This window comes from Vigna angularis, chromosome 3, assembly GCF_016808095.1.
Source record: "Vigna angularis cultivar LongXiaoDou No.4 chromosome 3, ASM1680809v1, whole genome shotgun sequence".
In the NCBI taxonomy this organism is placed as follows: Eukaryota; Viridiplantae; Streptophyta; class Magnoliopsida; order Fabales; family Fabaceae; genus Vigna; species Vigna angularis.
In genome coordinates this window covers 21,994,256-22,066,344 of record NC_068972.1, presented here as the reverse complement: position 1 = coordinate 22,066,344, position 72,089 = coordinate 21,994,256, and the positions used below count along the sequence as shown (strand labels likewise).

The following is a 72,089-nucleotide window of genomic DNA, read 5'->3' as shown; positions in this document are numbered from 1 at the left end:
AATAGAAATACTGCAACTGATAATGCAGGTTATTCAAGAGAAGGAAAGAAGAAGTCAAAGAACAACACTGTCATATGCTATGAATGCGGCAAGGATGGTCATATAAAGCCGAATTGTCCAGAAGTGAAAAATAGGCAGAAGGCTAACACCAAATATCCATAGGACAAGAAGAGCAAGCAGAGAAAAGCTTATATAGCCTAGGGGAACAATGATGATGATTCATCCAATGATGATGATTGCAGTGTTGAGGAGGAGTCCAATCTATGTTTCATGGCAAGCTTTGCACATTCTGATGACAGCGACAGTGATTTTGAAAGTGAACCAATTGAACTGAAGTATGACTTGCTACTGGACGCCTTTCAAGAGATACATGCAGAAGCTATGAAACTTCAGTACAAGGTAAATCGATTAAGATGAGAAAGAAAATATTATGATTATCGCATTAATAACCTTGTAAAAGATAATGAGAAGCTTAATCAGGAATTAGAAGCCGCTTTATAATCTGCTACAACTGTTAAAACTGAAGTTAAGATTGTAGAGAAGAAAGGTGAAAACTACCCTGTACATCTATCAAAATTTACTCTAGGAAGATATAATCTAGATGATGTGTTAAGATCTCAGGATAGAGCAATAAATAAACAAGGCATAGGGTACAAAGCTAAGAGAAATAGAGTTAACCATAAGAAATTTATTGATCTGAGTAAACCTCTTAGAAATGCTTGTTTTTATTGCAATACTATTGGGCACACTGTCAAGAACTGCTACTATAGAAAGGTTGGAGTTCCTAAGGGGAAATGTAAGTGGATTCCAAAGGAACAACCTACTATCTCTAACCATAAAGAACCCAAGTTTGTATGGGTACCTGCTTCAAAACCATTCAACTATTTTGCAGGAAAATAAGCTGCTGCTAAAACACAGTAGTGCTCAAGGATGGACTCTAGTGGAATGAATTACATTTTCTTGAGTATCTCCATGTGGTAATTGAAACAATTGTTTTCATGAACTCATGTATCATAAATATCTATGTGAATGATTATTATGTGCATGGTTGATGAGTTCCTATCTGATTGATTTGTTGTAATGAAAAATTGTCTGCACGACTTTTAATCGATTAGGTTATGTGTGGAATCGATTTGGATTTTGTATGTCTCTCTGTTTTGAGTGAAATTGCTTAAACACGGAATCAATTCTAATAGTAATGAAATCGATTAAAAATTCTCTGATATGGGCTTTCATTGTTTTAATTTTTAAATGGGCTTATTTCTGAGGGTATCATTGTGCGCCCTTATATGTGTTGTGTTTGAAAATCTATATACATTGAGTGTGTTCTGAAGTTGCTCTAAACATAACCCTAAAAATTTGTATAAGAATTTTCTTGTGAATCCTTCAAAAATTGCATCATCTTCCTCATCCAAATGCGTCAAGAAGGTTGCTCCATCTACAAGAAACGCAAGCCCTACGGGATGGATAAGTGACGATGCTACTTGAGAAAGGTTCTTAGGTTGGAAAAGAGTCAAAATTGTTGTTCCACACAAGTTGCTTGACTTGTCTCTATTCCGAGATGAAGGGTTCATTTTTCCAGAAAAGATAGCTCATCATGGACTTACTAACTTTGTTCAAATGAAGGGTGATTGTTATCCTGAATTGGTTAGTGTATTCTATAATAATCTCAAGGTAGTCAATGATGATATTCACTCACGAGTGAAAGGTATGGATATCATAATCAATGATAATGTGTGGATACGGGTTGCTGGGCTCAAAGATGAAGGATGCATGTCACATTTATATGATTCTATGCATAATAGAAGGACTACGAAAAGACATATGTATAAAGGCTACATGAGGTTCCCTGGAAGATACAGGAAAGAAAAAGGATATCTGCACAAGGGATTGGATAGAGAGGAAAATATGATTGCATATATTCTTGATCGAGTACTGTTACCTGGAAGATATATTCATTATAAATTGACTTTAGAAGATCTGTATCTACTGAATGCAATTCAATTTAGAATTCCAACAAACTGGGTAGTTGTATTCAAGAAACATATGATCAATATTGGTGTAAATGATGAGCATAACATGCCCTATGGTGTGTTTATTAGTAATATTCTGAAACTGAATCATGTGGTTCTTATTGGTGAAACAAAAGTTATATGCAACAAAACAAATGAGATTGGAAAAGCAATACTAACATGTATTAGATTGAAGAAAACTACCTTGGGATGTATATTCAGTGACGACCAAACTCAAACCAGAGATAAAGATGAGTTGTCTGATTCTGAAAATGATCATGTTTCTTTTTCTCCCAAATCTAAATTTGAGAGATTTGTAACAAACAAATCCAAAAAGTCATTTGGGAAAACTAACAAGATGAAGAGATTAGTGAAGCGTATGGAAAGGAAAATGGAAGAAATCATCAAAAATTATGTGAAAAGCTTCACATCAACAGAGGAATCAGATGAGAATGATAAGTCAAGTGAAGAGGATTCCATGGAAATATCTAACTCAGATTAAGGTCTCATTGTTTTGCATTGAGTCTGTTTGCTTGTTTGGTTTTTGGTTTGGATTCTTATTTTGTTGATGGCATTGTATGCCATATCTTTCAGTCTTATATGGTTGTAATCCTTTCTTATCATGAATGAAATGTTAACTACAGTTTAAGTCAATATGTGTGGATTAAATGTGCAATTAATGACTTAATCTGATTGCATAAACGATTAACCTGTGTGTATATATGCAATTTGACAAATTTCACTGTTACATTTATATCATTACATATTCATACCTTAACTGTGTCGATTACTGTACTGCATTGATACTAAAATGCTTGATCTAGTTAAGCCTAAAAGGTTATGCAAGAAAGCTGCTAACTAAGCCAAAGTGGAAAATCTACATCACTCTACAGCAAAAATCGATTAAGATGAAGTTCTAATCGATTGGTTTTCGTGACTTGGTTTGAAGATTCCAAACTTCTGATATCTGATATCTTTGAACCTTGACTTACTATTTGTTTATTGTCTATTCAGCTTATATCTCTGTGTTGATCCGCTATGAATATGTTTTTAGATTATTAGAGATTAATCTTATTTGTTGATTCAACATGTATCAAATTACTCTAATGTGAAGTGATTCAAATTGCTCTGATACATTGCTTGAATAGGCTTGAGTAATACATACTCTGATATATCTGTATTATGCATATGTGATTTGATGTTTAAACATGCATAATGACAGGGGGAGCGTTGTATATGATTGATTAGTTCACATGTTTCCAAAAGGGGGAGAAAATAAATAAACTCATGTGAATATCATCAACAGGGGGAGCATCACATTAATTTTGTTATTCTGATTGATGCATCTCTATATGCTTGATTATCTGTGTTTCAATTACAGTATACTCTCAATACTTTTTTTGCTAATGCCCAAAGGGGGAGAATAATTTGATGTAATTGGGGAAAATTGTAATTATGGATAATCTGTGTTTAATCTGTGATTGTGACTGTACAACATGGTTTTATTAATCATGGTTGTGCATCATCAAAAAAATGGGAAGATTGTTGAGATTGTTGATAGGGGGAGCACAAGATTAGTTGAACTCACAATCTCAATGATATCTGTGTTTTTGATGATGACAACACATAGTTTATAAAAACACACGTGTGTGTACTATGTTACATGTTACATGCTTATATGTTTACTGTGTTATATTTGTATAAGCATAAATGTGAACATATTATGTTGATTATTGCATACTATTGTGTTGGAAACGTGCTTTTATCTCTGTATGCATAATATGAGTTTTCGGAAATGAAAAACCACAAGCACCAAGCTTCAACTGTCTGAACTTTTTAACTATAGCAAAACAACAAGTTTTAAGTCGATTACATTGCTGGTGAAATCGATTAAAACTCGTGTGTTTGCACAAATTATTTTCAAGTGTGCTGTGATGAATTTTGAGAAGAAAAGTTTTCAAAAATATGTTAAGTGTTACTACTTAATCGATTGTGTGCATCTTGTATTCGACTAAGTTTGTTAAAGATTTGCAAATTGTTTCAATGCTTGACATAACTGTCACAACGATCATATTTTTAAATATGTTGACCAAGCATTTATTGCAAATCGATTACATTAAATGCGCTTTCAATTAATGCATATGACTATTGTTAATCTGTTATAAATTGTGAAATGCATTCAACTATATTAATAGCATAATCGATTAAAACACGTCTGATTTGTCTTATACTATATATACACGCATGATTTGATTTCTGTAAGAAGAATTGATCTGTACACTTTCATATATTTTCAGTGTGATTTTTGAAATCTTACATAAGAGAGAAACACTTCAAGAATCAAGAATTTTCGTGGTGATAAAGTCTAGAGGGTTTCTTGTGAAGCAAGATTGGGTGATTGAAAACGTCTGATCATTCTGCACAAGAAGGTGCTTTCTACGTGATTAGGAAAAGCTTTGGCAAACGCTAAGAGTTGCTGGTATTCCCTGTGGTGTATACAGGAAGAAGAACCTGGTTCTTGACTTTGAGGGGGATCTCAAAGAGGTTGACAACAAAAGAGGATTGCTTTTGCTACTTATCTGTTTTGTGTATTGCCTATACTTAGATTAGTGAGTTAGAGAGGTGATTTACATTTTGACGTGAGGTCGCTGCAAAACCCTTGGTGTAAAAAATCATATATATATATATATATATATATATATATATATATAGTGCATTGGCTTCTATCTCGGGTTAAGTGGAAGGACACTGGATGTAGGCTTGGCCGAACCAGTATAAAAACTCATAGTTTGAATTTTCTTATCCTTTCTCTCTACATTAAGTCGGTTATACTGTCATTGCATTCGAATACGCTTATTGTTTCCTTGCATACAAATTTACTTGTGATTTAAGAAAAGTTTAAAGACTTCCTATTTTGCGAAAAAGATTTTAAAAGCAGTCATTTTTACACATCACCAATTCACCCCCCCTTGGTGTGAGAAACAAAACACTTCCTTTTTAACATCCTCAACCATTGCTTTGGTCCATCTAGGATCTGCCAAAGCTTCCTGTATATTACTAGAAATAGAAATTGAAGATAATTAAGATACAAATGATGCATTTGACTGGGATAACCTATGAGATGACACATATTTACTAATGAGATATTTAACTTTGGCTTAGAGGTCTGGTTCATATTAGCTAGAGGTTGACCACGGTTATAACGAGGTGGAAGAATATATTTAACAGTAGTAGACTCAGTGTTTGGTGTGCTGGTGGTCTCACGCAAACAAGAATCAATTCCATGATCAATTTCATCTAAATTAGTATTATTAGAGATAGGATCAGAAGGTACCTCTGAAGAGTCAAGCTGAACTTGTGGAGAAGATTGAGCCAATTGGTTGTGATTAGAAGACATTGTATTATCCAGAAAAGAAGTGTCCACATTTAGGATTGGCTCACTTCCTGCAGAATGATCCTCACACGATAATTTGGCTTCACAATATAATTTTATATCTGAGATATCAAATAGACTAACATCATGATTATGCACTTCACTTTCATTGCCTCCCTGAAGTGGAGAAACAACATAAAAAAATTCATGCTCATTAAATGTCACATCCATGGAAATATAAAATTTCTTTGATGGTGGATGGTAAGCACGATAACCTTTTTGAGTTGATCCATACCCAACAAAAACACATTTGATCGCTCGTTCTTCAAGCTTTGTACGTTGATGTGGGTGTAAGTGAACATATATAACACATCTAAAAATATGAGGTGGTAAATAAACTATGGGAAGAAGGACTCAACGATCAGACAACACATCGAAAGGCCTTTAAAAGTTATGCACACTAGAAGGGGTTCGATTAATTAAATAAACGACAAAGCTCACAGCCTCACGCTATAAATGAGATGGGACATTACAATCTATCAAAAGTAATCTTGTCACCTCTAATATATGTATAGTTTTTCTCTCAGCCACTCCATTTTGTTGTGGTGAATAAGGACATGTAGTTTGATGAAAGATGCCTTTAGAGTTCATGAACTCTATTAATTCAGTCTTAAAATATTCTCATCCATTGTGTGATCGAATAACCTTAATAGATGTGTTAAATTGTGTAACGATCGGATGATAGAAAGAACGAACCACATCACACACCTCACTTTTATGTTTAAGCAAATATACCCAGGTTAACCAAGTATAATCATCAACAAAACTAATAGACCATTTTTTCCCATTATGTGTAGATTGTGGGGTAGGGCCCCAAACATCTGTGTAAATTAATGAAAAAGAAAAATCAATTTTGTTATTGCTTAAAGGAAACTCAACACAGTGATTTTTTCCATAACACTAGTTTCACAAAAAAAAATCAGAAATATTGCATTTATGAAAGTGATGAAAATAATTTTTTAAATAATCAAAAGAGGGATGTCCCAACCGTCTATGCCATAACCAAATTTCCTTTTTGTTTTTATATTGTATGTGATCATTCACAAGACAAACCAACCCTCTTTTATGGGTTTGTTGTGAGACATTTTCAAGATAATACAGTCCTTCACTCTCTTTACCATTGACAATCTTCTCCTTGGAATGGATGTTCTAAAAAAGACAATGGGTTGGGTAAAACAAGGCAACACAAGAATGTGATTTGGTTAACTTGCTCACGGAGATAAGATTACAGTTTAATGTAGGAACAAATAAAACATCAGGAATCGATAAGGTGGGTGAGAGGGATACAATACTTATACCTTCAATAGGGGATGAGACCCCATTGACATTAATAATAACAGTTTTAGAACAATTAGAGAAAAAAATTAGTATATATATGAGGATCACAAGTCATATAATCAGTAGCACCTGAATTAATTATCCAATCACTACCCTTAGTAACAACAGAAAGATTAAGGGCAGAGTTAGATATACCTAACTTGGTAACAAATCCAGCAGGAGTAGAAATATAACTCTTGGAAGCCGCGGAAGTTCCAGAATCATGTTTCTCCGATTGATTTTATCAAAAGAAGCCATCAGAAATATTCAATGAAAAAAAAATAATGATTCCTATATTGTAGAGGATATCGGTGTTTGGCTCTTGATTCCATATTAAAAGGTTTAAAGAATAATTCTGATGTATTATTTCAAAGAGCGGGGTATCATATACACACACACAAGGATCCTATAATCCTTCATCTATTAAAGGAATGACAAGTGCACAAATTTGCACAAATTATAATAATATCTAAATTATAACTAACACAATATTTGATTGCCTAATATCCATTAATAGGATATTTGGCATATCTTAACACTAAGCATATATAGCCTCATTGGAATACAAAGGATTTTATTAAGATCATATTTACAAAAATGACACATTCATTTACAAATCCATTTGCAAGCTCAAACAAAGGTTGGTAAGACAATATTGTGATATTGAAGGTGTTTTGGGAACCAAACATCATTATTTTGAGAAGAATAACTTTTTAAGTAGAATAAGTTATTAAGTAATGGACCAAACAACAAATTAAGGACAATAACATAAAAAAAGAACTATTCACTTTATCAACATTATGGAAAAAAGGGTAACATCCTTTTACTTTTACATGTTAGAGAAAACCAAATACAAAAATGTAACAAGTACAACCCAATGAACATGAAGCTTTAATTTAAGCCAACAAAAAGATCACCAGGATGAAGGTCCAAATTCTTAATTAAGAAAAGGAAGAGCAATTTTTTATCCATTATTTAGGATTAATGATGGGAAAATTTATTAATATACTGTGGTTGTACCAATCAATGACCTTTGACAATACACAGTTCAAAGATTTGATATAAACCAATGTTACAAAACTCAAAATTGACAATAAAACTTATTCATGACAATTTCTTTTTTATAAAATTAATTAAAACTTGTAAATTTCAAGTCAACTTATTGAATACAAATTTAAAGTTGTCTTTAAAAATAAATATTTATGTTTAAAAAATTAGATGATAAGTAATCGTTAAGGTAAAAATGAAAGAAAAACTTTTTGTTTTAAATCTACCGGAGAGGAGAAAAATATTTTCTCATTCAAGAAAAATCTCATACAAATTTTGTATAGAAGGTTCTAGCATGGTCACCATCATAAGGATGTTTGTAATTGAGTGAGAAGGGATTGCTTATTGATGTTAGCAAGTTTAAGGATTACATTTTCAATTGCAAAGCTTGTCAATTTGAAAACAAAAAAAAAAAACAGACCTTTTATTCAAGAAACCACGAGAAAAATCAACACTAGAATAATAAAGGGATACAACATCGATTCGACAATCGGTAGTGGTTTGAGAACTGAAACATATTAAGACAATATAAGAAAAGAGAAGAGTTTTGGCATCGGTTATGAATCGAAACAAAAAGATCAACATATCCTTAAAATTAAATAATTATTTAAAATATGATAGGGTCTATGACCTTAGTTTTTTGTAGAACCATTACCAAAATGTTTTTTTTTTGCATCAGTTATTGTTATAAATCATTCCATAGGCTTAATTTGAGTTAAAATAATTATTTAATTTAAGGATCTTTGGCCTCAGTTGCCCCCAGAACCTAGACCATAGACCATTTTTTACCTTGGTTTTTGTCATAGCCACTACCTAGAGTTTGCATTTTTTTAAATATCATTCTTGTTTCTATAACATCCTACATCACAGAAATAAACATGCATATCAAAACTAGTATCCACAACACAGAAACAAACCAAAATTTATTTTTCAAACAAAAACATAATTATAACCCAAAATCAATGCAATGTACAAATTATGATATCCTAATGTACAAATTATTATATCATAACAATTATATATTATTGTACATTTCTATTACATATTTTGTGTAGACTTTCCATATGCAATGAATGAACTTGCTAGGAATTGAAAGAGAAGTCATGAATTTCTGCACAAAACACAATTTTTAATTAGTGTATATGATTTCTAAACAATGGAGAAAAAAATTGATTTAGTACCCTTTCCTGGCCACTTGTAATATGAGCACCAGTAATGGTCGTCATCCAATCCATTACACAATAATCACACTCATATGAGATGGTTTGTCTATTACATTACAATATATCATCATAATTAAAAATAATTGAGGAACATTATTGGAATAAAGAAATTATAAGAAAGTATAGACCAAAATACCAAACCTTGAGGGCAAACTATATAAGCTTTTTATCCTAGGTGATTTTCCCGACAACATCATATGTGTTGCAATTGAACTATGAAAAAAAGAATGTTTTAGGATACACTTATATAACAAAGAAAGTTCATAATATTGAAGTTCTTACCATTCTATTACTTGTATGAGATATTTAGGGGGAGACTATAGTGAGAAAAACCACACAATAATGTTTTCCAGTAAGAAAACCACAAGTAGTTACTAATGACGCTGAAATTGATAATAACTTAATTGTTGTCTTAAAATCGCAGATGGAACTTACAAGTTAATGAACTACACTTACGCAACAATATAAAGGATAAAATATATTTCCTTCCCTATGCAAAGGAGTTGGTGACGTATGCTTGAATGCATCAAATTTATTGCCTTCACGAATAAGTTGAGGATCAATGGTGTATATGAGCTCATAAACTTCCAATATACATCATTGACCCCTATATTGTTTCTTACACCAAACATATACCTGAAAACAAAACATTTAATTGATATAAGTGACTAGATAAATCAATTTTATTACCAAAAAAGACAAAAATACCAACAAACAAAATCTGTCAAAAACAACCAATATCCGTCTGTAATGGACAATTTCTGACAGTTTATCGACAGTCACAAATTCGTCGGTAATTTCACTATTAGTAACCTTTATCGACGAATATAGGTCATCGGTAATTTTTGGTAGATATATCAGTCGGTAATTACCGAAGGATATATCCGCTGATATATTCGTCAGTAAGTGCTAGGCAGAGACCAATGCAATTTATATTTTATCTACCCCACATTCACATAATCTTACAAAATAATAAACAATCCATATCCAGACAATCAGACATATATTGAGATACATCTTTTGTACAAAATTCAAATCTAATTTTCCATATGTTGATTCAATATAATCATTTAAACCTATGTATTAATTATGTTGAATATGTTCAACAACCAAGAAAAAGTGGTGTTTGTTAATGTTATCTTCAACTTCTACATCATATTCACAGTAGTTTTGTTTAGTAACAATTTGAATATCCTTAACTAGAGCATTAGACTCCCCACTACACTTACTAAAGTTGGACTGATCCACTCAATTGATTTCAACTTCTAAATGTAGTTTTATGTCGTTAGACACATACGAGTCAGAACTTTTTCCACTTTCTTGTTTGCTGGTATATATTGTAATGTTTGTCGTGAGATACACCTTGTGCATTTAACTATATCTCTACAACTACCTTCTTGACATCAAACGTTGCAGCCTCTCACTTTTGTTTGTCATGCGGTTTGGCAACCCTGCTCGTTGGTGACACATACATTGGCCAATAAGCTAAAATTGGGTGTGAAGTTGCACTGTCCAGGTCATTGGCTCGCTCGCTTTCACTCATCGGGTCGCTCCACTAAAATGTGAAGCTCCATTTTTATCTACTAGCCCAGTATCTATGAATAAATATTGCTCAATTTCTATCTACTACCCCAATATGTAAAAGCTTAGGTGCGAAGTTAAAAAGAAACCTAGACCTTGAGCACTTAAATAGAAGGACTCAAATGCAATTATGCATATTTAATTCCATAAACATTGATACACAAACAAATTCATATACAAACAAAGGACTCAGAACTTACCTCAATGGTCTGTGAGACAACTAAAAATTTAGGGCTTTTGGACAACCACGAACTGTCCCTCGACAAAGATGTAGGAAGCACGGGCCTTTGGTAGCAACAATCCTTAGACGAATGCTGCTATAACCACACTTTCCCTCAACAACAGAAAAAATCATGAGAATTGAAATGAAAGCAATGGATAATGTCTAACTACAATGTTGAAATAAAAATTGAAATGCAATGAATGATTTAAAACCATTCTAGACTCTCAAATCCACTAATAGAATCAAATCAATGCATGATAACAAGTGCAAGACAAATTGAATTCATGAGAAAAGTGAAGCAATGCATTCAAAACAGGTCAGATGCACTCAAAATTCAAAATCACTCTTTCATCCTAAGGAATGCAAGCAATAAAACTAATGTAGGAATGATAATCCTATAATGAACAGTGTAATCATATAATGTATACCAAAATGCAAAAAGTAATGGAAACCAAACCTATAACAACTACTACTAAAACACATATAAGCTAAGGAATTCAAGATAAACAGTAAATTGGTCCCAAATTTGGTAGCAAACATCATTGTAATAACACAACTAAACATTCTTCCCAAATCTGACGCATTATACACCACAACATACACTATTTCTACATTAAGGTAATTTTATGTTGTAGTTTCGTCAAAACCGAAACGTATTAAGCATGTTGGAAGACTAATTCGATACTAATGCAAAATATTTACAATTGATTTACACATATGTTAGAGGTTCTTACACTTTCGTGGAAAGGAAACAACTCAAACTTCAAAGAGATATTGGATATAGAATAATGATGGAGTTTGAGATGAAAAATGTCATTTTAATGATTTTCTTTCTTTTAATAAAGTTCAAACAAGAAGATAACAAAGTTTTTATTTCTAAAGGAGAAATGAAAACTGAAGTCATTGAAATGAATTTTTTTTAAAGAAGATGAAATAAAAAAGATAGACCAAACATTAGAAACATTTGGTATAAAGAAAATATATTACACATATTTTAGAAACATTTGGTTGCATGATATTTTGCCTTTCATAATACATTGTATAAGTGAAAAGCACTTCAAAATTGCTAAAACAGTGTTTAGATATATTAAAAGCACATTAAGTACAATAAAATTGAAAATATTAAGCTAATAGACTTCTCTAAAGTAACAATGAAAAATACTTTAAGATATTGCTTTGACTTTTAATTGATTTATTTCTCATTAAGTTAAAAAAGAAGTTAAAATTGTTGATGTCAATATACATAGGTGTTAACCAAACTTGTTATTGAAAAATAGTTTAATTAACCTTATCATAGAGCGTAAGAAAAACATAAATATAGTAATCAAGTTATAATATCTCATAATCCATATTTAGTGAATCTAAGTAAGTATTTCAACATTAGTATTTCTTGAAGAAAATAGAACTATATTCTTGTACAATTAAAACATTCAACAAGTTTAAGATACTTTTACCAAGTTACTATCTATCTTTGTATAACATATAAGTTTATATTTTTCTTTCACTTTCATAAATAGTTTTTTAATAATAATAAATTGATATTTTTATTTGAAAAAAAAATGTAATTACTAATTTTACTAACACACACACACACACACACACACATATATATATATATATATATATATATATATATATATATATATATATATATATATATATATATATATATCAATAAAATATCATATTTCTTATTATTTTTGTCAAAATATTCCAATGTATATTATTTTTCTTCTTTCCTATTTTATTTTTTTCTGCCATACTTATTTCTAGAACTAACTAATTAAAAAATATTGAAAGTAAATCTCACAACTAAAAAAGTTTTATCCAGTACGTGTAAATAGGAAGCACCCGTTTAATACGTCCGACTTTAATTCTAAATTACTAAAATATTAAAATGTGATTGGAATACAATATTTTGCTGAAAGTGATTAATAAAATTTAAGAAAAAAATATTTACAAAACTGAGAGATATTTTGCACACTAATATAACTAAAAAAATATAAGAAGCAGAAAAATAAACAAAAACTTATTAAATAATTATTATTGCTAAACGTTTGTAAAAATAAAGTAATGTTATTACGAACATTTCGAGATTTGTTCATAAATCTGAACTCATGAGGGTAATAACAATATCCTGATTTAGGTTTACTACATTCTAAGTTACTAAGCTTCATACAAAAATGTACCTTAAACAGTTGATGTTGAATGATGCCACTATCAAGTTTAGTTTTTAGTGGAAAATGATTGAAAACTCTATTTACTTTCATCCAACCATTTAATTTTGATATGATTATTTTTTTAATACGGATTAACCAAGTTTATGGATATGATTTCCCTAACACTAATTTTAGAATAATAATATGTCCTTTATAACTTGTTTAACTAATGATTAATTGTTAATTGTGCAATGTATAAAGTTTTGTTAATAAAAATAATTGCTATATAAGTATTTGATGGTGGTAGGGTCATACCCTGTTAGATTCTTTGGTTGGAATCAATTTGTCATCCACTGAGAAAGGCAAAAGAACCTATCAACTTGGGTTGGGGAGACCACCTTGAATTATACCATTAAATTGTTCATCTTTTACAAAAATCCCCAAAGTAATAGCAAATAACAATAAATATAAGAAAAGACAAACACCACCTCAAACATAATTTTTGTGTCCTAAAAAACATCTCACACTTTCCAATGTCGTTGAATTAATATTATATACGTATTTGATAGTGGTAAAATTAGGCTTATTTAGTGAATTTAAATTGAGATAAAAACTGCCACTTTTTCTCTTTAGAAAACGCAATGTTTGTCTAGTTTGTTCCAACTACTGTAATAAGTAATTTTAAATCAGTCTACGAGAGGCTATATTTAAAGTGGCTGAAAGAATGAAGATCGAGATAAACTATTTGTAGCACATGAAAAAGAAAATCAATTTGGTTATTAAGAGCTATCATGAGGATGTAAGTTGTATAACTATTTATATTAAGAGGTTACTCCTTTCAATTTCCTTCAAATTGTACTAAAGTTGCATCTTAAATTTAGTTGTGAATAACTTAAATTAACAATAGTTTTAAGTTATATTAAACGAATATATATATATATATATATATATATAGAGAGAGAGAGAGAGAGAGAGAGAGAGTTTAATAATTGTAAGTTGTATTAAAAGTTGTAAAAAAAGTTAATTGTTTTATCTTGAATTTGGATAGAAAATTTTACAAGACATTCAAATAGAATTTGAATTGAATTCATTTTTTAATTTAAGACAATTCAAAATCAAATTAAAAAAAATTTATTGGGAAAAGTATTTCAAGAAAAATCAAATTTAAAAAAACTATTTAAATATCAAATAAATGTTAAAAATTAAAAATATCAATATTAATATTTTTTTTAATCGATCTTGGTCTTATTTTTGTCAAATTTCTTCAAGATTTTTTCAATTTATAGTTATAAAAAAAATTCTATGTTAAACGAGGTTGGACCAAATCAATTCATTGACTTATTTCGACATTCGTCTTAACCTTCGACTCCGAACTGATTTATGTCGACATTCGACAAGAACTTGGTCTACTCTACTTTGGTTAAGGCTAATTTGTCTTGATTTTCACCATGGACAAACTCGTCCTAACCTTCAACCAAGATTAAATCGTCTCGACCTTTTATTTGGGTCAAATCGTCTCAATCGTCAATCAAGACCAACTCGTTTAACCGACTCATGTCAATCATAGGCTCGAGATGTCTCATTAACTTTCGGTCTAAACTGACTCAACTTATCATTTGGCCCATTTCGACTCAACCTTCGACCTAGTTCAACTTGTCTTGACCTTCGGTACGAGCCAACTCGTCTTAATCTTCACCTAGACTGACTCAACCTTCGCTTAGGGGAAAATCTACTTAACCTTCGCTTCAAGTCGACTTGACTTGACCTTCGGCCTAGGCCAGCTCACTCGATCTTCAAACGAGGCTGACTTGACTTGACATTCAGTATGGACTGACTTGATTCGATCTTTGGCCTTAGTTGAATCGACTCGACCTTAGGCTTGACTGAAACGACTCTATATTCATCCTTGACCAAATCGACTTGACCTTTAACCTCGATTGACTTGACTCGACCTTCGAGCTGGGTCGAATCAACTCAACATTCAGCTGAGGTCGAATCGGCTCAACCTTTGGTCTAGGTCGAATCAACTTGACCTTTTGTTCGGTTGAAATGACATAACCTTTGACTCGGATTGATTGCCCTTAACTTTCGATCCAACTAAATTATTTTGACTTTTAACCTTTATTGACCTTTCTCAAGCCTTAGTTGAGCTTATAGCTCATATCAACTCAGGTAAGCCTTTAGCTTAAATTGACTCGACGCGGAGTGAATTCTCTTATATAAGACCTATGATTTTTCTACTTTTGTTCTTTCTATCCTTTAATTGTTGAATATAAATTATTGTATTTCAAAGTTAGAGGTAAACACAGTTTTAAGAGTGGTTACTCTTTGACTTGTTCACCCCACAACAAATATTTCTCCATTAATAAAAGTTGGCTGCTAAATATTGAGATTGTGCATAACAAGTTTTCACCTCCAATATAATTCTATATTTCCCTTTCAAGAGAACACACAAACTTACATTTTCTTTTATAAAAACTAAAATAACAAACATATTAGTTCACTTCTCTCATTTTATTTTTCTATTCTTATATAATTCTATGTTTATTTTCTATTACATGAATAGAGTAATTCTTGTTAGTTCTGAATCTTTAAAAATATAAAAAACAAAAAATCCTATTGTATTATAAGAAATTTGTGCATTTATCGCGAGTAAACATTTAAGAAGAATGATTCTATATACCTCATTATCGAATTCATATTCTTGTCATATTTTACAACATATTTATATATTAAAGTTGTATATTAATTGTTATATGTATTGCTATATATACCTTTTTCCTTTTATTAATTATATATATTTTCGTGCCTATATCTAATACATGGATGCCAGTTTGGATTAGTTTTCCAAATGGGTGGCAAGGGTAGGGTAGGCATATACGCAATAATGCATGCAAAGTTCAGATGACGATAATCACCCATTTCTCTAATTATGGTTTTCCAGTATTATATTATATTAATGAAACACAATTTTCTGTGGACTATTCTGTCTCTTCCTCTATCCATGATGTTAAGTTAATGAGTTATGAAATCCAAAAAAATTATGAATAACATTAATTCCTGCAAGCAGAGGGTGGATGGAAAATGTCGATCACCATAGTAGTATAGTGGCCAGGGTAGGCAGCCCCTACTTCATGGGCCATGTCCTTTCCTAGGATATATGGCTCTTATCTTATTCTTTTGGATCATATATCGTAACTTATCGTTAGGTGGTCCTCCCATACATAATTATATAGTCTGGAATTGGGCATGCAATTAGTTGAATCAAGAAACCAGGTAGATGGGGATATGTCTCAGATGTTTGGTAAAGGATTTGATCTAAATCAAATTAGTAATGCTGATATATAGGACACTTAAAACCCCTGAAGAAATGGCATAAGCAAATGGAATGTAGATTTGGCCTATGACATAGGATTCATACAAATGGAGTGATAGGACTGCCTAGTATGCATGGATACACGTGTCGAACAAGGAGAGTGGTCTCAGAGATACAATACACACATATATATAATGGATGTAAGAATGTGTTAAGAAGAAACCGAAAACACATTAGCCATAGCGGCACCAAAGAAATTGTAATAGCAGAAAATGTATCCCCACTTGAGAGACACCTAGACATGACGGTGTTAAGGAGGACAGCTTGAACACGTATGCTTCATGCATATCTTATCTATCAATCAACTGTATCGGTTTCGAAATAATAAAAAAAATTATATATATATATATATAATTATTCTAAATGGAGAAGTTATAGACAAATGGTGAAACTAAACAAACATTCTACGATATTACTGAAATTAATTTAATTACTTATATGAGATTATCGAAATTTCTTATTAGATTATCGGTATACGGGGATGACATATGTCGATGATTTAAAACGTCTGATGTGTCATAGGATCTTAGTTATTAAGGTTTTTTGTCTCCAAATGCACCTTAGCGACCAGCATCCATTCTCTCCATCAATAAGAACACAAACTAGTTTCCTTTCGGCAAAGGCCAACTACACTATGGCCCCATGGTCCAAAAATATCATGATCATGTTGTGTACCGTAAATTAATCTATGTAATATAGGTATCTAGAAAGCCGAACTTGATAATTGAGCACCAATCTATTGATAAAGGTCAATAAGAGATTCATATGCAAAAAGAAATTCTTTGATATTATATCGGTAACAACTATCGAAAATATCAAATATATGAATATTGAATGAGAGAAGTGACTACTTTCTATATATTAATATGTATTTATATAGGTATATTATTTTATTATATTATGTTACAATCATATATCTTAGAGTACATTCCGATATTCCTACCAGCTTGCAAAATAAAACTCATTTAACGTTGGTATTTATGCAATATCTTGTCCTTTTTTTTTTCTCATTTAATTTTGTCTGATATTTTTCCCGTAATAAGTTGCATAATTAAAGTTTTATTAAAATTATTATCCGTGTGCTAACTGAGCGAATTAAAGAACATTACCATTTGTGTAAAATCAAAGTTAGTAGACACAATTTCCTTTTTTAAGTAATATTGAATCAATGAAATATTGCCATTTATTAGTTAACAATTACATGGTAGAGATGACTAAGTGTCTCTAGACTGTTATTTCTTTAATGTTGTTCTTTATTATATATTCTCGTGTTATTTTAAGATAAAGTATAAGATGAAGTTGAAGTGTAACTCTAAGCTATATATTATATAACCAAGAAAGATCCATAGCTTTGGTATTTAAAAGTTTTGGGTTAAAATTTTTTCAAATTGTTGACTCCAAAAAAAAATCATCAATGAAGTTTCACAACCTCTTAATCTTGGCAGGATCTATACAGATTGAAAAACAACATCAATAAACACAAAGAATATATAACATATGTAAGTTGCTTGAAAGACAAACTCACTTGAAGGAGATAAAGAAATAAGAGTATGTGACAATCGAAACTCTACATTATGGAGAAGTTTCTAGGGAGATTTAGAGGACTCTTTACGAATAGGTGAAGCCCACGCTATTCATCTTTCAATTCTGGAGAACAAAACAAGTTACATGGCAGAGATTTATATTTGAAATTTGAAATGTAATTTAAAAGGAAGTTGCAATTGTTTGATCCAAAGTTTTATAAAGATCATTTAGTAATTGTTTGTTTGTCTCTTCTTTAAAACATGTTTTAATTTTTTTTAATGAATTGTTATTTAAAATTATTTTACACATTACTTTATTTATTTATGTTTAACAAGGAAATAAATGTAATTTTTCAATTAAAGTTTTTAAAGACGGAGCATGTGGGCAACCCTCTATGTTATGTTCGTTATTGTCAGGAATTCTTGTTCTTCTTGGAATTGAGATGCCTCATTGATTGACATTCTATCCCAAGTTAAAGTATTTGAAGATACCCATTACTCAAAATCATGGGATCTGAGTTTAAGGAAATCATGGTGTTTCTGTAAAACAGTTTGCAAGTACGTGAGAATGAAAAGTTGCAATCTTTATAGGAAATGGTCAAGTCATGGCCTCAATCACCGTCATTTTTCCTAATGGAGTTTTCGATGCCAGATTTTTAATCTGGATGATATGTTAATAACTTTATGTTAACAACTTATTTTACATCGGCCATGTGTTAACAATTTTTCATTTTTATTCTAAGTTGTCTCTTTCATTTTCATTTTGGTTATCTCTCTTCCAGTTTCATTTTTGTTTTCTTCTTTCTTTCTCAGACCATCATCTTATCCAATAACCTCTTTGTCGTTTCTTCAACCATCATCGACGTCAAGACGTTGTCCTCCTTTGTTAGGGCGGTGTGTTTTTTCGATTCTATGTTTATCGCCAAGACACCTTTTCCATTTTCCCTTTCTTGGGTTGTAGGTTGCGAAATGAAAACCTCCTATGACTTCAATTATGGGAGCAAGGTATTTCTGCTATCCCCTTTCTTATTATTTTCTCTTTTCCCTTTCGTGTTTCCCTTTTCCCTTTCCTGTTTTCTCTTTCATTATTTCATTTTCCATTGTTATGACGTGATACGTTTATTTTTGATGCAGTTGTGTACGCCACCAAGTTAGTTGGTGCTTTGAATCAAAAGTTGAGTTTAGAGTACGAACTTTATTCAAAAGACACCATTTGATTGACTTTTAGAGTTGTATGACAATGTTAAGATTGATAAGGATGTCTTGAATGAGTTATGCATTAGATGGGTTGACACAAGGGGTGAGTTTGTTTTAGAGAGAAAATTGTAGAATTTAAGGAAATAAATGTATACAAGCGCATAAAGGAAGGGCGATGCATACGTTACAAGAGTCATATACTACGAACTTACTATGCTGAATATGGTCCCAAATGACAGTGACATGTGTAATAAATGATTTTTTTAAAATAAGGTTGACAATATTAAATGAAAATCATTGTAAAGTTATACTCAATGAAAATTGATTGTAATAATTATTGGCAATGCTAATGTATATCCAGATATTTCCAATCAGCATTATTATTGAGTAAAAAGTTAATGTGCAATGTGATTTGAAGTCTTGATGAGGAAACTCACTTATCCAAGAAAAAAAATTGAAGAAATCAGTCAAAAACAAAGTTCAGGCAACCTTAGAGAGCCTAGTTCTCATGGCTGAGGAGTCACATTCAACTTTTTGTACAACTCCCTAAAACTCTTCTAGTAATCGATTTCCAAGACTTTATATAATCGATTACTAGAAGAATTTTGGGGAGTTCTACAGAAAGTTGATCGTGGCTCCCCAGCCAGGAGAACTAGGCTCCCCAACCAAGAGAACTAAGCTCCCCAAGGTTGTCTGGACTTTATTTTTGAGTGATTTTTTGAATTTTTTTTTCTTGGATGAGGTAGTTTCCTCATCATTGGTGGTGTTTAGTCCTTGGATGAGTGAGTTTCTTCATCATTAGCAGTGTTTAGTGCATCAAAAGACACCTTAGTTCATTCAATATTGGAAGCCAAAGCCTAGATCGGTGGTTTGAACAAAGGTGGGTCAAAACCACGAGCATTAGTGCCCAAGTTATGCACTAAATACCACCAATGATGAGAAAACTCACTCATCCAAAGAAAAAAATTGAAAAAATCACTCAAACAAAGTTCAGGCAACCCTAGGGAGCCTAGTTCTCCTAACTGGGAAGCCACGTTTAACTTTTTGTACAACTCCCTAAAATGCCTCTGGTTATCAATTATAGGACCCTGGTAATCAATTACCAGAGACATTTTGGGGAGTTGTACAAAAAGTTGAACATGGCTCTCCAACTAGGAGAAATGGGCTCCCTAAGGTTGCCCAAACTTCGTTTTTGAGTGATTTTTTTAATTTTTTTCCTTGGATGGATGAGTTTCTTCATAATTGGTAGCGTTTAATGAATCAAAAGACACCTTAACTATTCAATTATGGAGGCCAAAGCCTAGATAAGTGGTTCAGTTCAATTAATTCATTACGTTATAATCCATTCATTACGCTATAATGCATTCATTCCAAGCCGTAGAATTTAACATAATAGATAAGAAATTGGAAAACGTAATTTATTCATTAATAAAAAAACATTACAATATTAAAAAAAGCATTACAATAATAAAAAAGTACTTCACTCATTAATAAAAAAACATTACAAAACAAGAAAGACAATACTATCAAATCTAACCGGGTCCTTGTTGGTCGAAGTGATTGTGTTACATATAATCCATTTGTTCCTCTAGGTATCGTACTCGAGCTTCAATTTGTCCCTCTAGGTGTCCCACTCGAGCTTCGATGTTGTGAAATTTGTTCCCCACAAACGTGCAAAGATCTCATATGTCGTTGATAACTTGTGTCAACATTACAAAACAATTCTCTTGTGAAGAAGGAGACGCACGACGAACATTACGCATTCCATGGACATCCTCTCTTTTGTGAACCCAATTTCCATGTGTGCACACGTCACATCAGAAAATTGATAAAAGATAATAATTTCATAACAATGATAGTTCCGTAACACTTAATCAATAATGCACAAAACTAAAATTACTCGATTTGCATTTACATTGCTATCAGATGGTTCCCTTTATCTATATTGTCACTTCAGAAAATTGGCAAAAGATAATAAATTTCATAACAATGATGGTTCCATAACACTTAATCAATAATACACAAAACTAAAATTACTCAATTTGCACTTACATTGCTATCAAATGGTTCCATTTATCTATATTGATAATAACAACACACAAGTAAAGAACCAAATCACAACTTTCACCAATGCCAAAGAAATCTCCTACAATAACATGTACAATAAATTCATCACCAACAACCTTTACAAACCAACATAAAACAACGTAAAACAACATGCACAAAATCATCTAACAAGTTCTTAGAAAACTCATTCATCAATAACAAAATTAACAGTAAGAGAAAACATAACCCATGACTTTATGGCTCTACTCACCTCGATACTACGTGTATCGTATCTATGGTAGACCGAACGGTCAGCATTCAGCACCGTTCGGTCCATCCACTCAGGGTCGTTGGGTCTATCCGCTACGGTTAACCAGGTCAGAGATTGGGCCGCAATTGGACCAACGCTTAAGCTATTATTGGGCCAATAGTCCAGCAGGCGATAAAATCAAAGAATATCTAATTAAAGATATTGATAAGCAGGTTATAAACAACCAACCGAATTTTCAGGTAATCTATTTATATCTTATTCTGTTTATATTTTATCGGGCTTATAGCAGCTCAGGATTCATGAGGTAAATTATAAATACAAAATCAGGGTCGAAAGTCAGGTACGTTCTATTCACGCTCAATTCATACTCTAATACGTTTCACTCACACTTAACTCATTCTCAAATACTCAAATATCAAATTACACGCCTAACTTTGGCGTCGGAGTGCCTTTTGCAGGTACCTCCCCCTCGTCCAGAAGGAGACCGATCGGTCTACACCAATACCGATCGGGCAACAACAGTAGATTAAAGGTGACCGAGCGGTTCAGATTGAAGAAAGGAAGGCGATCCAAGCGTTCGGAAGCGGAAAAGACACGTCAACAGGTTAGTCTCTCGGTCTCGGATATATTTGCAGAAACACTACAAAATACCTCTTTTTTCACCGAACAATGCATAAACCTTTAGGAAATGAGACACCTTTATTCTTTGATCGAGAGCGCGAAAGAGGTGGAATGCGAAAACACATGTGGAGGTGACCTTCGAGGTCACAATGGAAGAAAAAGGAAGGGGAAATGGTGAGACAGAGAGAGAGAGAGAGAAATGGCAATAGAGAGACGAGACAAGAGAGAAGAAGAAGAGAAGTAAGAGAGAACGGTGAGAACGCTGGACATCACGGTGACCAACGAGAACGGTGGAGAAGCAAGAGAGAAGATTGAGAGAGAGCTTTCAAATGACGAGAGGAAAAAATGAACAACTTTTTCTAAATGAATTTTTAGAAAACGCGAATTATTTTTACTTCTAAAAACGCTATCTATGTAAGATTTCAGTTTTTAAAAAATTATTTTAAACGGATCAATATCATAAGTTACACGTTGTAAAAATATTGTCATGGTTGTTGAAGAAACTTTATCCTTCTAATCCACCAAACCCTTCTCTTATCACTCACACCAATCTTTCTTCCGTGGTTGCACCCAACAGTACAACCACGAAAGCAGGTTCCAAAACATGGCAAGGACCAAAACAGCGGAGTTTCCGCATTCACCACCTTTGTCAAATTGACGGCATGCACAGTCACAGAGGAAGCGGGAGGCACCAGAACACGGTGGTACAACGAACACGGGACTATTAATTAGTTGTGGTGTCGGCGTTGATACAAGAACTTAGTCTTGTGAAATTACATTTAATTTCTTATTATAAATAAATAAGTAGAGTGATGTGTAAAATAATTTTAAACGACAAACAATAAATGAAAACGAGGGTTTTAAAACATGTTTTAAAGGAGAGGTACATGAGCAATGAGTATTGAAAATGTATAATTAGCATCAACCTTTTCAAATCTATTCATATTACGCCCTTGGCACAAGAATGCTCCTCCTAACAGAAATTTAAACCTTTGTTCTTCAACTTGAGGAGCACAGTAAAATTGGAGAATGATAATGATATCTACGTAGGTTTAGGGTTCACGTTCTACTAAAAGTTAAATTTATGGGAAGGTTTTATAACGTTATCCCATGATTGGTCGTTTAGGATCGTGAAAGGAGTGTCATGGAGGCATATTCGATGGGGAGGATGTGACCTTTTGGAGAAAGTTTGTATGGCCGCATATATTATTGTCCCCTCTGTGTTTCTCTTGCCCTCTTCTTGTGTAACTTTTCACTTCCCTGTTTTTGTTTCATTAAATGCTTATTATATGTATATATAGAGGAACTGGTTAAGAAGACATTGTAAGTATGCTGTGCCAAAACCAGCAGGGTATACTAGACCCTCTCTTCTTGTCTTGACCAGTTTCATCATTTATGTATAAACGTAAGTTGCTTTACTGGAATGAAATTCCTTCACAGACAGCATTGTATATGTCTCAAAACTAATCTTGGTACAGTATATAATTCATGTCTCGTCTCATCCTTTGTCTAACCACTAATGCACAAGTTTGAAAACTCAGTCTATAATCTTTCCTCAGTTGACCTCTACGATTGAAGGCATGTCATTTTGTACTCAATTATTCCTATATGCTTGCAGTAAATTGGTAAAATTTCCAAGTTGAGAGAGGTGAAATGGACATTTATATATGTATAGAGCCACTGTTATCTGTATTATGTCTGCGTAAAAAATTAAAAATAGAAAAAAATAAAAAAAAAAAGTTTAAGTTAATGGTGAGAAGTTTTGTGCAGAAGTTCATAATTTCATGAGTTCAAACCTTTTTGTAATCTAATGAATCAATATTGCAATGTCACGGAAGGCCAATCAAGGGTTAGATGGGCATTATATAAAGGATATGTGTTAAAAACTTAATAATACCAAATCAATTTAATGTTTCCAATTACATATATATTTTAAATTAAATTTATCCCTAATCCACATAAAAAATCAGTATTATTATTGTATCAAGAATGGAAAATTATATATTATCTTTCCAAATAATCTGTCCTTTGTAATGAAAATATGAGTGTAATAAAATTGGTGGATGATGATTATGGATTTTGTTACTTTTTCATTTTAAGTGAGTGGGGATGGTGCATTGTGTAGTAAAAAAGGTGAGAAATTATGTATGGAGAACTCAGAATAGAATTTCATTAATTGCATCTACAATAATATGAACTGAGTGATGATGATACAAGGTAGTACAGGTCATATATGGTAGATTGCATAAGGTCTTGCAGAGTATATTAAGAGCCACACAGATGAATGATATATATGCAACTTGGTCCTTTTGTTTGTGAATTGGTGACTTCTAGAGTGCAAGTGGACAACGTATGCATCATGATATACCTCGTACAGTGGTGCAATGTGTGGATGCATTAACACAGTGAATTTGTGACAAACTCTCTTTTAGCATTTTCTGATTCAATTTTTTCACGTGGATTATTATGATGTTAGGGAAGTGTGTGTACAGTTAATTAGTGACCTTTAATGTTGCATCTCAGAGCCAAAATTTGCCCTAATGTGCAATGAAAATGAAAATGGACACTTCAAAAGAGCTTCTTTGTTGTGTCAATCTTCTCGAATGTTCTAAGGCAAAATAGTCATGTGCCTTTTCCGTAGAACTTTAGACAATTGCTAAAGGAAAACGTCTCTTCAACAACGCCATTTTGACAATAATTTGACAACAACACATGTCGTTCTGCCATTTGTTGTTTTAAATGAATTTTTAAAAAAGTTGAGATTTGTTTTCGAGGGCATTTTTGGAAGAAGAAGATTGCTGAAACCTGTTCGTGCCTTCATCTCTTACGAAACTGTGGCCTTCATCTTTATCGATTCTCTCTCTCAATCTCTTACGAAACTCCGTCTCTCTCTCTCTCAAGGATATCCATTCGAAACTCTGGCGCCACCGAAGTCCCCTTTCTTCGCCGTTGTTCGTTGGTGCTTGGGTTCTCCATTCGAAAGTCTCAGTCCACAATTCGAAACTCTCGCTCCGCCACTGAAGTCGTCTTTGTTCACCGTTGTTCGTTGGTGCTTGTGTCCACCTATTCTCTGCAGGAAGTCCTTTGTCTTTGTGCGTCATTGAAGTCGTGGGAGGAAGTCTCGCTTGGGGCCACCATTGGCATCTTTTCTCGAAAGGAGAGGTTTTTTCACTGTCGTCGTTGTGCTTTTGGGTGTTGGGTGCGCTGGTGACTTTCTCTGCAGCGTGTTTTTCTTTTTTACTACAAAGGTATTTTGTATTCGCACACTTTGTATTCGCACACTTTCATATAAGCTAGATGAGATCCATCACATTTTTGCCATATATTCAATGACCTAATGTATTCATTGGTGTAGGAAACACATCCATTCACATGGAACTCAGTCACCCATTCATAACAAATGAAAAAAGTCACAAACAAGAGCAATAATCACTATGAGAAGTAGTGTTTATCTAATTGGGGAGTACAGTTGAAGTTTCTGTACAAATGAACTTTTTTCCTCTGGTAATCGATTACAATACCCCTGTAATCGATTACCAGAGGAAAAATGGTCATTTGTACAAACACTTCAACTGTACTCCCCAACTAGATGAACACTACTCCCCAGGGTTATTTTTATGTCCTTTTGGGTGATTTCTTCCAGTTTTTGCATGGATGTCTCATGTTGCTAATCATTGATGGGAAGCTTAGAAAAATGTTGTTTTTGGGAAATTAACTGCATCTACTAAAGTGGTCTAAAAATTATGAGTTAGTAATCATTTGAAAGATCTTTGAGTCTACATTCCAACAAAACAAGAATCAACTCATTTGGAGTTCGGTGGAGAAAGTTATGAGCAAAACAACCAGCAAAGGTCAGAGGTTGTAGAAATATATAAAATGTTAACTTTAAGGAATTAACTGCACCTACTCAGGTGTCAAAAAATTATAAATTAGTAGTCATTGGAAATAGTTTTGAGTCTACTTTCTAATAAAAAAAGAATCACATCATTTGGAGGTCTGTGGAAAAAGTTATGATTAAAATAGTCAGCAAATGTCAAAGTTGACAGCATGGGTTATGCACCTCACCTCAATTGGAGAAACCACCTAAATGGACATTTTTATTTTGAAGAAATCAATGACCTAACCTCATTATTGGTGCAGAGAGCTCACCGAATAACATTGAACTCACTCACCCATCTCAAAAAAGGAAAAATTCAATAAAAATAGAGAATGGGGAGCAGTGTTCATCTAGCTGAGGAGTCCAGTTGAAGTTTCTGTACAAATTATCCTTTTTCCTCTGGTAATCGATTACAGGGGTCTTGTAATCGATTACCAGAGGAAAAAGGTAATTTGTACAGAAACTTCAACTGTATTCCCCAGGTAGATGAACATTGCTCCTCAACTCTATTTTTCTGACCTTTGCTACTTGTTTTGTTCTTAACTTTCTCCACCGAACTCCAAATGACTTGATTCTTGTTTTGTTGGAATCTAGACTCAAAGAGATTTCCAAAAAAACATGAATCATCTCATTTGGAGTTCGGTGGAGAAAGTTATGAGCAAAACAACCAGCAAAGGTCAGAGGTGATAGAAATATATAAAACGTTAACTTTAAGGAATTAACTGCACCTACTCAGATGTCCAAAAATTATAAATTAGTAGTCATTGGAAATATTTTTGAGTCTACTTTCTAATAAAAAAATAATCACATCATTTGGAGGTCTGTGGAAAAAGGTATGATTAAAATAGTCAGCAAAGGTCAAAGTTGATAGCATGGGTTATGCACCTCACCTCAATTGGAGAAAACCACCTAAATGGACATTTTTATTTTGAAGAAATCAATGCCCTAACCTCATTATTGGTGCAGGGAGCTCACCGAATAACATTGAACTCACTCACCCATCTCAAAAAAGGAAAAATTCAACAAAAATAGAGAATGGGGAGCAATGTTCATCTAGCTGGGAAGTACAGTTGAAGTTTCTGTACAAATTACCCTTTTTCCTCTAGTAATCGATTACAGGGGTCTTGTAATCGATTACCAAAGGAAAAAGGGTAATTTGTACAGAAACTTCAATTGTACTCCCCAGGTAGATGAACACTGCTCCCCAAAGTCGTTTTTGTGTCCCTATAAGTGATCTTTTCTATTTTTTTTTGCATCAAAACACAGTTTGGCTCACTCAATTGTGGATGAAACACATGTTGCTTATCATTGATGGTGTCAAGTGTATCAAAACACAATTTCCGCCCATTCAATTGTGGAGGAAAAAACTCCTATAGGTGTTTGAACCAAGGTAGTTCAAGTTCATGACAATTTTTGCACAACTCGTAGAGGAAGAACTTATTAACTTCCGCAATCAATTTGATCGACAACCATCTTCTTAGATTACATTTCATTGTATACTGTTATGTATCTTTTCATTTCAAAACTTGTTGTTTCGTGAAATGTCATTACGTTTTTTTATTAATGTATGTGCTTTTTAATATTGTTATAATTTTTCATTACTCAATACCCTTCATTATTTCGTTTATATTTGTTTAATATTGAAGTATTCCAACTTGAAGTGTTCCATTAATGATCCATCCATAAAACCTTCAAAAGACAGTCATAACGAATCTAAAATATTCCTGGGAAGTGCTTAAGCCACGTCTGGGTAGCACTCTTCAACTTTCGGTACAAAAGGAGATTTTTCTACTGGTAAGCGATTACTAGCTCCCTGTAATCGATTACAACAACATCAGTCCTGTGTCAATGGTGCAGGAACTCACCTCTCAACCCAGAAACACCTTAACTTGGTCTTCCATCCACATAGGACTAACCTAACTTGAAATTTCTTGTTGTGGACACCTTCAACCATGGCCAATAAGGATAATCAATCCACACAACATTGAAAACACACTCGTAAGGACCCCTAGAGAGTGCTTAAGCCATGTCTGGGTAGAACTCTTCAACTTTCGGTACAAAAGGAGATTTTTCTAAAAACCATCTAAATTGCGTCTTCGAAATAATGGACTTGTGCTCCTCACTCAACAACATTGAAAACACACTTTGTTTTCAATGATGACGAACAAACAACTGCAAAAAAAAAATAATATTTGTTGGTACAAAAAACCAACGTAAGTGACAACCCAAAAGCAAGACACATCAAAAAAATGACGAACAGATGCAAGACCAAAATCCACTCCCCAAAATACGAATACCGAGACACGAAAAAGTTCATACCTTGTTCGAAGAACCATTGTCACCGAACGAACCCATTGCACAAAAAAGGTAACAACTTCCACCAAATCGACACCGAACGAGACAAGGGTAATCTCTAACTCAAAGAAAGAAACTCAATGTCCACTGAGACACCGAACGAGACAAATCCACACCGAACGAGACAAGCGTAATCTACAACTCAAAGAAACAAACCCAATGTCCACAGAGATTCAAAGGAAAACAATGGTGACAGGGAAGCAGGAGAGAGATGTTCAAAACAAAACGAAACCCTAAAAATGGAGGAGGGAGAACACTGCTATAAAAAGAGAAGTTGAAATGAAATTCAAATCCCTAAAATGGAGAGAGAAGACACTGATAAGGAGAGAAGATAGAGTTCGAAAACGAAGAGGACAGTTTCAGAATCCAAACTTCAACCCATTCCAAATCAGATTTTAAATTAAAAAAAACATTCAAATTCAACCAATTAAAACTTGACACGTGGCGTTGTCAAATTTTTGTCAAATTGGCGTTGTTAGAATATCGCGGTCCATTGCTAAATGGCCAATGGAAAACCTAGAACTACAGAAAGCCAAGGACAAAAAAAAAGAAAATATTCTTTTAACAATTTGACAATTTTTTTATAACTATGATAGCCTGTAATTGATCCGTTTCAAATATAAGGACCAATAAAATAGTGACACATCATCCATTATCAAAAAGTTGTTAAAAAAAATTGTTAAAATTTTGAGATCCAAAAAAACAATAAGCAAAGTAAAATGTCTCATTTCCCTTTGGCCACAAATTCAATTTAATACTTTAGCATATTGATTAAGAAAACTAAAATAACAAAATTTATTAAGAACATTTATTATATTGAAATAGTAAAAAAAAATTTAATACATATATACTTCTTTTAGGTCATTTAAGTATTTAAGAAAATGTAATTAATGTTCTGTTTAACTACTAATTAATATTTATAAAACACTCATTGTCAATACCGTAATTTAAAGAAGACATACTTATTTTGGGTGAATTATTTTATTCACTTTCATAAAAAAATATTTAACATCATCATATCAACAAGTTTATCATATATGACGATGTGATTATATGATAATGTCAAATCTATTTAAATTATAAACTTATTTTTCTCTCTTTTTAGGAACCAATAACAGAGTATAAATTTCAAAAACCTGAATTTTTAATTTAAAAATATCATAGTGTAAGTATAACTAATGTTTAATATCATAAAGAGGTGTCATTTTTAAGAAAATTTCTTGTAAGTTTTTCTATAGAACCCTCTAAAAAAAATTATTTTAGAATTATTGATCAATGGAAGAAATAAAAAGAAATTTAAGAGGCCTCAGCTTTTATATCTTCATGATTAAGGATACAGTAAAGGAAAGTTGGAGAGACCTCTCTTGGCTTAGAAGACATGAAAATGAATTTTATTCAAAGATTTTATTATATGACTATTCAAAAAATAACAAAGGTTTTAAAAATATAATTAACATTCTCCTAATAATCATCTTCTCATTTATTATATATGTATATTAAGGATTGAGTAAAACAAAGTAGCATATGTTAAACAAATAATATCATTAATATTTAAAACTCTTAACAATACAGATACTAATTAACATGCTTTTTTTAGATAAATAGACAGAAAGTAATTGAGATGAGGCACTGTTTATCTATTCCTTGGTTCCTTTTGTTTGGTCGGTTGACTTTAAAAACTACCATAATGTCTGAATTATATATTCAACAAAAAGCTCAATAGCCTCCCTCAGAATGAAAGAGAGTTCAATAAACACCAGAAACGCGTTCACTGTCACTTCTTTCTTGCAACTAAGTGGAGACAAGCAGGACCTACTCAAAATTTTCAACAAAAATTGAGTGTTGGTTGTTATTTGAATCTTCAAAGGTAAGACATTGTAACACCAAATTTATTACTACTGCTGTTAAGGCTGTCCAGATGTTCATTTCTCCCTTCAATTGTCTGACTCAGACTGTCAGCAATTGGTTTCTCTAATGGGGATTCAATTGAGTAAATAAACTACCACGTTGTAGTTAGTGATCAAAAGCATAATAACCCTACCATTATTTTTTAATACACGGTTTTATGCAGAGCCTTTTCCTTATCACTCAAGGACGAGGCATTAGAGTGGTATAACACTCTTCCCCCAAACACAGTGGATTGCTTTGCCACTGTGAAAACCCTCTTTAGAAGACAATATGCCTCTAATCGAAAATAGGAGATAACACCGACGGAATTGGTAAATACTAAGCAAGAGAAAGGGGAAACTTTAAAGGCCTTTATAAAAAGGTATGTTGAAACTGCACGGCAGGTTAAAGAGGTCAATCACTCTTTTATCATCAACAATTTGCCTTCATGTCTGAAACCAGGATATTTTGCGAAAAAATTGTATGTGCGACCACCAAAAACTATGGAAGAACTCCAAGAAAGAGCAGCTGAATTCATCCGTATGGAGGAAATGCGAATCTCACAGACAAAGCGACAACAAGAAGATGATGTAGGCGGAGGCAGAAGGAACGGCAAGCGACCGTTCGACAATAGTGATAAAAGTGGGGAGCTTCCCCGAACGTTTAAGTTTAACCATTATACAGCCCGCAACACACCTACGGCAAAGTTCTCGAAGAAGCCCTAAACCCAGAAGTTCTCGCACCCCGAAGGAAACCATCTTCAAAGAACGTAGACGAAAGGAAGAGTTGCCCTTTCCATCAGAACCATGGACATACTACAAAAGAATGCATTACGCTGAAAAATGAGATAGAAAGTCTCATTTGGGCAGGACATCTCCGTAGGTATATAAAGGAACCAAGAAGCCTCCCCAGGGAAGGGTATTTGCGAAGAAGTCCCGAGCGGGCGTATAGGAACGATGAACAAGGGCGGGGTTATAGCCGCAGTCCCAATCGTCATCGTGAACAATCGGTTCGTGGAGTTATCAATTGAGGAGAAGCATCCAAAATTCTATTAATGTCATATTTAAATTCAATTTCCCTTGTCATTGTCTTATGTTTTCGTTATGGAATGAATAAAGCCTAGCAATTCATGCTCAGTCATTGGCTGCCAACTTTGTTAAAGAAGTTCATATTAAATGAAGAAGTCTCTAAAGAAGAATTTGAAGCCAAAGACCGAGCCGTAAATCCCTCTCGGTCGAGAGGTGAATCCCTCTCGTCTAGAGCTGTCAAAACGGGTAACACGATCCGACCTGACTCGACCCATCACGGGTTGGTCACTTAGTGAGTCAACCCAACCCGACTCATTTATTAGCGAACCAAAAAAATTTGAACCTGACCCGACCCACCACGGGTTGGTGGGTTAAACGGGTTGGCTCATTGGCTCACTTAATTAATTTTTTTTTTCACCCTCTTCTTCTCAGATTCTTAACAGGTTACTTTGATCGATCAAATTGAAACAGTAATAATTGAACCAATTGATATATAAAAAATGAAACAAAAGAAATATATTGTTATATATATTATAAGCTATCAAGCATAAAATTTTGCTAATTTAGTTTAATGAGACATACACAACCTTTTGACCAAGAAACAACATATAGCCATTAACAAAAATATATAGCACAAGATAAAATTGTCATGCTCGTAGATAGGTCTAAAAACAAGATAAAACAAATGATATATTCCTGAATTATCTAATCTATAATATTATCCATCTATTAAATTGGAGTTCTGAATGGATAAATTCACAGTATTATGCTCTCTTGAAGCATATTCTTCTTTATCTCCATCTATAATATTATCCAATCTATAATCTTAGGGTTTTATTTGTATAGGGGAACTTTTGGAAAGACAACAGCGTAAAAGGCTCTATTGCTAAGTAAAGGTCTTGCATTTTGAATAATTAATTTAATTAATTTGATTTCAATAAAAAAATAGGATTTGAATAATTAATTTAATTTAATTAAAAAAATAGGTGGGTTGATGAGCCAACCCAACCCACCACGAGTTCAACCCGTGTGAGTCAAGTTCTTAGTGAGCCGGGTCAAAATTGGCTCGCATAAAAAGTTTTGCATTTTTTTCCAACCCAACCCAGCTCAAACCCGTGATGAGCTGGGTTGGGTCACGGGTTTCAACCCATTTTGACGGCACCAACAAGCTGAAGTCAAAGACCGATCCCTCTCGCCAATAATTTGAAGCCAAAGACCGAGCAGAAAATCTCTCTCGGTCAAGAGTTAAATCCCTCTAGTCAACAAGCTGAAGTCAAAGACTGAGAGGTAAATCCCTCTCGCCAACAATTTGAAGTCAAAGATCGAGCGGTAAATCCCTTTCGGCCGAGAGGTAAATCCCTCTCATCAACTAGAAAGTTGAAGACAAAGACCGAGCAGTAAATCCCTCTCGGCCGAGAGGTAAATCCCTCTCGTCAACTAGAAAGTTGAAGACAAAGACTGAGAGGTAAATCCCTCTTGGCCGAGAGGTAAATCCCTCTCGTCAACTAGAAAGTTGAAGACAAAGATCGAGAGGTAAATCCCTCTCGGCCGAGAGGTAAATCCCTCTTGTCAACTAGAAAGTTGAAGACAAAGATCAAGAGTTAAATCCCTCTCGACCGAGAGGTAAATTCCTCTCGTCACCTAGAAAGTTAATGACAAAGACCGAGAGGAAAATCCCTTTCAACCAAACGGTTTACTTCTCGCCAACCAGGAAGTCCTGGTAACAAGGGTTAAGTATCAAGTATGCAGCCAGTTGGCCATATAGTACAAATGACAAGATTCAATACATGAAACCGTTTGGGCCAAATAAGATACAACGACTTGAGGCACATGGAAAACAAGTTCCTCAATACAACGAGAACAACCTCCCTCAAACTCATAAGTCCTGTAGTTAACCGTTCGGCTGACTTGGGGGGCTTATGTTACTATGGGCTCATAGCCGACCGATCGGTTAGGACGACACACGACCCTAAGGAACTTAACGGTCGGCATGCGGGAAAAAGTGTCTCAGTCATTCGGTCCCGACAGGTTTCTCAGTCGTTCGGTCCCGACAGCTGTTAAGCAAAGTTAATGCACAAATAAATTTGGTAACAGCTACCGTTAGACAGTTAAGGTTTGGATTAATGACCATTAAGAAGTAAATTAATTGGTCAAATTCCTTTAAACTTTATAAATAGGGTTTAGGTTTGAGGTAAACTCACATTCAACTCACACTCCACTACACCCTACTTACGTCTGATCATGACTTAAATATTTAACTGTAACAAACAGTTCATAAAACCGCTCCTAACTTAAGCGTCGGAGTGTCTTTTGCAGGTACTTGCCCCCTTTTGCACGAGAGTGACCGAGCGGTCAAGACTGAAGTTCACCGAACAGCCAATACAGAAGAGGACCGATCAATCTAAACTGAAAGCATACAAACAAAACACACAGATCAAAGGTTAGTGTATCGATTTCACAAAATCCCTACCAAAACACCATGCAATGCAACAATAGACTATATTTTTCTTTCCGGTGATTTTACCTTAATTTGAAAACATAAATCCTAGACCTCTATACGCGAGCTCATATAGGCTATGTTAAAAATGTACCTATATTTATTAGCATAATCTTACACATGTCCTAGGTTGATTCGTTGTCTCAACTACCAAGCTCCCACCCATGAATCCTTTTCCCCCACTTGATCACCCTTTTTCTTTATTTTATTCTCTGCAATTTGATCTCAGACGAATCCTCACGCTTCTAAAATTTTCAATCCAATAGTACAATCTTTTGAGATCCGAAATCCAGTACAGAGTTTACATTTACACTCACACTATTGAAATGTGTATGAGGGTAATTTTCTAACCGTAATAATATCTTTCTGAACGATTATAAACATTTACTATTAAATTAAAAGTTATAACTAATAGTTGGAATATAATTTTTTTCCATTTAAGAACATTAAAATCTAAATGTCATTGTAATTTATTTCAGTACACCTTAAACAACCAACCAAGATTTAGGATAGTGTTTCTATATCAAGCAGGAATTTGTCAATTTGATTTCAACCTCAAATATTTCTTCCAAAACTAACTCATCTTTGTTACGAGTCATAATCATAACTAAATCAAGGGACTTGATGAAATTAAATGTATAGTTGTGGAGTGAATGTATAAACAATATTTTTTAGATAAAAGTGCTAATGTTATCAAGTTAGTGTTCATAGTATGTAAAAGTCTCTTTTTCTTCTACTCTAAAATGGATTGTGTACCAGCAGGGCCGGGCGATGTACGGACAACCACATGTGGGCGTCCAAAGCCGCTCGCCCCTAAGTCACAAACAAGACCGAGCGTCCGTCCAAGGCCGCCTCCCAGGTCACACGCCAGAACCGAACGTCCAAACCGTGCCGAGCGCCAAAATCGAACGTCCAGTATGACCGGCCAGTAGAGCCAAACGGCCGCCCACCCATGTTGGCATCCCTTGCCGACCATCTCTCCAACCGACCGTGATTGGGCCGTTATCAGTCCCACTAAAAGTAAAAGGGCCGTTATCAGGCCCACTAAAAGTAAAAGCTCATTACAATCAGTATAAATAAAGGTCTCAAGTATGAGTTCGAACCAACTTTTCCTTATGATGCATCCATGCATCACAAACTGCTCTGTCATATTACTCACTTGAGCGTCGGAGTGCCTTTAGCAGGTACCCGGCCCCCCGGCTTGGAGCATGGAGCAGCGCCTGGAGCAGGAGGGCGTCCGCCCAGTTTGGAATGTGGAGCAGCGTCCGTCCATCTTTGTACCGTCCGCCAGTTCAGCTTGCTTCGGTTCGTGGGATTCAGCAGTGTCCGCCCAGTCGATGCATCTTCGCCGTTCATCCGCCCGCCTTTAGCGTTCGCCGTCCGTCCGCAGTCTTCGACAAGTAAGTTTATATGTTTTAACAGGGTCCTCACCGACTCAGTCGAAACAGATGGTGATATTTTGAAACCTGATATAAAACTACACCCACTTTACCATCAAAATATTAGGAAACGATTTCTTAAATTTTTTGTATATTTTTCATTAAAAATTAAAAACATTCTTAATGATATACTAATATTTAAGGGAAATCTTAGAAGGGAACTGAGTAAAGCTTGATTCTGGTGTCCTTAATTTTTTAAAAATAATTTGCTGAGTGATGTTGGGACCCTTTGCCACTACAAAATATTAAAGGTAGAAAGTGAACATGGGCAAGAATATTATATATAGACACTCACCCTTGACACTTGTGTTTCATGTCCGTTCCTCACTTCTTCATCTGTTTTCTTGTTTTCGGAGGAAGCCATCTTCTACATGAGCGAAACCAATTGATAAGTTTTACATAATCTCCTCTGTTTTTGCCCAATTTTTGAGTCCACTTCCCTAAACAGAACTCCTCTGTTTCTCCCCTGTTCCTTTGGACACTTCCATTGTGGATAACGCAAAAATGTCTTACTCAAGTGTCTGTCAAGGGTTACAATCAAGTGTGGAACCCTGCCTTCTGGAACCACGTGTGCTAAAGCTCAAATTGGCTCCACCAGGGTCCAACTCCAACCTTTCTCCACCACCCTCTCAATGCCCTGCCTCCAACACTCTCCCACACACTCCAAACCATCAACATGGAAACAAAAACTGGACTTTCCTTCAATCCCTCTCCAACATTTCTCATTGCAAGGACCCAGAAACTCACAAAGTCTACGTCCACCCTTCTGTTAAGCGCTCCTCTTCAATGCTCAGCGCAAAGAGCTTGGAACTATGCACCGAAAGCTTAGGCTGCGAAACTGGTAGTAATGCCAGTGATGACACTCAAGACATGTCTTTATTTTCACTTGAAAGTATCCCCACTTTAAGGAGTAACGACACTCCAGTGGTAATGGTAACTAATAAAAATTCTCAGTCTAAAAGATTGAACAAGCGAGGTAGTGGCACCAGCACCTTTCCACCTCCCTTGACTTCGATGGGGGAGGTCAGCGTTAGGTCTCATCGTGAAGATGGTAGGCTTATCTTGGAAGCCGTAACTTCCTCTTCTCCTCAACCCTATTTTGAAGCGGAGCGTGGCAATGGCAGGCTTAGGCTTCGACTCTTTGAGAGTGAGGCCAGTTGTTATGACGATGAAGTTGCTGATGATGAAGGCTTGAAGCAACAAGTATCTGATGAGGAAGAAGAAGAAGGACAAGAACAAGAACAAGAAGAAGATGATGATGATAATGTTTTGGTGGAAGAGGAGTTGGAAGAGTACGTTGGAAATTCCGAGGATGAAATGGGTATGACAAAGTTTGTGAGGCCAAGCAGGTGCAAGGAAAGTGGGAATAGAGTCATTTTTGGCGATGGATACTTTGAGCAACCCCCTCTTTCTCTTTGCCTCTGATCATAAATCATTACGTAATCTTAGATTATTAATTACGTGATCATAGTCTATATTAACCTTAATGACACATGTGGTGTGGTGTCCGAGGATGTCACATGGCTATAGTCTGAGATAGTAGTCAGAGTAGAACTTATATATATTTTACTATTTTATTTTGCCTTTGTTTTTGGTGTTAGGATTTCGTCTTTTTATGATTGGAAGTTTGGTTATTGAAATTGCTGAAGGTAGTTATTATAGTTATTAGTTACATTGGATGTGTTTGTTCGTCTGTCCTCTCTCCCTTGTTTCTGTTTTATTTTATTCATTACACTTTTTACGTTTCTAGAATGCTCCCAGGGATAATTCCTTGAGAGGGGGAAAACATTGATGTTCGAACAGCAGATATACAATTAGAAAAAGTTGATCTTGGTACGTAATTTACTAACTAATAAAAACCTGGGACCCAAACCTTAATTCCTCGGATTTGATTGGATATTTGGCTATGGAACCTGTCGGAAATTCAAATTACAGAACTCAGTGGGACAGTACATTTCCTTCTACCTTTCCATAATGGTAGCCAGTTACACAAGTTTCTTTTTATTATTTTAACAAATACTTTTAAATTTAGTTAATGGTAGCTGGAAATTAAAGAAGATACATGTGATTGCTTTCATACACAAACAAACATGTTCTTGAAAGTTAGGAGACAGGTATTCGTTGGTATAGTTTGTGGAAATAAACTTTTGATACAAATAGAAGTTCACTTTAATCAAACTTTTTCCAAAAGGGGGAGTACTTTAACTGATCGCAGTCTAATTAAGTCATAGTCATGTCTAATGTTGAAAACTTTTGATGATTTTAGCGAAGCAAGGAGGTAATGCATAGAGCAATGTGAGTTAAAGGAGAATGAATGGGTTAGGAATGTGTATATGGGTCATGAAAATGCAAGGCTTCTCAAAGAGGCAATAAATTCTCTCTCTCTCTCTCTCTCGCAAAACCCAAAACCTAAAACAAGTTGTGGTGTACGGAATGAGTACCACCATTGCCCAGTAACTATCAAAAGGACGTGGGGACCAAAAAATAATACTCATTCATCTTATTTTATTTGTGTTTAAGGTTTTCTTACATATTCTTGCAAATATTTTTTTTAAATATCTATGCACTTTGTAAAAATAATTAAGATATTAAATATTCCTCCTACTTAATTTGTTTGTAATTTTCAATATTCTTTCTCACTCATTTGTTTATGTTGTTGAAATTAAATTGTATTTATTACCCCTAAATAACATGAACTAACTTCTTCAGGTAGTGTGTCATCTAGGATGCGCTTGCCTTACTATATGGTCCTATGGTCTTTCCAAGCTAAAGAAATACTTTTCCAGGTTATATACATTTTTTACTTTAAAATTGAATTTACCAGTAATTTCACTTCAACTCAAGAATGAATGTGTAGACTTTATAAAAAAAATCATAATTATATAGTTTATGAGTATCATAAAACTTCTTTTAGAGTAATTTAACTTGGCCGGAAAACAAGCCTATGGTGACCAATATTTTAAGGAGAGGCAAATGTAAAATGTGTAGGATGATGTTGAAAAATACTGACTTAGTTTTGAACTGAAATTGTTGTAAAAGTTGGGTGAGTTTTATAGTGGTATGGTTTGAATATGGTGGGATAGAGAGAGAAGGCGATGAGGTTGGGTATGACATTCCTTAAGAGAGGAAGGGAGAGGTTAATCGTGGAGTGTGGATATCCATACATTAAGGTGTTTTGGTGAGGGTTTTGGATGACAGTGAAACGCAATTTTCAAGCCTCACATGCATCATTTTGTCCCAAACATCATGTGCTTTAAGAACCTTGTTTGTGAGGTATATAGGTCCTTTAAGCACATATTCTCTCACCGTATCATGTCACAGCAACAAAAATCTTGGGCCAAATCACCATGTCCCCTAATTTTAATGTCACATGGAGGTACTAATGCTAATATCTCCAAAAGATAATTTAAAGAAGAAAGTGACTCCACTCTCCCCCGTTTTTCTCATTCTCTTTTTAATCTTTTCCCCTCTTCTTCGATTCGCTGCTTACTGTCCTACCTCACAAATCCACCTATTCTTCTTCTTTCTTAACACCATCTTTAAATTGATCCAACTTCTACTGTATGTTCTTCGGCCAATAACACGAGTAACTAACAACTTAGTAACAGATCATGGAGACATTAAAACAGTCGTTAAAATGAGTAATTAATAACGATAACAATTATTAATGGGTAATTAATAAAAATAATAATAGTTATTAATGGGTTTGATTTAACTGTTATTACCTTATTTATAAATATAGATTTGTTATCAAAGTAAAACACACTAAACTTGTTGAGAAATATATACGATTAAAACTTTGGACAGCACAGCATAACTAGGAAGACCGGGAAGAGCGACCCCTGAAGTGAAACACAACCATTTCTTCACTCTCTAGAATCTTGATCGTGGCCTCAATGAGCGACACGTGGGACCTTTTTCAGTGGTGAAAGATGAGATTCATGCACATTTGAGGGTGATAAAAATGGAGGCTTATGCTCTTCCTGTTGTGGCATTACTTAAATTGTAATCACAAATTTTGTCTACACCAAATCGAGGTTTCAATTTCAGGGTGGTATTTGTGTACATTTTTAGTGTTTCGTATTTGGGAATCATGATGTTTGTACTTGCACCTAGGTTGTTGTATTAAGGAAACGAATTTTACTTTATATGAAGTAGGGTATCTAGGATTAAGTCCTAATGAGTTTTTATTTACGACTGCATACGTTGCATCGATGCTACTAAGATTTGATCGAGAAATGAACCAGTCTATATTCTTCCCCTGTTTGTACTAATTTGTATATAGGGATCAGAATAAGATCACCCCTCTTCAAATCCACTTCGCTTTGTCAATGGCCCAAGGTAAAAAGGATTTTTATTTTAAGCAGTAAAGAAATAAATGTTTTTAACTAATGTGTATTTGAGCTACCTACTGCTTCACAAACTTCTTTTTATGTTTTTTAATTAATGAATTCATTCGTGTTAAACAAAACTTTAATATTAAAACTATTTTCTTTACCAATTTCTAATTTCTAAGCACGAATTTGAAAAATATCTTCAAATCCTATAAATTTATAAGAATAATTCAATTACTTAAAATTAAATAATATTAAATTATATCTAAAAAATAAGAATTTGAAATTGTTAGTATTATCTCATCTTTTAAGTTTATGTATGATATTTGTCTAATCTTGAATTATGTTGAGACATCATTAACTCAATTAAAATTCAAATAAAATTAAATATGTTTGTAATTCCTAAATTTATTTCAATAAAATTAAATACGTTTATAATTCCTAAAAGTGAAATTGAAATTTGTTCTTATTGATATATTTTGATATTGAAACTTTAAAAATTAATGGATCTCATTTGCATCTCACTAAATTCATATTTGGAAAGGAAATTTTTTCGTTTCAAATTACTTTTTCATCAACTTCCTTGAAGAAAAAATTTGCATAGAATTGCTCCAACAAAACAATTATTTCTAGGTTTGACTCTTCATATTTAATAATTATATGACTTGTAATATTTTATAATTATATGACTTTTAATATTTCATAATCATAAGACCATATTTGAGTGTATATTGTAATTTAATGTCACATACAAAATAATTATATTAAGGAACATTACGGATTTTTTTTTATATTACTAATTTTATTTCTTGTGCAAACCTAGTCTGAATTTTGTTTTTCTAGGACAAGTGAAACTTTTAATCAATCTTAACTAGATTTATTTTGTCAACCAACCATTAATTTATCACTTAACTTTATTTAAAATATTAAAAAAAAATTCAACCAATTGAAATAATTGTTATTAACATAAAGTAAAAATAATTTGAATAAATTTTAGTTACAGAGAACTTTCTTGAAATTAGGTGAAAATCTTGTATAAAATTTGACAAAAAAAGAACTTTGATCAACATCATTCATTGATATTTTTGAATTATTAAATATTGAGTAACATTAAACAATTTTTAATTTTACCAGTAATTCAAAACATTTAAAAAACTAACCAATTTAAAATAAAAATAAAGAAATTTAATAAGTTTTAAATTGTAAACCATTTCCTCCAAAGATATTCACCATTAAACCCGCACCCAAAAGACACACCCTTGATGTTGATGAATATTGTGGAACATTGTTCCTATCTCAATAATAATACCTTCAAATCCATACCAATTGCGAAATACATATTTCTTTTCAATCTAACACAAAAACATTTTGAATGTTTTTTTTACACGTTTTCAATATTATATGTATTTATGTATCCATACAAGTTAATGGTTCAACTTTATAAAATTAATTTATATATATATTAAAAGTATATTTAGTTACATAAACATTTTTTAATTTTTTAATTTTTTTATTAATATTTTTAATTAAATAAATTAAAATAATTATTATATTTATATATTAAATTATTTTATTACAATTAATAATATTGAAACTTAATTTATAAGTATAATGATTTAAGTTACACTACTATTATATATTTAAAAATTAAAAAATATAATATAAAAAAATATTCTTTTGAAATATTTTTTATTTTAATTTTTAATATAAAAAAAACGGGTCAATTTGCTTTGATCCGCATTTAGTATGCAAATTTGATATGTTAGATAAGTCAATAAAATTATTAGAAAATTGAAAATTCTAACTCAAATTATCAAATTTCGACAAATAAGTTAGTTTTTAAATCATAATCCACTTTGTCAACCTTAATTTATATACTGAGATTGCATTTTTGTGTCTTTTACAAATTACATATATTTATAAAAATTAAATAATAAGAATGTGCATGGATCTATAATAAAGAATTAAATCCAGAAAAGAAATTTCAAGAATTTAATTTAAAAATAATGAATTTAATTTATTTATTAGCTATGTGAAATCTCCAACCATAAATACACATTAAATTTACGCACTATAATTTTTATTTATTTATTGACTTTCTATAATAATAAGCATACAATATTTTTTATAAAAATATATGGAAATGTAAGGATACTCTGAAATCTACGATCTTGTTTTTGAAAGTTGTGAGATTTGAAAGGAAATATATCAAATATTCCTAAAATCATTGCCAGGGTGGTAATGACGTATTTGATCCGATTGTATTGTATGATTCCCTTTGCAAATTTGAAGTGAGAAATTGATTCTGTGTGGACAAAATTATGCTGATAGGATTATTATGTTGAATATGGATTCATACCACAATTCATTATCTGGTTTTTTTGTCGTCGACGTTTTCCAGAATTTGCATCACTAAGTAGGCCATATCATACCACAACTATGCTTTCAATTTGGTCGCGTCTTTTTCTTCTTTAAGGATTGCATATTTCTCCCCACCTTTCATACATGTCCTTTACATTTCTCACAAAATCTTTTTTTTTTATGTTAACTCAAACCAATCTTCACGGGTTAATATTCAAAATAAAGGAAAATGTTATAACATTTTTGACACAAAATATAATTAAAAATAAAAAAACATTATAGCACTAGTGAATTAAGACACTCGCTTTAATAAATTTCTAGGAAAGAGGTCATTTTTTGTCTTTATATTTTTAAGAAAATAAAATTAATAACAGTAGTTGTATAAAAAAAGTAATAGGTTCTTTATATTTTCTCATAATCTCCCAATTGAACATTTTGATTAAATTAATCAAATCTTTGTTTCATGTTTTATTTTTTGTCATTATGTCGTAACATCTAACTTTTTTTTGATGTATCTTAGGATTCTTTAATCGTACTTCAATTCTTTTCACTAGATTTGACATGAACACACTAACCACTTTCACTTCTTGTGCAATGTTTGGTCTTGTACAAATCATAGTATACAAAAGGTTACCCACTACAAATGCTTACGGTACTCAAGACATGTCCATCCTTCGTGTTTCATTGCTAGAGCTCACACATGTGGAACAATTGATAGGAAGTGTGGTAGAAATTGGCTTGTAATCTTGCATGTTGAAGTGTCGCAAGATTTTCAGTAAGTAATTTTTCTAAGAAGGCCAAATTTTCCTATCTTTTAATTATCGGTAAATCTGCATCTCTAAAATCCTATTTGTCGATCCCAAGTCCTTCTTATCAAGCTCCTTAGCTAACCATGTCTTAAATTATTGGATTCAAGCTTTTTTGGGGTCTACCTCCAACATGTCATTGACATATAATAATAAGATGATAAAATCATCCTTACCAAACCTATTGTAATAAGTACAATGGTATAAACCCAATGTATTGTAACCAAGGCTAATGACAAAGGAATCAAATATCTTGAACGAACACCTGAGGTTCCCTCTTTAAACCATACAGAGACTCGTTCAACTTGCAAACCAAGTTTTCTTGTTCTTTAAAGCCTTCTAGTTGGAGCATCATTACATCCTCGTTAACAATGACCTTATGGACAGTGGGACCCCATAAGTGATATCCCTTCACATTGTCAGCATAACCCAAACACTTAATTCTTTTTCTAGTTTCGAGCATTACTCGTTCTTGGGATTACTTGAATATTGGTAACACACCTTACTTCCTCTTAATGAGGTACACCCACGATCTCTTGAAGTAATCATCCATTGACACAAAATGTTTTGCCCCTCCTAAGGATAATACTAGTGATTCCCTCACATCAGAATGACCCAAGTATAATATATGTAGGGATGACATATAAACACAACCCCGTTGGTACTGCCTGAACTCGTACCCATTTTGACGGGGAATCCCTACATTGACTAGTATATGTATAGGTAATACTTGATTTTTTTAATTGGATATAGTGATAAGGATGAGTATGTATATATTCGTCCCATCCCCATACCCGTTATATAATACCCATCCCTGCCCTTATCCTCGTCCCCATTTGAATTATTAAAAACTCAGTCTATTATATATATTCATAGTGATAGAAAATTTTCTTTAGACCTCTCGATAGTTCACTTACTAAAATAGATTAATTTATCAGTGTAATTATATAAATACACGATCCAAGATATATTGAAGTTCAAAAGATGAAATATTTATGTTAAATTTCAATTTTTATTTGTTTAATATTTGTTCTTTGTGTGATTTTGATTTTGATAAAGTGGTGTATTATAATTTTTTATTAGTGTATAAAAAAAGATATTTCATTATAATTTAAAAAATCAAAGTTGTGAGACATTTAAAATATTTTTTAATTTGAATATTTGTTTTCCTTTTATATTTTTTCAAAATTATTTTTTAATTTTATCAACTAGGTTTCACTAAATTTGTCATTTTAATAAATATTTTGGTTTTCATGGAATTTTATTTGGTACTCTAATTTGAAATGTATACAATTATAATTTTTTTCTAAATATTTTATATTAAAAAGACGAGAATATCATCTTTTTTATATTGAATATTTGATAATAGCATGTTTTTTGACATATTTCTTTATTATTTTATAAAAATTAATTAATTAAAATTGAAATAGTAAGAAAGTGGATAGGAGTACAAGTACAAGTATATACTCATTACCTAGTACAAATGGGGACGAGACAAAAATTTGATACCAATGGAATTTGGGTACGAGGATGTGGATGAATTTTTCTTTAGGGATGGGTATGAGATAGTGAAACCCGTCCCAATCCCATCCCGTTGTCATCCTTAGATATATGTTTGCTTTTGGTAGCTACTATAACAAACTTTAATCTATGTTACTTGCTTATCACAATGCTTGTAAAAAGGTAAACTAACCTCCTTGAGCTCAAGTAAGAGACTACGTTATGTGAAGATTTGCAAGCCTCGCTTTGAATAGTATTGTCTATTGGAACAACAAAGGCAAACTGAGTGCACCAAGTAATTTTCAGGAAAGAGAGGTGAGTCACTAATCTACACACTTAAATACCATATATTTCCTAAACAAAACTTTTTTAAAGAAGCACTTTCACACTACCACACTATATTAGCATAACACTGTTCTAGTGACAATGATAGCAAAATATAATCACATAAAGTAGTGACTCTAATATTAGTGTTGTGTATTCAGAATGAACAAAACAAATAATAGATTACAAAAAATGTAATTTTATTAAAGAAAAAAAAATTACATACCCTTTTTTCTATCCCTAAAGAGAGAACAATGATAACCTCTATTTTGAAAATAAGAAAAATAAATATAAGGAGAACTTAAAATAAAAAATTAACCTCTCTCTTAAAAGAGAAACTAATTTTCTCTTTTAATTTTTCTCTCAAACAACAAAAGAAAGAAAAAAAAGAAAACTTTAAATCGAGTTTCTAAATAAACACTAGACTTTTTTTATAACATGACAACATAAATTCTCACACTTCTCTTCTCACATATACTAAATAAAAAACCATAATCATAAATATTAACTAACAATTTTTGTTTGGAATTAATACTAACAAAATTATATCTTTATGCGTTCACACTTTTAAATAAACAAAGTTAATTATGTTACGATGAATTATTCATCCAGTTTACAATGTGAACTTTAATTTATTTTAAAAAATTATCTTATCAAATATGTTGCTTTTTATAATTAATTTTAAATCTAATTCAACGTATAAAACTGATTTTTAAAATAACATTTACAACCATTCCAAATATAAAATTTATAATATGAAAGTACAGGAAGAATCTTTCTAAGTCGAATTGATTTTAATTCATGAATCCAGGATGATCTAAAAAACAATCAAATATCACTAAAAAAATGCTAAAAAAAAGTATAGATTTAAAACATACTCCCAGTTTATAAGCTATTCTAAATTTTGGAAATAGAATAAAAAAAATAAGTACAAATAAGTTTACTTTGTGCTTCCATATAAAATATATCTTTTGTTTTCATGTAATTTTTTGGTAGTATCTAAACATGAAGTCTAACCCCCAAATTCTGAAATTAATATCATGCATTAGGTTGCAATTTTCCATTGCAAATAGTTATTTTTTTAGTAATTATAGTTCAAGTACGATATGGGGAATCAATTTGACTATAATCTCAATAGTTTATACCAAAATTCATAGCACTTGACTTAATGATTTTTATGTTAGGGTGTTTTTTCTGCACCCTCCTATTTTTCTCCTTGCACCTCCGTAAAATTTTATATTCCCATTTTACCCTTCAATTGAATTATATTTAAAATCCTAATTTCAGCATTCAATTAAATCACAGTACCGCTCTTTATCTCCTTCTTCCATCAGCACCAGAAGCTTTAACTGCGTCGACGTGCGTGTCTCTTCCACGTGCCACTCCCTGCGACTAAGGGCCTTTCCAATCATCACTATTTTCTCCATTATTATTGTTGGGGATGAATGGCATGAAGGAGATTGAAGAGAATTTTTGCAGATTCGTTTATCAGAAAAAAAAATCCTATTTAAGAAATAAGCTCAAGTGGTGTATATATAAAAAATTGGGTGTATAAAAAAAACTTCTCCATTGGGAGTTTTCATGAAATGGACAAATTTTCGTGGTAAAAATAGCTTTCGAAGGGTATTAGGTGAAAGTATAAGTGTACAAAAAACAAAGGTATACATAACCAAATATTTAATTTACGATTTAAATAGTTTTTTTCCTTTTTAAGACATCTCGTTTTGTAATCCATAAATTACCTTTTTATTTATAATATCAATTAATATATATTTTTTGTTTTTAATTTTTAAAAACATGTCATTTTTAACGATACATTTTTCCGTAAATGATAATTCTATTTTCGATGTTATTCTTTCTTTTATTTCAAGTGACGCATTTATTGCCATGTAAATATAATAATCTTATAAATATATTGTTAAGGTAAAAAAAATACTCTATTTTTATTTTTCTAAAAAGGCATTAAACACTTAAAAATAAAATGAGTACCAATTTAGCCTTAAAACTATTTTTTTAAATTTATTTTAAACTTGTAAACAAATATGACTTGCTGAATGAGAAAAGGATCACACATAGCTTAACAATAGTTCTTAGTTATGGTATGTTTTTATACATACACAAACTAGAACAAATTTGTCACTTCTTTATAAATTAAATTTAAAATGCTCCACACATCGAGCACTTGTTAATTTAATACTTCCATAATATCATGACATAATATTTGATGTTGTCATTATTTATAAAAGTTTGACAATGGCCATGTCAACTTCTTCTTAGTCATTTTGAAAATTTGGACAAAAGATTTAAAATCAAAATGGATGGAAAAACCTACGGATATGCTTAGAAAAAATAACAACAAATGGGAGAAGCGTCCTCCAAGTTGAGAACTTATCATTGACAATTTAAAAAAAATAATTACTCCAAAATTGGGAGGCTAAGATCCATGGTAAGGTAGAACTGTTAGAAGGGGCGCTAACTGAACAGAGGAGAGTTCAAAGTCACGACACACGAAGATTTTGAATGTCAATTTGTAGTGTTCTAAGTTTTTTCTCAACATTTGATAATTCTTCTTGAATCTGTACTAAGTTGTTAAGTCTATTCTGCGCTTCATCGTGGTAAGGTTCGCTAAGGACTTTCACAAAGGTATTCAAACTTTCTATGGCTTCAGTTAAATCCTTTTTCATGGCTTCTTCAAGTTCATATGCCAAGTTATCTGCCTTTCTTTTCACCTTATCTATCACCCTCTGCCTGCGACCAGGGAAAGTTGATATAGCTAGATACCTGCAATAGAAGGCAATGTCAATCCAGACATTTATTAGCAGCTAGTGAGCAAAACCATCAAGCAACCAACTAGAATTATCTTTAACCACCTTATGAAGATTTTAAAAAGAAAATCACTGCATTGTCAAGTAAACAGAAATCTGTGACACAGCGAAAGAATATTTAAGTGTACTTCCAACACCAGCTCATTGTTATTGATATATATATATATATATATATATATATATATATATATATATATATATATATATATATATATATACACATATATATTATATATATATATATATATATTACAAAAGAATGTAGTAAACTAACCAGTTTGTGAATTGTTATGCCTTAGCACAAAAGATACTGTGTTATGATCGATGATTTTGAAGCAGGTTAAAAGTCTGATTAGGGTATTCATGGATGTTCATATGCATGTTGCAGTAATGGATATTCTGATTAGGGTCTAAGATCGCTGTCTCATCAATCACTATGCATGCACGTTTTTGAAATAAAAGCAGTGCAATCAGAAAGGAACTCTAACTGAATATATTACCCGCCAGCTGAACAAATACCAAGAGCAAGAAGATCTTCCAAGGTTGTTTGCAGAACAGATGTCAGTAGCGAAGCAGATAAACCGGCCACACCCAGTTGACCAAAAGTTCCTATGATCTAAGTTAAAAGGAAAACACTTTTAGATCAAATTGGCTTAATAACATCAACGATAACCATAATAATGATAACATGATGCTAGAACTCAAATCTCAAAGAGAAAATACAGTAGTTACAACTCGGGAAGGTTCATAAATGATTCACATTAGTATATGGATTGCAGGATCAACACAGACTAAAAGAGATATTTGCAGAGATCACAAAAATTATCACTAACTTATTATAACTACATGCCGTATCACAGAAACTATTCAAGGGACAGCTTGCATCATTTGAGGCATTGCAAAATTATAATAAAAAAAGGAAAGTGTTAGGTTCCTGGGTTGGAAACCTAACTATCAACGCTCACGGTAATCAGAAGAACAATGAAAGAATGAGTTTCTGTATTGATATTGAGAACAAAGTATACTTATAGCGCTAATGGAGGCCTAATCCCCCTCTTAGCCCTAGCGGAGGCATAATCCCCCTCTTCTAGCCAAAGTCCAGATTTACAAAACAATACTCAAAAACTCCTCTCTAACAATGAATAGAACTTTATTTATATAAGATCTCCCATCCCGCCTTTCCTAACTGCTCTCTCATTTTCCCGCCTTTCTTAATTGCTCTCTCATTTCCTCTTCCTTCTATCCTCTTACCTTAGATCCTATCATTACACCCTGCTGCAAAACAACCTTGTCCTCAAGGTTGGAACAATGAAGTTTGAGCCCATAGCATTGTGATATGGTCTTATCATAGGAAGGGAACCCTCTGGCTACTACCTACAACTTCCTGTCTGAAGGCTTGGGTGGTGGTCGAAATGAGAGACAAAACTTATGGGACCATTTTCATGTCTACATTATTTCCTTGAAGGCAAGGAGCTTCTTAATCTAACCTGAAAAATAACTTCTTCTACTGTTCAGCTCTCTTCCCACTATCTTTATACCGTTCGGCTCTCTTCCCACTATCTTTATACCTTTCGGCTCTCTTCCCACTATCTTTATATTGTTCGGCTCTCTTCCCCCTATCTTTACACCGTCCGGCTCTCTTCCCCCTATCTTTACACCGTTCGGCTCTCTTCCCCCTATCTTTATACCATTCGGCTCCTCCCCCTTGCCTTCAACCGTTCGGCTCGCGTTAACAACCCTTGGCAGAGTTGCTGCAAGATCTACAGTTGTGGACAACTCCGTCTGCTTCAAGTCTAATTATGTCTCAGCTCCTTCAGTCTCCTCCTGTTCATCCTCCGTCAACCTAACCATCCGTAGACTCCTTTCTGGGCAATAGTTGCTTGGACCGAACTGTCCCCTGAAACACCTTCCCTCCTCTCTCCGTTTCAGGAATTCTGAGTAAGGTAGTTTCCGGGTGTTCAGTACTAACCCCACATTCTCGACGGCTCTCGATCGGCCTGGGCTATAGCGTATTGCCTCTGACCACTCGACAACCCTCAATCGGCCTGGGTTATAACGATTGGCCTCGGACAGTGTGACCTCTCCGCTCGTTTGTCCCCAAGACGACTGGTCTTCAATCCCGCTCCCGTTCCCCACATTTGCGCCTCCCTGGAACTCCTCAACATCCCTTGTGATCCACATCGCCACCATTAATTCATGCGGGTTATGCGGATCGGACTTGATTCCGAATGTCCTCTTGCAATCTCGCAAGAAAATGTCCTAACAGCTGCTCGTTCGGCACCCTCCTCGTTCGACCCGCGAATATCTTGAACTATTGTACATACTCGTCCACTGTCCCTATCTGTTTCAATGCCGCCAAACGCTCAACAATGGTTCCAAACCTTATCACCAGGGCTTCCTTCAAACCATACCATGAACGATTCTTGGCTTTCTCCTTCCAGGCTCTGAACCAGTAGCCAGCGCTCCCCTCCATCCTGATATCAGTTAGGCGCACCTTTTCCTCCTCCGATACCCCTTGTAACTCGAAGAATTCCTCTGCCTGTGTGATCCAGCCAGTGGGATCCGCACCGTCAAATGTAGGTAGTTCAACATGCTTCCTCCAACTGCGTCGAACTTCTCCTCTGTCTTCTTCCGATTCCTCCTCTGAGTTTTCCAATGGTTGTCGTTCGCGTCCCGCATTGACGGAATCACCACTTCCTTCAGAGCTCCTAGGCTGGTTCCTGGTGCGACGTTCTGAAGTTTGTTGGAACGCAAGAGTCATCGCTCGCACCTCCGCCTTTGATTCCTCCACCGTCGACTCAATTGCCATCAATCGTCCCTCCATTCTTCTTCTTTAATGAAAGAATGAGTTTCTGTATTGATATTGAGAACAAAGTACACTGATAGCGCTAATGGAGGCCTAATCCCCCTCTTAGCCCTAGCGGAGGCATAATCCCCCTCTTCTGGCCAAAGTCCAAATTTACAAAATAATACTCAAAAACTCCTCTCTAACAATGAATAGAACTTTATTTATATAAGATCTCCTATCCTGCCTTTCTTAACTGCTCTCTCATTTTCCCGCCTTTCTTAACTACTCTCTCATTTCCTCTTCCTTCTATCCTCTTACCTTAGATCCTATCAGAAAGACATCAGCAACATGACAAAATAATGTAGTTGTGATACTTATTTCTCAACTTTTGAACATGCCTATGATCAGTCAAGTAGTTTTGAGGCTTTCACAACAACTGACTAGCATAGTAGCACTACATTGACGATAACTCTTTCTGAATAGCCAAGACATCCTTCAAACTCATTGTCATAAGTTGATTTAGCTCTTCTAACAAAATTGTATTTCACTCTACATTGACGATAACTCTTTCTGAATAGCCAAGACCCACATTAGTCATCGCCTTCAATTTAAGGCAGTCTCATGAATAAGTGCATCTGTTTCAAATCATATGAGCAAAACTAAAGCAAATGAAACAAGAGGACCAAAATTTAATTTATCTCAAACAAGGAAACCAAATTGCACTGAAAGGCATTACAGAAAAAACCAGTTATAAATTATTTTACAAAGAAGTCCAAGCTTACCATTTCCCGTACTTCTTGCTCAAATGCCTTTGAAACTGCACTGCTGCTGAAATTGGCAATCACCTGACTACCAGCTTGGTCCACTTTCTTTTGCAACTGGTTTGTCTCAAAATTCGTCTGATTACTTTCATGCCTCAAGGAGGGCCACCGCTTTTCAAAGGATTCCTTGTAGAGTCTCCCTTGTAGGGTATATTTGGAATATAACCAATCTTCATATTCTTGAAGTATTTTCTATGAATAAAAAAAACTATTTTAGCATAACAGACCAACCTAACTTCTACTCACAGCATCTATGTCATTTTATGTCTTGGTCCTATTGGGGTTATACCAATAAAAAATAGAAGAATAGTTGAATTGAACCAAACTATTCTAATAAGCAAGAGTAAAAATCACCAGAAAATTATTAGGATTAACTAGGTTTGATGTCAAACAACATGGTAAACAATGCAAAACCAAAACTATAATCCTAAACAGATTACATCCAGAAACTAACCTGGACAGCAGAGACAGCAGGGCCAATTATGTCATTTTGAATCTTTGAGGTACTGGGCATTGCATTTTTTTCTCCTTTGAAAGCGTATGAAGCAATAATATCAAAATTTGCCAATTGCAGATTAGTTTCAGCAAGCTCTACGATGCGTGATTTTGTAGTTTCAATCTGATAATGAGTACCGAGGCATATTCAAGAACATACGCATCAAGAGAAAATCAAATTGGCCTGAATTTAAAAAATTTATAAACATCTTATAGCCTACCAAAGACACAGCTTGTCTCCTCCAAAAAAGGCTCTCAGTTTCCATATTCAAAGCAAAATCATTTACACTATTAACAATGTCTTTCACTGCAGCCAAATCCTGCTTGGCATATCGATAGTCTTGTGTCACAAGAGTTTCACATGCAGATATTAGTCTATCTGCAATTGAAACAGGTGTTTCAAGTTTGAGCCTCATTCTGTCCATTCCTGGGATTGTTGACCCATCTAGAAAGCTATACAAGAAGTTTTCAAGTTCAAAGAAGCTGTTGGCACCATAATGAGAATCAGAGGTTGACAGTTCTTCATTTAGCTTTCCAACATTGGAGGTAGCTATAAGTTTTGATTCAAGAGCTGCCCGAGCAGATACAGGATACAATATGACATTTTCAGTGTTCAGCAATCTCTGTATGTTGTCCTTAATGAACGACATTGCTTCCTCAAGCTGCATTGAATTTTACAAAAATAATTTAAACCTAGTTCAGCAACTTCACCACAAAAGAACTCGTTGATATAATATCAGTATGCCAATAACTAAAAAGAATAAAAACACAACACATACCTCTTGATTATTCTGATATATGTCAGCTTTATTCAAGACAAAGACTGCTTTCTTCTTCCACTGCTGAGAATATCGAAGAAAAGCAATCTGAAAACAAGACAAAAGACCACACATGATGATCCTGCCTGACCAATGATAATAAACACAAAAGTAAGAAAGTATGCCCCACCCACAATGACTGACCATACCTCACTTCCAGTTAAAGGGCGATCAGCAGAAATGACAAAAAGAAGTAAATCTGCACGGGGTACAAATTCCTCAGTAAGACGCTGCTGTCTCTGAAGAATCACATTAGTTCCAGGTGTATCAACAATGGTCATCTGTTATCAAACAAAACAACAGCTGAGCGCATTCCAAATTTCTAATTGCAAGCAGACGATAGTAGTTAGAGGGGATAGTATAAAATATCTAAGTCTTGAAACACACAAAGGACAGGAACAAACCATAATAAATTGACTTACTTCTTTAAGAATTGGAGCAGGAAGGTAACAAATATATTGACCATCTGGGTGTCTTTCACACCTTTGTTGTTCGATATCTAAGTCATTATATCGTAAAAATGTGATCTCATTAGTTGTTGGAACAACTCCCTCTTTGAGATATCTTTCTCCAAGAAGTGCATTAATCACGGTGGATTTACCAGAGTTGAATTCCCCCTGGTAATATCAAGATTTTAAAAAAAGAAAGACAAAAGGTGAGATGTCAAGTTTGAAGCCTATACAAAAAGTTTATATAGAAAGCAGCTGATTTTGGCATTTCATTCAACTAATTCTTTTGAGTTATAATTGAAATATTAGAATAAACTGCAAAGGGGAACTGGATAAATTGTAAGAACCAACCAAACATATATCATTGTTCCAAGTAGAATATAGAATAATAAGAACAGAGAACACGACCACAAAATATATGAAAAAAGACTCCCCTGAAGACAATAATGTCTATGAAGTTTGTAAAGATAGAAGAGACAACTACTACCCATAAAGCATGGATAAACAGTTTCGGAAATGTTTACGTAAGAAGGTTATCTGACGTTAAGGTGAATTAAAAGTAGAAAATTCTCACTACAAATAGCACTTATTAGTTAAGTAGTTTCTATCTAGATGTATTAAGAGAAGATTTCTTTTTGAAATTTAGAGCTAATACCAATGTATATTCCAGGAACCAGAATTTGTTGAGATTCAGCACACAATTACCACTATAACCAGTAAGAACGGCTCATCAATTTGAGAAACCGCATCATTGAGAAGTGAAACCTCCTCCATCTGTCATTTGAAAACGACCACAATTCAACAAAAAGTAAACAATATACTGGTCAAAACACTGAATAATGAAAAAAGAATTACTTCAAATACCAAATTTTTTAATTAAAAGATCACCAGAGGTGCAGCCTTCTTGATAACTTCAACAGCTTCATTCAACACCAATCTCTCTGTTTCTATTAACTGTTTCTCCCTATCCTCCAGCTTAACAAACCCAGCCACAATCTCCGTCCCACTCTGAAAACCATTATCATTCAATTCAATCTCACTCACATTCCCGCCATCAGTACTTGCATACACAGTACCAAAAACTTTGTGCAGGAACTCATCACCATACTGACCAAAATTTGCCAAACTTGTAACAAAACCGCTAGCACCAAGGGCAAGCAAACCTGAGATGTCAGCATAAGACAAATTATCTTTTCCACATGAGACAAAAATAGGTATCTTCACACTCTCACGCACAGAACCAACTTCCCGACCAACAAGCTGCAGGTCACCACCGCCATATATAAGAAAATCGGCACCTTCTGATTTAGACGCATTCATTGCAGCATCCACAGTGTGGACAATCCTAGCAACCAATGGAAGAACCACCAATTCAGATTTTGAATCCAGCATCGTACTCCTGGCAACAACAGTGGGAAGACCTGCACAAAATTATATTCAAAGATATTTCAAATTAAATCAAGCAAAGCTGCCAGCCAAAATACCTAAGAGACAGAAAGAGAATTTATTATAGGTTCAACACCACCACGATCCATGGTCCTGATCAATTTCTAGTGACATCTATCGAGTTTTATTCATTCCATCTTCGCAAATTGAAAAACTCAGGTAACATGTGGAACGTGAGATAGGCATAGGCATGAGTGGAGTTTAGGAAATATTGACCCAAACTTACCAGAGCTATTCAGGTCAGGTCAGGCTATTTTGTCTATCAATGAAAAATAAAACACATTGAGAAAATAGAAAATATTGAAAGAAAAAGGAAAAAAACAAGACACCATAATAAAATGAAAGAAAATTAATGAATAATTAAAAAATCAGAAATACAGTTACACAATCATAATATTGCACAACATAATAAAAAGTATAAAACGGTACGAATTTGAATTGGTTGGAGTCAAATTGTGTTCCATGTGCCCAGATCCACTACTCGAGCCTATATAATTGGGTCTGCAGTTTTAAAACCTGAACTAAACCGATGCTGTAAAAATCTTCTAAAAATTAATTTATTCAGCTTGTGAAGAATCTAATCTCAATTTTTCTTTCTATTTTTCTAAATACAAGTCCTGACTGGAGATGATCCTCCAAACAGACAATGTACACTAATTTCCGGATTAAGTAGAGTTAAAAACAACCTTGGTCAGAGAGCAAAACTCCACTAGCGGCAGCGGCAGCAGCAATATCGACGCGCTCGGCGACTAGCAAATACGCGCGATCTAGAAGCAGCGATTTCAAGGAGCATGCAGCTTCGTAGAGCTTGCCACCGCTAGGTTCACTGCTTGAAAGAAGGACAATTCCAACCCACTTGGAGACAGCTTTGTCGATTAAAGCGAAGGCGTGGTTGTCGGCGGCAAGGACTTCGTCGGAGTCCAATTGAAGGACGAGAGTGGGGACCTTGAGCTCGGGGCGCTTGTAGCCGCCGGGAAACAGGGTCCGGGGCTGCGAAGGGTCGCTAGGGCTGAAGAGTTGGTTGTTGGATTGGGAGGAGGAGTCATTGGAGAGAGAATTGACTGGAGAAGCACGTGAGAAGCGAAGAGGGAGAGAGTAAGGACGAGAGAAGAAGGTGTGGCGTGGAATGATTGCGGCGACAAGCGAAGAAGATGGGGCTGTGACCGAACAGGGTACCATCGCATGAAGCGGTTTTCGGAATTCAACCACGAGAAGGGAGATTGCGCTATCGCACACCACTGTCCTTCCGTCACTCTAATCTCATTCGTTTATCCTCTCTTTATCAATAACCACTATCTACATCACCCTCATTTCTTTATTCACCTCCATTATTTTATTAAATAACTTTTATCAAAAAAACTATTAAAATAAAAAATAACAGTATTATTTGTCAAAAAATAATTCAAATGTTGTTTAGAACATAAAATAATGTCCAACTCAAACACGCATGAATTTATAGTGTTTGGTTTGCTTTACATTTTACTATCTCTCAGTTATTCGATCATTAAAATATATTACTAACATGCAATTTTAATGGATAATATAATGTAAATAAATTTCAGCCGCAAAATCAAACACTTCTCTCTCTATCCATAGAATTTATAGCGGATCCCAACATGCAGAGTTTATAACTAACATGGATTTTAATTTAGGTTCATTTTACAAAAGATTAAAAAAAACATCATAATTTTTTAATTTAATTTACGTTTTGATGAGAAATTTTACAAAGGTGGTGAACATTAAATTCTTGTAGTGTTTATATCCACATATGTTGGTAGAGAGAAATGAGGATGGTGGTTGTGAGTTAGCTTTATCTGAAACTGCTGGTTCTCACTGTCTGAAAGTCAGAAAGGTTAACGAGCAATGGCCACCACTGCTTCTTCCTCATCCACTGTGCTCTTCTCTGCATCCTCTTCCAACCTCCTTCCAGTTTCACACCCTTCTACTTCGCGCCTTTCCTTCTCCTCTTCCCTTTCCTCCTCCTCCTCCTCTCTATCAATTTCTCCTACCTTTTTATCACACACTTCTTCAACTTCTAGACACTTTGTTAACCACTCTGCCTTCACCATCAGTGCCAGTTCTGTTGAGAAGAAGAAGGTGCTCATCGTGAATACCAACAGTGGCGGACATGCCATTATTGGCTTTTACTTTGCAAAGGAGCTTCTTGGTGCTGGCCACTCGGTCACCGTGCTCACTGTTGGTGAAGAAGGCTCAGACAAGATGAAAAAAACTCCTTTTAACAGATTCTCAGTTAGTGATCGATCCTTAATTTTAATAAAACTCTCTTGTCTTAGACTTATTCATGTTCTAAGGATTTAGCTACTTGCATTGAATGAATGTTGCGAATTCCAATCACTGAGTCAAGATTTAATTGTATGATTTGAGAAACAATCAGGAAATTGTGAGTGCTGGAGGGCGCACGGTATGGGGAAATCCTTCTGAAGTCGGAAGTGTTGTAGGAGGGGAAGTGTTTGATGTGGTCTTGGACAACAATGGCAAGGATCTTGAGACCGTGAGGTTTGTTGTGTTAATTATTGTTCTCACATATCTGCAATGGTTGACTTTTAGGCATCATAAATATCATCAATGTTCACTTTTAGGCCGGTGATTGATTGGGCTAAGAGTTCAGGTGTCAAGCAATTCTTGTTCATCAGTAGTGCTGGGATCTACAAACCGGCAGATGAACCTCCACATGTTGAAGGGGTATGTTGAATATTCTTATATTCGTCATCATCATCAGTATTTGTAAAACCATTATGGCAATGCAATTGCATAAAATTGAAGTAGCATGCACTGTGGAGTAGGATGTTGTTAAAGCTGATGCTGGTCACGTTGTTGTGGAGAAATACCTTGAAGAAACTTTTGGAAGTTGGGCAGCGTTCCGGCCACAGTACATTATTGGGTCTGGCAACAACAAAGACTGTGAGGAGTGGTTTTTTGACAGTAAGAACACATTTCTTAAAATCTGCTATGTTTCAACAACTACTCTTCTCTTTGTAAAAAGAAAAAAAAAAAAAATATGTACCGTCATAATTGCAGGGATTGTTCGGGACAGACCTGTGCCAATTCCTGGCTCGGGGTTGCAACTAAGTAACATATCTCATGCTAGGGACTTATCCTCGATGCTTACTCTAGCTGTTGAAAAGCCAGAGGCTGCAAAGGGTAGCATTTTCAACTGCGTCAGTGACCGTGCGGTGACTCTGGACGGAATCACCAAACTCTGTGCTCAAGCTGCAGGACGCCCTGCTAACATTGTTCATTATGATCCAAAAGCTGTTGGAGTTGACGCAAAGAAAGCCTTCCCTTTCCGCACCTACGTAGCTTCTGATACCTTATCTTCTGATATACTTTAAACCTGATCATAATGCATGGAAACACCCTATTTATTGCTAACAAAAATACCTATTTAGAATGCCTGTTTAACAGCATAAATACATAGCTATGAATTCTTGCAACAAAGACCTATTTAGAATGCTCTTTCAACCATTTAAAGATCCTGTTTGTGTATTATGCAGCACTTCTATGCAGAACCCAGAGCAGCCAAAAGTAAATTGGGATGGGAATCAACTACGAACCTCCCAGAAGACCTAAAAGAACGGTTTCAGGAGTACGTAAAGATCGGGAGAGATAAGAAGTCAATCAAGTTCGAGGTAGATGATAAGATTTTAGAGGCATTGAAAGTTCCTGTGTCTGTGTGATCAATTCATATCCAACATGTACGAAACATATATCAAAAGATTGTAGTAAGATCTTTTGTCCCTCAATTTCAATCATGAGTTAAGGTAAAAAAGAAGAAGCTTGTATTTTAAGTGGCTCACTTTGTACGTCATAATTATATTTGTTTTGGGTATATGGAATGGAGTATTCTCTTCCGCGGCTGGTCTTTAATTGATAGTATGCAAATCCAAGTCGCTAATTACAATTCAAATATGGCTAATCATGAGATTAATTTTCTATCGTTCGGTTTTTATAATGTTACAATAGTCCGGTCTGATTTCACTTAACAAAATGTTGACCACTAGGTTTGATTTATCTAATAAAGAGTTGAGCGTCCGACTAATAGTTAACTGAATATTGTACATAAACTCCCAAACCTCATATAAGTTGTAAAGGAGTTCGTAATTTGGTTGAACCATTTTTTCTTTCTTCTTAGCCTATATTATTATTATTATTATCATCATATTAATGACTCCATTATTAATTATAAAATATTAATAATATTATTTATTATTGTACATTTTTATAATATTTAATAGGATTCTATAATTTGTGAATTATTCAATTTTATATACAATAACGTAATTTTATAATAATTCTAATAAAAAAAAACTTAATTATTGTTATAATGTTAAAAAACGTTGTAATGAGAATATATAAATTTTTATTTAATAAAACATAATTTAAATTCATTCTTACAAATCTTTTATAATTTTACTTTCATTTTTTCAAGTTTAACTCTCTTTTTAATTTTAAATAATAACTTCAATTTCATTTTAACATAATTTTCACTGTTTATATTTAAATTCATATTACATTTTACATCAAAGATAAAATAATAATAATTTAATATAATCAATAATAATATTTGTTTACTCTATCATATATTTTTAATCCATCATATTCATTTTATCATTCATGAGCAAACTTTCCTTACAAATCATTCTATCCTTTTCTAATTAATCTCATATTCACCCTTTCTTTTTTCTTTTTTTCTCAAATTCATCTTCAAATCCTATCACAACCGTCAATATTTTAGTTTTATAAGTACGAACATTAATATTGCAACTTTCTGCCGTGATGACTTTCATACAGTAACTTGAGTGACATTTCCTTAAAGAGTGTGCAAATAATCATTTCGATTCCAACTTGCACTTGATCTTGCAAGTAGCAACCCATCATTCAAAAGTGTTGATTTGATTAGAAAGCGTATAAATTTCAAAAAGAAAAAGTGAACATAACATTGCTAAGAAATCATGGATATATGCTCGCCAGTACATTTCCAACTAAAGCACCGAGATTGTAACTGCATTCAGGTTAATGGCGGAACTTTATGCTAATAACTTTAGATACAGTGCTTGCAATTGGATGTTGTTTATAGCACACGAGACACGACCAGCAAAGAGGCTATTCAAATAATGTGTATACCAGCAATTGCTAAAATAATTTGCAAGCACAGCAGAGCCAAAAATTTGCTGCAGCTATTCCCATTTCTTGTTTTGCCAGATATATTAAGAGTATATATATCGGTAAACTTCTAAAAGTCGAGTCATGGAATAGAATATCTAAAATACAAAGATTACAGCTAGCTATCGTGCCTGAAACAAGTACGTCTGTAGAAAATATTAATTGGCCTACAAATTAATCTCAAGTAAAATCCGAATGTTTGCTCCTATAAATCTTTCTAAATTCCAAGGCCCTTCAATTTTGATTCCAATTCATCATGTTCGCCATCTTCTTCAGCCTTCTCATCACTGTCTTCTCCTTCAGGATCATTCTCATCCAAAGGACCCAGCATATCAGGTGAGTTTTTAAATATATTTTTCAACTCAACAATCCCTTCATCAGAAATGAAATTAGCATTAATGTTTAACAACTTAAAACCTTGTTTCCCCACAACAGCTTCAGCCACTAGCTTAGCACCTGACCATGTGATCGAGTTTGTGCTCAAATCAACTTCAATTAATTGGCGCCCTACTTCCAGTGCCTTGCTGATCAAAGCTACACCTTCATCCTTCAGTTCATTCTCAGATAAATTAATCTTAGTGAGGAATTGTTTTGATGATATACAGGCAGCCACAGAGGCAGCACCTTTTGCAGTAATGTCATTCCCAGCCAAATCCAAAATTTCCAGTGATGGTGCAGATTCCTTGAGGGCGTTAGCGAGGGATTCTGCACCATCATCCTCCAAGTTCAAATAACTCAGGTATATCTCTGTAAGATCAGTATATGCAGGTATAACTTTACTTAGAGCAACCCCAGCCTCTGTCCCAAATATATTGTCTCGCAAGTCAAGCTTCCTCAAATGCTTACAAACCCCAAGTGCTTCAGCAAGGGCAACTCCACCATCAGAGCCTACTCTGGTAGATGAGCACCGAAAATCTTCCAAAGCTGGGGAATGTTTCACTATTTCACCAATAGCAATTGCACCTTCATCCCCAGTCATATTATTATGGAAATGAAGAACCCTGAGCTTCTCAGTTGAAGGAAGAAATTCAGAAACTGCTTTTGCAGCTTCTTCTGATATACCATCATTCATCAAATAAAGCTCCTCTAAATTAATTTGCGATTTGAGGAGAGACCGAAAAGCTCTGACCCCCTTCTCACCCATGGCATTATTTGACAGGTTCAGATACCTCAAAGCACAGCCTTCCAGTGCAGAAGAAAATATAGACATCACTTCAAGAGCTTCTGCTTCGCTTCTTCCAGCAATAAAATCTGAAAGGTCTACCTCTTTCAATTGATCCTTGATTGATATTAGGATGGGTTCAGCGATACGGGCAGCATCCAAGCCAAAACTTCTATTGCTAAAAATTAACTTGGTATAAGAGTTTGGTCCCCTCAACGGTTCCAAAAGTTCTGCTGCTTCCTTTCCCTCAATAAAGGCTCTACGACCGCCAGATATGTCAAAAACAGTTTCAGCAGTCGCACCAGCCTTGCCAGATGTTAATTCTCCGTCCTCCTTCACTCTTGGCCCTCTTTTCAAAACTTCCAACATAAGCTTACTTGACTCCTTTGCATAAATTTGAACAGCAGAACTCCCATCACCATCAGGCTCCTTCTCAAAATGTTGGGTTGCAGTGGCAAAAGCGTCATCCTCAATCTGCTTGGCATCCTCCTCAGCCTCTTCTTTGCTAAGAAGTCCGTACTTCCTAGAGAAAATTGAAGGAGTTGTCAGGTTCTTGGTCATCCGCTCTACAAGCATAAGCCTAGTACTCTGGCTAGGTGGCCATAATTTGATCGCGAGGGGACGATGTTGGTGTGTCTGCGCAGAAGAATCCATAGCAAGACAACCTGGGAACATGCGTGACAGCAAATTTTAAGTGTTTCTATCAAAAACCAAATATTTCATTGCAACCATAAATTTAAGAGAAGACAAAAACTGCTCACGGAAAATCCTGAATTTAAAACACTAATAATAATAATAATATCAATAAAAAATACTACCCTGTAAAATTTAAATCAAACAATCATAATATGAATAGTGTAACATCTGTTGCAAAATTCAGTTATTGTCACAAAAAGTTAAAAAAAAAACCTAAATGCTGGTAACTATTTGCTAAAGTCAACGACTAGGTATAAAATAAAATAAAATAAAAAACGACCTTGCGCATAAAACAAAAGGGACATAGCAGGGGCCTAAAAATGTATGGATCCAGTGTTTCAAAGATAAATGCTGTTTCAACATCTATAGTAAACATTCGAATATGCTAATTGGCAGCAAATGAAATTACGAAGATCGAGTTCGGGGAGAAATCCACGAATCAGGACATTTCGTTTCGTTTAGGGTTTATAATGTACAAGTAACCAAGCACAGCAAAAACGGTATCAGGCCGGAACGAAAGTTAAAATAAAAATTGGGAAAAACCATAAAACCCGAGAAAAATATTACAACAAGCGCATCCAGAAGAAACAGTGCATAGAGATAAAGGAGGAAACGAAGGGAATGTGAACCTGAGGAGAAAGCAATCGCGAAGGGAAACAGAGAAACCCTAGAAAGAGTGTGGAGCAGAGAGCAGAGAGCAGAGAGGGAGAGGTTTTGCGGATTTTGTCCGGAAATTTGATTTGACAGAAATTGGTGGATAGAGGCTTTAAAGGTGGTACTGGAATCTGGTGGAGCGGGGAAAAATAAAAATTAAATTAATGCAGCCTCAAAAAATTTCCATTAAAAAAATATACATATACCTGAAGCGGCATGTGAAAAACTGGAGGGAAATGATGGGAAATGAAAACCATAATCATTCCAACCCTACTTTTCTAAAATAGGCCAATTAAATTGAAAAAACCCAAGCGTGGATTTTCCGCTTCCTTTCTCCACTTTATTTCCTCCAATGACTATCCTACCCTCTGTTTATTTTCAGGCCATTTCTTTCCGCACTCTTTTTTTCATTCTCATAAAATATATTATCCATTTTATTTCCTCAATAAAATATATTAAAGCCTATACTTTTTCATCTTCACAAACTATGGTCTTTTTACATGTTTAGGTAAATTTAATGTAATCATTTCCAATTACATATATTTAACAATGACCAAATATAGAACAGGTACAGTCCTGTGTTAAAAAGCGAATTCATTATCATGGACAATTAGTGAGTTCATAAATAAATTTATTTTAGATTTTGTAAAATAACCATGGACAATTAGTGAGTTTATAAATAAATTTATTTTAATTTTGTAAAATAACCAAGTAGTTTAGAGTTTAAAGTGACTTTTTATTTCGCATTATAGTGTAAGGTTTTAGACCTATAAAAGATGGGCCTAAAAGACACATGAATCTATGGTAAAAACCCTAACTTGGAAGCAAACCTTCTATAAGTTTATGGACCCTTGGCTAGAATAGTTTCGCAGTTGTCTTCTTTTGTGAGACACATGTTCTTGCCATGTGTTATGCTCTTAATGGAGAGGAATTTCCATAGACAGTGACAATGTGTTATTCTAGGAATGGAGAGGATTCTCATATGTTAATGGTCACATGTCCTCCTCCTAATGGAAATGATTTTTACCTTGGTCTCTAAGCTAGCCAAATTGAAGATTTAGGGTTTGCTTCTATAATTTAGAGATACCTTAAGCCTATAAATAGAGGTGTCTCCCCTTATGTAAATTCACATTTGATTGAGTATTGTTATGCTACAAAATTTGTGTCATACTACTCAACTTAGGTCACCAAGGCTAGATCACCCCATTTAGGTTTCCTCTAGTCACCCTTCCTTAAGAGTTTGCCCAACCTCTCTTGAGAGCATCCAAACAACACCATAGTCTCTCCTCTTGCTTGAGTAATATAGCTTGGAGGAGCAGTTATCATCTCACCCCATCAAATCCACCATATGTGCATAATATTCCTACCACCATCAAGTTTCTGCAACTACCAAACCATTTGGAAGTCTCCATCTTGCTTGAGTCATATATCTTGGAGAATCTTCTTCCATCAATTACGAAAATAGACAAATTTAAAAAAAAAAGGTTAAATATGTTTTTAATCCCTAAACTATCAAGTGAATTTGTTTTTAGTCCCTCTTTAAAATTAAGCTACATTTTGGTCATTCTCCTTAAGGAAACTTTAATTTTTCGTCCTCCAAAACCAACGACATTAAAAAGAAGCTGATGTGTCTAACGGTGGAGTGCCACGTCATTTTTTTTTCTGACACTCAGTTAATCTTTCCCAACTTTTCTCCCTTCGTCTCCTTCATCCCATCTTCCACTCCCTTCGTCTCCTTCATTCCATATTCCACTCCCTTCATCATCTTCATCAAATCCTCCAAACAAAGAAACCCATCATCGTCAAAATTCATCACTGCAATCACCATCTCAGCCTCTCTCAACCCAACCTCCCCACCCAGCATCCCTATTTTGTTCCTCCAACATTCATCATCCCTATTCCTTTTTTTTGCAATTTCTTGATTTCTGGGTTTTATTTTCTTTTCGGGTTAGTTTAATTGGGAAAATAATTTGGTGGGGTGGGGTTAGTTTTGGATCTTATTGCACAGGTTCAAATGGGTCAGATCCAATTCTTTTTGGATCTAGTGAAGGTTTGATTCTGCTAATTTTCATGGAAATGTTACTAGAAGTGAAAAAAAGTTTGTGCTTTCTATTATGGGAAAGTACAAAGATTTGATTAAGCTAGGATGTCAATTCGTTGTTGTGCTTTTGAACTGGGCTTGAAGTGTTTTAATTTTCTTGGTAAAAATACAAGGTTGGATTTGCTTTTGTAGTTTGGGAAAAGTTTAATGTTAATGTCGCTGCTTAAAAGGGTAAGCTTTTTTTGGGGGAACATACAAGATTGTTGTTGTGCTTCTGAGCTAAGCTCAGAGCTAATTTTGTTGAGAATCAAATAGAGTTTGTTTCGTTTTGATTTGATTTGTGTTGTTCTTGTAGTATTAGTAAGGGGAAAAGTTTCGTGGTGTCATTAAATTGTTTATGTTTTCGAGAAAGGAAAAAGAATTGACGAAGCAAGGTTATTGATCTGTTGTGGTGGTGGTGAACTAAGGTTCTGAGGGTGGTATTTCACATGGACTTGAGTCAATAAGAAGATCCATTCTAGCTCTAAAAATAGATCCTCTAAAGCCTCGACTGGACCAGATTTGTAAGCAAGTTGATGATCATCGTTCTTTGGCTCTTGTGTATGCTTCTTATGCACGTAAACTCAAGCTCAAGAGCTCAAAGCTTGAAATTAGATTACAATTGTATGAAAATGAACATTCATCATGCGTAGGTGCATGAATTCCATTTGAATTTGATAAGGATGCTGGGTGGGGAGGTTGGGTTGAGAAAGGCTAAGATGGTGATTGTAGCGATGGATTCTGATGGTGATGGGTTTCTTTGTTTGGAGGATTTGGTGAAGATGATGGAGGGAGTGAAAGATGGAAGGAAGGAGACGGAGGGAGAGGGAGGGAGAAAAGTTGGGAAAGATTGACTAAGTGTTAGAAAAAAAAATGACGTGGCAATCCACCATTAGCCACCTCAGCTTCTTTTTAACGCCGTTGGTTTTGGAGGACGAAAAATTAAGGTTTCCTTAAGGTGAAGGACCAAAATGTAGCTTAGTTTGAAAGAGGGACTAAAAACAAATTTGCTTGATAGTGTATGGACTAAAAACATATTTAACCCTAAAAAAAACTTCAAGAATAGACAATTCGTGCAACTCTCATAACACTTTAAATGGAGAAGTCGTGTATTCTCACACGACTTTCATTTTAATCGCATTGAAATTGAAAGTCGTGAGCCCCACAATGACTTCAATGTGATGCAATCGATTACCATGATTATGTAATTGATTACATTACATTGAAGTTGTTGGGAGGGTCTAATGACTTTCAATTTCAATGGATAGTCGATTACCATGTGAATTTATTTCTAGAATGACAAACTATAATTGATTACACGCTAAGTGTAATTGATTACCAAAGTGTTTTGGTCCTTATCATGTGGAACACATCTTCTAATTGACAAAAATCGCACTTGATTAAATGATTCGTGGTGTATATTAATGATAATCTTTTAAGAATAAAAGTTACAAAAGTAAATTAATAATAGAAAGCAATGAAAAGTACACAAATGTAAAATGTAAAAGTTATTGACAAAATAAACATGTTCTCCTATGATGACCTTCATTGTAGTAATAAAAACATTTTTTCGGTTTATCCAAAATTGGTTGATTCATTTCGTTATGGATTTGAGTAGTAGTTGGTTTTCTCGATGCCTTACGTCGCATTTGAGTATCTGGTATGAAATTTTAACCATTATACGTTGACAAATAATCTTCATTTCTTAACAAATGGAATTGGACTTGATAAGCCTTATTTATGGTGTTGAGGCAATAAATAGCTATGATAATATATGAGAATATCCATAAACAACTATGACTGGATAAGACTTGATCGATAAATTCTATTAACAGTATATGAGAGTATGCACAAATAGCTATGACATGATGACAAGGGAGACAATTTGTTTGAAAGTGACCACAATCACACCATCATTCTTTTAATATGAAATTGGTTAAGGGCGATATTAGTGCGGGTTGATATCTCTTTCACGTCAAATTCTGAATTTCCTATATTAAAGCGATATACATGACAAAATGATGATTGTTGTTGATTTTTTTTAAGAACGACGGTAATATCTTCTAGATATTGATGGCCTGCTCTTAACATGGACTACGCTTTCAACCTTGTTCAACAAACCATGATTGTGTCCTTTGTATAAGAGAACACATTCATTATCCATCTATCACCAAACTTCATTGCAAACGCTTCTTGTTTTGCTAGCCATGTTGTTTTGTATGACACAAAATTGTTAAGACAAAATCGTCTATGCACCTAAACGCTCTCATCTTTTGAAGTTTAACTAAATAACATTAAACTGAATAATAATCTGGAAACAACATAGGAAGAAACATAAGACTTAGAACCAAAATTCTCAACATAGAAAAACCTTAGGAAAATACTTAGGACTTTAGGAAACAAAAAAAGAACTAAGTCATAACATTTAGACCCAATGTTAAATGATTGTTAAGTTAAAAGCGTGTAAGAGTTGAAGCTAAACGAGTAAAGTTTATCATACCCAAAGGGTATTCAGTTTAACTCTCGGGAAAATGAAACAATGTCAAGACGATGTCATTGAGAAAAACACTCTAAAAGACTAAAACCTAAAACATCAAAGAAAACACAAACAATGTTAAATGTTATCTATATAAAGAGGCAAAATCACAAGAGCTAAACTATTAGTTCGTTTAACGATGAAGTCTTTACTTAACACTTGATATCTTTAGAAGAAAAGCTTAATGGTTAAACGCTACCTCAACGGTAGGAAATAATAAAACACTTTGTTGTTTTGAGTAAGCATTAAATGACATTAAATGCTCAACGTTCAAACAAAAGTGGTAAGAGAAAAGACATATCTGATGCATGCACAATCTACTCTATTCTTTCCAGATGAGCTACTCTACACACCACAAGCTTCAAATTAAAATATCAGAAGTGGACGTTAGACACGAAAGAGATATTCACATAATGTTCTTCACTTGAAGCGGTTTCTAAAAGAAAGTACAACCTACTTCAAGCAAAGTACTGAAAAAACATGTATGCATTGACTAGTTGACTTTAACCAACTGCTGTTGTACACGAAGAAAGATATACACAAGAATCAAGGCTAAAAGCTTAGTCTAACAGACATTTATGCAAAAAGCCTTTAAATAGAAGATCATTCAAATGAAGAATAAAGAGGATAGCATACAAAGAAATATTCATCCTTTGAGAAGCGTTCAAAAGAAAAGCATAGAAAGAGCTCAAGAAAAAGAAAATATCTAAGTAGAGAAAGAGAAGAAGAGAAAAGAACAAAGACAATACTCTCGAGCTTCATTATAATATTGCTTACCAATTGTAAGAAAGAGAGAAACAGAAAAGAGAGAAACACTTGCGAGTGTTTAGACTGTATTGTATTGTAATCACATCCTTTCAACAAGAGTAATAGTCTGAATGAATTGTAAGCAACCGTTGATTTGAATTCTTTAGATAATTAAAACACTTGTTAAACTTATTTAAGTTAAGGAAATCTAGGTAAGGTTTCTTAGTACTAGGAGTGGTGCGAATACTCATCCAATCTAGGGTAATAGGAGATTATTCATTAACTGAGGAGACCAGGAGTGGTGAGAATACTCATCTAGTCTAGGTTAACAGGATATTAAATGTTGATTGAGAAGACCAGGAATGGTGCAAATACTCAATTGTAATCTTGTTGAAGATTATAGTGGAACTCTCTACGGAGGAAACTAGACGTAACTCAATTGGAGTGAACCAATATCTTTATAATGATCTCTTCTCTTGTCTAAACGCTTCTCTTGTAAATCCTACAACTGTGATTTTATTTCTAAATACAAGAACCTTTTACGCTAAACAATTATTCTTCAACAAAGGAAATTCTTACAAACTCTGTAGTGTACATTTTGAATAACACGTCAAAAGCAACTATCTTTTATAGTCATTTATTAGGTCGAGCAACTAAGCGTTTACCAGAAAAAACTCAACACTCGACAACATGCTTATTAGAAGGGTTGCGAAAAGAATATTTTCATTATCATTAGACATCAAGAAAATCAGTCATTTGTTAATCAAAACACTTATTCAAAGGTGGAGAATTAAAACGCGTACCTTTCATTTGCCACTAGGTGAAACCACTATAACAGTAGAGGTTGTGACACTGCAATTCGTTCTTCTAATTGATAGAGAGTATGTCACTAGCCTAGTAGTGGACCACTAATAAATGAGTGTCAAGAACTATTGAAAGATGTACAACCTGAAACAATGATAAGAGAAAATAAAATAAAATTGTCCTAGTTAAACAATACATTTTGACATTGTTGAATGATACGACTAAAGTTGTCATAGCTCAATACGCATGACCCCATATCTTAACATTAATTGGAAATTTGTTAATGCTAGATACTTCTACTAGTTTGGGGCATTTGATGCTTCTATTACTACAAAGAAACTTGACAAATGTTTCTAACTTTATTTGGTGTTCTACAGTGTTGTCATGTTTGTATTATGCACTAGATCATGGTACTAGGTTCGATTGGACAATATCGGAGGATGCATGCTACTTCTACAATGTTGGGCTTGGGAGAGAATGACATGCATTTCTCCACATAATCATCCATTAATTGATGATGATATTGTTGTGATTTTAGGTTTCTTCCTAAGCAGCAGGTGGTGGTGCACGATGCAGTCTATGTTCCATGACACCACCAATCTTATTGAATTTCGTAAAAGGTTTTGATGAACTCCAGCCTAGAGAGATAATAATATCATCTCTCATAAATTAGTTGAATGAGTTGTTTGTATTTTTGTTTCATTGAACTTTCGATACTATCAATTTGTTTCATTTCTTGTGGACTCCTTACATGTGGAAGAAGATTCATCGATTGATAATTATCGATGTTTCTCCCATTAGTCGGGTAATTATTCCTTTCATATGTTTAACTACAATTGAATTTCAACAAGCGGATCAGGTGATGCGGCAATTTGGGTTCTGAAAAAAAATTTCATCCGACCCAATAAGCATTGATGACACTTACAAAGATGATATGAGAGGAAGAGCAAACAGAAATTGGCGAGAACACCATGAATGCTAGATCATAATATCGAATGAGCGACATAATTGTGTTGTTCAAGGAATATTATTTCACAAAACGATCATTTGCATGACAACACATCACACATTCAATCATACATCGGTCATACTATCTGTTATATTTCACTTTTAGAACAATCTTTTGATGATGAGGTACCTATTTATTATATTAAAGCAAATAAATTTAACAATTTCTTTAATATATAGTACGATACACCACTACAATCTCCTCAACCTCCTACACAACCGTATCATCACTCACAACCTTATTGTTAGCATAAAGATGAAGCTTAGAAGTTTTGATGATGTCTCAAAGTCAAGTCTCAAGTGCTCACGTTGCAAGAAAACCTTCATGAAGACTTGTTTTATATATTAAAGCTTTTGTAATTCAGTAGTTTTATGTATAAGGTATTATTTATCCTTGATTACATGTATTGTGTGCTTAAAAGTTTTCTAAACTCTCATTTTTCCTTGGAATAATCGATTACCAACTTATGATAATCGATTATCCATAATTGATTATGACTTATCATAATCGATTATCACGAGCAATGATGAGAGTTTTTAAGCTTGTATTTAACCTTTCTGCATACATTAAATGCATAATCGATTACTTTATTTAGATAATCGATTACTTTATTTAGATAATCGATTATCACACTTTAAATAGCTGACAACGAATTTTTGGAGGTAGTGAGATCTCTATATATTGGATTGAGACTCTTATTCTAACATACGAAATACGTCAATATCCACATTAAATATTTGGATATGGACACTTGGAACAAAACGTCCCACGTCACTCATCCTACCATCAAATTCCCACCTCTTACGAAAATTTCCCACCAACATTGACCTTTGGTGCAGGTCCATCACATATATTTGGCATTTCCACCATCTGCATACCATGCAAGTTCTTCATCATAACATTTTTATCCTTCGACAATGTCTTACCAAGCATCACAACATCCAAGTCAGTCTATTAAAACTAAACAAGGTCATGAAGTCAGTGAACCTGCCAAACAATAACAACGAAGACGAACACAAAGACCAAGAACACAACCAACTTGTCACAACAGAGGACATATATAAAAAATATCAGTATAAAAGAGTTGTTGGATAAATAAAATATTTGTATTTGTCTTGTAATAAATGTTCATTATCTATGCTTATTCAACCTATTTTTCTTCCACACGTGCAATTCTTTATACTTGGTGCATTATAAATACCTACAAAAAACATAACTTGCATTGCTTGACCACATTTCCTCGTACACTTTGCTCCAATTAACTCCACCACAAACTTCTCCCTATCCAACACTACATGAACAAGTTTTCTACGCACATGTTTGACATCACCGACATAAAGAACCTAAAAAATTCCTATCTCACAACCTTATTTGGAAATGGTGAAATGAAATAATGTGAAAATTGTGTGAAATTTATGTGTCAAAGTTCTAAATTTTTCATACACCATATAATTGAACATTCAACCTCCTGAAAGAAAAAGTTTTCACAAGTATACAAAGTCCAACAAGTAGATCCATAAATAAGTTCTACTTCTCTAAGACCCATAATGAATGGAGAAGTACGCATATATAACGTATGAAGTTGTTGAAATGGTTATAAATCACAATTTCTTGCAAATGATGCAATTTAAGTCTCAATTCCTTATCCACACAATAATTGAATTATATGTTACTTGGAACAGATCTATTGACACTAGTACAAAAATCGCATACAACGTCGAATATTTTGGACTTTTAACGGCGAATTCATGAACGACATCATATCAGGAGACATTAAATTGACGTTGAATTTTAAAAAATTCGACATTAAATTAATGTCGAATTTTGTCAATATACGATGTTAACTTAATGTCGAATTTTGTAAATATTCAATGTTAATAATTTTTTTTTTAATTAATTGTGATCCTTTTTAACAACTCTACGAGATCTGGAAAGCAGAGAAACAACAAATTTCAAGTTTTTGATATTTTGTAAAGCATGAACTTTGATCAACAACAAACAACAATAACCAACAACAAACAAGTTCAATCAAATAACAACAAACAAGTTCAACCAAACAACAACGACAAACAAGTTCAACCAAACAACAACCATAAACAAGTTAAAGAAAACAACAAACAAGTTCAACAAATAAGTTCTTCAAAACGAAAACGAAAACTAACTTTCAAAATGTGGGTTCATCGGAATAAAGTGTCGTCACCCGTGAGAGAGAAAACAGAATGCATCTATGAAGGACATGAACACGAAAATAATCGGTTAAAACAAACGAAAATCATACATAAAGTAGTTAATTAACATGCATTTGTATCAAATGAAAGAAAGATTAACTGTGATAGTCGTCAAACTTCGTTCGAGAAAAGTTTGAGAAGAGAAGAGGGTCTGGCGCGCTAAGATAAAGTGAATGAATTTTCAATCTCCCGCTCAAATTTTTATTGAATTCACTAACTTTTTAACGTCTAACGCTAGGACATTCGACGTTTTATATCCTTTTACGTCGAATTACATTTATAAATGACGTTTAATAATTGCATTTATTTACAAAAGTGCCACCGGTAATTTTTAACATTGGATATTTAGTGGTTCGACGTTAAACGCGTGACGTTATAAGTTATTTTTGCACTAGTGTGAAGAAATATTTTCTCTTATGAATCTAACTACTACATGCTCTTCCACTCCCACAAACATAGACCTATCCCAACTTCACCAACAATAGTTTATTTTAGTAGTCCTCTAAAAGGCGAAAGCATAATAGAAAGTTAGTGTGATTACGAACTCAAATTCATATAAGACAATTTGGCAAACATCTCAATCAAACACAATTGCACATTCCATGAACTGTTGCAAAAAATAATTAAAATAATCAATTGTGGTGATCGCAAAAATAGTCTCGGAAATTAACAACCACCTTCTGCACGATACAATTGAAATCAAATGTGACAATGATATCACATAAATGATCAACCGTTGGAAAAAATATTTAAAGTATAGACCAATCTGTGTTACATTTGCACACTTGGCAACACATTACACTTTTCATCCAAATAAGAGATATACGTTGATAACAGTTGAAAAACTGTTATTTTCATGCTTAAATTTGATACTAAGAGCAACCTTTAACACTTAGAAACTAGCTTGAAA

The 72,089-nt window shown here is 33.9% G+C and overlaps 4 protein-coding genes across 5 annotated transcripts; 2 read left to right on the top strand and 2 right to left on the bottom strand.

Moving 5' to 3' along the window:
- Window positions 1-35,360: 35,360 nt before the first annotated feature.
- On the top strand, window positions 35,361-36,759 carry LOC108324628 (protein FANTASTIC FOUR 2). Its single transcript, XM_052875416.1, has one exon. The coding sequence runs from the start codon at window positions 35,617-35,619 to the stop codon at window positions 36,535-36,537; it is 921 nt and encodes a 306-aa protein (XP_052731376.1). The 5' UTR covers window positions 35,361-35,616; the 3' UTR covers window positions 36,538-36,759.
- Window positions 36,760-46,797: 10,038 nt separating this feature from the next.
- On the bottom strand, window positions 46,798-55,370 carry LOC108326160 (probable transmembrane GTPase FZO-like, chloroplastic). Of its 2 annotated transcripts, XM_052875415.1 has the most exons (12): window positions 54,766-55,370; window positions 53,932-54,054; window positions 53,522-53,796; window positions 53,339-53,407; window positions 52,607-52,801; window positions 52,334-52,465; window positions 52,146-52,232; window positions 51,588-52,028; window positions 51,326-51,490; window positions 50,833-51,063; window positions 47,763-47,878; window positions 46,798-47,218 (listed from the first exon to the last, which is right to left on the bottom strand). In XM_052875415.1, exons 1-12 carry the CDS (start codon window positions 55,256-55,258, stop codon window positions 46,936-46,938), a joined length of 2,610 nt encoding a protein of 869 aa, XP_052731375.1. In that variant the 5' UTR covers window positions 55,259-55,370; the 3' UTR covers window positions 46,798-46,935. The 2 variants fall into 2 exon arrangements, with proteins under 2 accessions (XP_052731375.1, XP_017414966.1); XM_017559477.2 differs by having other exon boundaries at window positions 53,522-54,054.
- Window positions 55,371-55,847: 477 nt separating this feature from the next.
- Window positions 55,848-57,951, top strand: LOC108325187 (chloroplast stem-loop binding protein of 41 kDa a, chloroplastic). Its single transcript, XM_017558208.2, has 6 exons — window positions 55,848-56,329; window positions 56,475-56,596; window positions 56,680-56,782; window positions 56,884-57,022; window positions 57,119-57,396; window positions 57,595-57,951. The coding sequence occupies exons 1-6, from the start codon at window positions 55,943-55,945 to the stop codon at window positions 57,775-57,777; spliced, it is 1,212 nt and encodes a 403-aa protein (XP_017413697.1). The 5' UTR covers window positions 55,848-55,942; the 3' UTR covers window positions 57,778-57,951.
- A 1,394-nt stretch (window positions 57,952-59,345) lies between these two features.
- Window positions 59,346-62,134, bottom strand: LOC108326618 (RAN GTPase-activating protein 1). The gene is made up of 3 exons (XM_017560215.2): window positions 61,982-62,134; window positions 61,751-61,906; window positions 59,346-61,090 (listed from the first exon to the last, which is right to left on the bottom strand). Exon 3 carries the CDS (start codon window positions 61,077-61,079, stop codon window positions 59,481-59,483), a length of 1,599 nt encoding a protein of 532 aa, XP_017415704.1. The 5' UTR covers window positions 61,080-61,090; window positions 61,751-61,906; window positions 61,982-62,134; the 3' UTR covers window positions 59,346-59,480.
- Between the last annotated feature and the right edge of the window lie 9,955 nt (window positions 62,135-72,089).

What these genes read in the sequence shown, in the direction of transcription:
- LOC108326160 (XM_017559477.2), bottom strand. Translation starts at nt 55,258, where the DNA reads ATGGTACCCTGTTCGGTCACAGCCCCATCTTCTTCGCTTGTCGCCGCA. An exon ending in CGTTCTTACTGGTTATAGTG is followed by an intron (nt 52,802 to 53,338) that starts GTAATTGTGTGC and finishes TGATATTACCAG; the next exon opens with GGGGAATTCAACTCTGGTAA. An exon ending in GGAGACAAGCTGTGTCTTTG is followed by an intron (nt 51,491 to 51,587) that starts GTAGGCTATAAG and finishes ACTCATTATCAG; the next exon opens with ATTGAAACTACAAAATCACG.
- LOC108326618 (XM_017560215.2), bottom strand. Translation starts at nt 61,079, where the DNA reads ATGGATTCTTCTGCGCAGACACACCAACATCGTCCCCTCGCGATCAAA.
- LOC108325187 (XM_017558208.2), top strand. Translation starts at nt 55,943, where the DNA reads ATGGCCACCACTGCTTCTTCCTCATCCACTGTGCTCTTCTCTGCATCC. An exon ending in AACCTCCACATGTTGAAGGG is followed by an intron (nt 56,783 to 56,883) that starts GTATGTTGAATA and finishes ACTGTGGAGTAG; the next exon opens with GATGTTGTTAAAGCTGATGC. An exon ending in CCTTCCCTTTCCGCACCTAC is followed by an intron (nt 57,397 to 57,594) that starts GTAGCTTCTGAT and finishes TGTATTATGCAG; the next exon opens with CACTTCTATGCAGAACCCAG.
- LOC108324628 (XM_052875416.1), top strand. Translation starts at nt 35,617, where the DNA reads ATGTCTTACTCAAGTGTCTGTCAAGGGTTACAATCAAGTGTGGAACCC.